At 53.4% G+C, this 71,664-nt stretch overlaps 4 protein-coding genes across 4 annotated transcripts; 3 read left to right on the forward strand and 1 right to left on the reverse strand.

Annotated features, from left to right (window-relative positions):
* Window positions 1–10,348: 10,348 nt before the first annotated feature.
* Window positions 10,349–10,651, reverse strand: IUM83_09468 (uncharacterized protein; the record flags this gene model as incomplete). The annotated part of the gene is made up of 2 exons (XM_067933909.1): window positions 10,349–10,554; window positions 10,624–10,651. 2 exons carry the CDS (start codon window positions 10,649–10,651, stop codon window positions 10,349–10,351), a joined length of 234 nt encoding a protein of 77 aa, XP_067796973.1.
* Window positions 10,652–12,396: 1,745 nt separating this feature from the next.
* On the forward strand, window positions 12,397–12,948 carry IUM83_09469 (putative secreted RxLR effector protein; the record flags this gene model as incomplete). The annotated part of the gene is made up of 1 exon (XM_067933910.1): window positions 12,397–12,948. The coding sequence occupies one exon, from the start codon at window positions 12,397–12,399 to the stop codon at window positions 12,946–12,948; it is 552 nt and encodes a 183-aa protein (XP_067796972.1).
* Window positions 12,949–20,338: 7,390 nt separating this feature from the next.
* On the forward strand, window positions 20,339–20,919 carry IUM83_09470 (Catalase/peroxidase HPI; the record flags this gene model as incomplete). The annotated part of the gene is made up of 2 exons (XM_067933911.1): window positions 20,339–20,737; window positions 20,803–20,919. The coding sequence occupies 2 exons, from the start codon at window positions 20,339–20,341 to the stop codon at window positions 20,917–20,919; spliced, it is 516 nt and encodes a 171-aa protein (XP_067797019.1).
* Window positions 20,920–23,622: 2,703 nt separating this feature from the next.
* On the forward strand, window positions 23,623–24,174 carry IUM83_09471 (putative secreted RxLR effector protein; the record flags this gene model as incomplete). The annotated part of the gene is made up of 1 exon (XM_067933912.1): window positions 23,623–24,174. One exon carries the CDS (start codon window positions 23,623–23,625, stop codon window positions 24,172–24,174), a length of 552 nt encoding a protein of 183 aa, XP_067796827.1.
* Between the last annotated feature and the right edge of the window lie 47,490 nt (window positions 24,175–71,664).

Consider the following 71,664-nt stretch of genomic DNA (forward strand, 5'->3'; position numbering starts at 1 on the left):
CGCTCTCCGTCGCCGTCCGCCGTTCACCTCTCCTCGCGATCTTCTGCCGTCGCTGTGCTTCAACCTGGACCTCCTTGCTGTGGATCGAGCCGGCTGGCTCGCTCCTGTCACCGTCCGCCGCCCCTGCCACTCATGTGGTCACCGTCCGTGCCGCCGCTCGCCATGTTACTCGATCGTCAAGTCGATCACCGCTGGTGTCGACTCAGACTGCTCACGTTGGCCGCCGTCACCTGAATGACGCGACTCCTGCCTACACGCCATCCCCGCCGACAAGATCGTCCGCGATCTCGCCTGCGTCGTCCAATGCTTCAAACGCTGCTTGTGATAACCGCCGCTCCGTAGGTCCGCCCGGTGCGCTGCCGAACTCGACTTCGTGCTCCACTTCATAACGACCCGCACGGTTTCGTGATCGCCGTCGTGCTCGCTCGACGATATGGCCTGCCGTCCGCACCAGGAGGAGGGCGGGCATTGGCTCTGGCTGCCTCGGCCTGCCCCGTCCTCGAAGCATCTCAGCCACGGCCCCAGTCGTGGCCGCCGCCGTCCCGCTTTCCGCTGGTGAATTACGAGTTTTGGGCGCTCGCCCGTGTCTTCCCTTGCTGCCGCTGGGGTCTTGCCTAACGTCGCTGACCCCCAGACCGCCACCACCGTCTCGAATCGCTCTCTCTCCAGCGTGGAGGGCGTCTGCACTGCAACGAACCCCACCACCACCGTCTGTACCCATTCCCTCGGCTGTTGCCGTCGCCGACTTGTCACGATGAGCCTGCCGCCGTGTCGCTCGAGCTTCCCGCTCAGCGTCTGCACCTCGACGTCGTTCTTTAGCTCGTTCTTGGTCGTCGCGCCTTGCATCTTCTACCGCCACCTTCCGCTTCCGCGGTCGTCCGCGTTGTGCCGTTTGAGGCCAAGTGCTTGCTGCCGCCGGTCCTGCGATAGTCTGCCCTGCTCCGGCTGCAGCTATTCCAGGCCGCTGACCAGTGGCTGTTCCATAGCCTACCGCTAACGGCCTCCGGTGCCCTGAACCATGGGCGTCTGCATTCCCGCCCGCAGTTTCACCTGCATGGCGCTCACCGGTTCCCAACGACGCTCGCCCTGATCCGCGCCCGCGATCTCCGTCTCCGCGCCGCTGCTCCTGGCCCCTGATGCCGCTTGTACCTGCGTCTGCCGGTGCCGGTGCTGCTGACTGCACCATCTCTGCCGTCTGATCCCTCCCTGTCAATACCGTGGTGCTGGGACCAACGCCCGCGTCCTCGTCCTCGTCCGCGAGCTCAGCGATGATCCGCTCCGCCACCGCTTCCCAGGAGTGGCTCGGGCAATGACTCGAGACCAATAAGCTGCTGTGCACCAGGAGGTTCTCGCCCGTGTCCACTCGCAGCACTTCCCAGTTGTCGTAGCCCGCGTCTTGTACCAACCTCGCCGGCCCGACCCATTGATGTGCGAGCTTGGTGACCCCTTTGCCACGCGGCGGTTTTAGGACCCAGGCCAAGTCGCCGACGCTGAATACTGTCGTTCGCCTCACCCGCCGATTGTAGTACTTCTCTCTGCGCTGCTGATCTCGCTCGAGCGCCGCGCGTGCTGCCGCCAACGCCCGCTCGATGTTGTCGACAACCTCCTTGTCGTAGTCTACAAAGGGCCCCATCTGTGTGACTTCGCTCGTCCTCAACAGCTCGTTCGGCGCCCGCAAGCGCCGCCCCATCATCAACTCGTTCGGACTGTAGCCCAACGCCGAGTGCTTCGCACCATTATACGCATACGCAGCGCATGGCAGCCACGTATCCCAGTCATCTTGCGCCTCTGATACGTAGATTGCGACCATGACCTTCCAGGTGCGGTGGAACCGCTCTACCAGGCCTAACAGACCAGGGCGGTAGGGGACCGGTGTCATCTGTTTGGCTTGCAGTGCGTCCACCAGCGCCTCCACCACCTTGCCATTGAGCTCCGGGGCCCCGTCCATCACGATCTCTCTCATCGGGCCGTGCAACAGCACCAACTTCTCCGCAATGAACTTCGCAATGTGTGGTGTGGAGTTGCCGCCACGACAGCGTATCGGGTAGCGTAGTCGACAGCCGCCACCACGTACCGATTTCCATTTTCCGTCACGGGCAAGGGGCCTGCCACGTCCAGTGCCCATCTGTCGCCGGGACTGCCAACACCTTGGCTCCTCAGAGGCGGGATCACCTCCTTGGTCTTGGCTTTCCTCGACCTGCAATCACGGCACAACTGCACCCACATGCGCACGTCCGTGCTCATGCCCGGCCGCCAGTAACCCACTGCCAGCCTCGCGTACGACTGCGGCGTACGGAGGTGGCACGCGTAGACAGAATCATGGCTCTCGCGCAACGCCTTCGCGCGCAACACCACGGGCAGTACTACTCGGTCGCCGCCGTCCTCCATCTGTATGCACACCAGCCCATGCACCACCGTGATCGCCCGGGCCCCATGTCTGCCCTTCTTCAATAACTTCTGCACGGTCTAGTCGCGCGACTGCTCCGCGCGGACCTCTGCGTTTGTCAGCTGCCCTTCACCTCCGGCCGCGGACTGCTCCTCGTCCGGCTCTTCTTCGTCTCCAACTGCCCTTCCTTCGCGACGAGCTACCACTGCATGCACCGGCCCCCTTGACAGCGCGTCTGCTACGACGTTGCTTGCGCCGGGCCTGTAGACTACTGCGAAGTCGTACTCCTGTAATTGTAGCGCCCATCTGTGCAACCTTCCCGTCAGTTCCTTCGATGTCATGAGCCACTTGAGGGCTGCATGATCCGTAAAAAGCTCGAACCTTCGCCCAAAAAGATAAGGACGAAACAACTTCACCGCCCAGATGACGGCTGCGCACTCCAAATCCGTGATGCTATACCTCAACACCACCTCGGAGTTGATCCTCGAGGCGTAGGCTACAGGCCGTTCGCCCTGCCCCTGATCCTGCGTGAGAGTCGCGCCCAGGCCGACCTTTGAAGCGTCCGTGACCAGTCGGAACGGCTTCGAGAAGTCGGGATAGGCCAGTAGCGGCCTCTCCGTCACCGCACTCTTCAAGTCCTCGAATGCTTCCTGCTGCGACTCTCCCCAGCTCCACTCGACACATTTCCTCACCAACCTTGTCATCGGTGCCGCTCTACTTGCAAACTCAGGCACGAAGCGCCTGTAATAGCCCGCCATGTGCACGAACCTCTTGACTTCGGTCGCGTCCTTAGGAGCGGGGATTTCTCTGACGCTCTCCACGAGGCCCCCCCCATTGGTCGCACGCCGTCCGCGTCGAGCTCGTGCCCGAGCTACTCTAGCCTCTCCGCCGCAAACGTGCACTTCCGCGCTTTCAATGACAGCCCCGCCTGGGCCAGCCGCTCCAGCACCGCCGCCAGTTATACTACATGCTTTGATACGCTGCCCTTGGTGAAGACGATGACGTCGTCGAGGTACACCAAGCAGCTCTGCCAGGTGAGGCCGCGCAATACCGCATCCATCATTCGCTGGAACGTCCCGGGTGCGTTCGCTAGCCCGAACGGCATCCGGACGAACCTGAACAACCCTTTCCTCGTGACGAAAGCCGTCTTGTCTCGATCCTTCCTCGCCATTGGCACCTGCCAGTACCCAGCGTGCAGGTCACGGCTAGTGAACCGCCTCGCGCCATGCAGGTTGTCGAGGGTGTCGTCTATCCTAGGGAGGGGGTAGACATCCCGCTTCGTAATTGCATGGAGTAGACGATAGCCAATGCAAAACCTCACCGAGCCGTCTTTCTTCTCGACCAACACCACGGGGAATCCCCACGCGCCACTCCCCTCTTCCATCACCCCGTCTTTCAGCATTGACTCCACTTCGCCGTCGATGACGCGTTGCTCTTCATGCGCGTGCCTTCGTGGGCACCTTGACCGGTGCCTCCGCCCCCGTGTGAATCTCATGTTCTACGCCCAATGTCGTCATGGGCGGGCAGCCTTCTCTCGGCTCCAACAGCATCGGGTAACGACGCAACAGCGTCAGCAGTAGTTGCTTGTCCTCTTCTGCCATGCCGCCGATAGCCAGATCCTGCTCGCTGCTGAAAGGCTCCTCGCTCCGACCCGGCTCGTTCAACCATCGCCGCACCGCACTCCTGGTGAGCATGCCGCTCACATCCAGCACTTCCATGTCCTCGGACGTCGGCGTCCACGTGCCGAGCGCCTCCCTCACCGGCAACTTGGTGGTGGACCCCACCAAACTCATCACCGGAACCGCGACCTTGCTGTCGTGTACCGCAGTCAGCGTGGGCGCCAGCATCAAATGGGGTTCGGCTCGCTGCGCGGGCATGGACAGACCCGCCGTGCCTTCCGGCGCCACCACCGCCAACTCCACCCTCCTGCACGTAGTCGTCGTTACCTTCGCGCCCTTCACCAACCGAACTCGTACCGTGTCCAGCAGCCCGTGCTTCTGGCAGCTGAACGGCACGATCTACTTATCGTCGCCGTCGTACCATTTCATCTCGCAAGACGTGAAGTCGATCTTCACGCCGTTGCGCAGCATCCAATCTTCACCGAGGAGGAACTCGTCGGCAGCTCCTTCCACCACCAACGCGTCGACCTCCATTTCCTGGCCGTACTGCGTCAGGAACTTGAACCTGGGCACGCCCAGCACGCGCGCTACCGCCCCCGTAAAGCCTTCAACGTAGTCAACTGGCGGAATCACTTGTTGCAACACGCCCTCCTCTTTCCACGCCTCACTGGCGACGCTATGCTGCGCACCCGTGTCGAGCTTGATACTCTTCCACCCCGTCCTGGTCTTCACTATCGCCGTTGGTAGGGCGTCCACCGCCGGGGCATGCACTGCCCGCAGTCGTCCGACGCTAACAGGGTAGTCGCCTCCGCTAATCTTCTTCATGCTCGGGCCTTGGTACACGCTGCCACTGCAGTATTCGTACCGCTTCTCGTGCCCTCGCCGGCCACGCCGCTTGGCCAGTATCTCCGTCGACTGTGGGGCCACAAATCCCACAGCTTCAGCTTCCTCACGCGTCAGGGCCCGCGCTGGTGTGTCCCTGTCGCGCCGCCACATCTCGTCGAACACGAAGTACGCCTCACTGGGGCACTCTCGAGCCGCTAGCCACGCGAGCAGCTCGCGCTTCGCCTTCGCCCGGGCCTTCGTCACCATCTTCTCATATCGTCGCCGCGTCCGGGAAGCGCGCAGGGCCGTGGTTGCCGCCTTCGCGCTCCCGTCGCCCTCGCCGTGTACCGCGGCCTCGCCAAGACCAGCTCTCAGCTGATGCTCCTTTCGCTGCAAAGCCTCGAGCGCACCGGTCATGTACGCCCTCCACTCCGCCGCTTGCCTGTACTGCTCCTCTCGCCTAGGGCATCGTTGCATCCGTCTGTGATCATCTCGGCCGTGTTCACGTTCCCCGTGTCCTCGCTCACCGCGTTCCCGTCCGAGGCTTCGGTCGGCGACCGTTTGCCATTCGCCGCTCCACTGCCACCAGCGCTGACGACCGCGTGTTCTCGATCGGCTCTTCGCTCACGCCGAGCCTTCGTCCGCAACACCCACTTCTGCCGTCGGCGCCGCTGCTGGTCAGCCTCGTGCGTCTGTACCGCCTCGTCTTGTAATGGGCTCGCCCTTCCCAGCAGCACGCGTCTCTTCTCGACGTCTTTCATCTGCATCTCCTTTTCCAGCGCCGCTTGGACCGTGCTCGGCGTTGCTCTGCTTCCTGCGACTCCGCTGTCACCTTGCGCGATTACCCACGCATCCCACTGCTTCGTCACCGCCGCTGTCACCTCCTTCTCGTGCGTCCCGCCGGTCACCCCGCCGTCGTACTGGTTGCTCTCGGCGTTTACCACCTTCGTCTCCGGCTGGTCATTCTCTTCTTCCGTTGCCAGCGTCTCCATCGTGGCGCCGCGGCACTCCGTCGCCTGTGCTGCGGGCCTGACCGGTTCGCCGGGTCAGTCGTCGCCATCCCCAGTCCGAGACCAACCCGCCGTCGCGTTGGTGGCTCGCAGCCGTGTAGTAGCTGCTGCGCCATCCCCAGACTGAAGACCCACCGCCGCTTCCGTTGTCACCTCGCGCACAGTTTCCGCCGCACCATCCCCACTCTCAAACGTCACTCTCCGCTGCTGGCCGCCGTACCGCTGCTCCGCCGGCCGTCGTTCTCCTTGCTTCGCCCGCACGGCCGCCGGTCTTCTTCGTCTTCCCGACCCCGGTTTAGCGAGGCGTAGGGTCGGGCCCCCTACGTTCGCTGCTCGTTTCCCTGGTCGTTACCTCGCGCCTGAGCAGATGCCGCTGCCGTCGGGGTGCCACTTGCCGCCAGGTCCGCCTTCAAGCCACAGTCCCGGGCAAAGTGTCCTGGCTTACCACAGTAGAAGCAGAAGGCGGTCCCTCTTGCCCCTCGCCGCCGTCTCTCGCTCAGGTACCTCTCGTGATTGCGCAGGCGGCCTTCGTGCGTAGCGAGCGCAGGGTTGTTGTAGCCGTCGCCCTGCCCCGCCGTGCCGCCGTACACGCCCTCGATCTTCAGCGTCTTGGTCGGACGCTTCCCATCGTGTTCTGTTGCTTTCTGCCGCTTGTACCGCCCACCAGTCTGATCCGGGCCGTTGCAGGGCGTTTGAAATCTCAAACTGCTAGACGTGGTCTGATTGGTGCCGGTGGGTACCAGTCGGAACCCTGGTGGGATCACCTTCCACCATTCGCCCGCACTGGCTTTCCCTCCGTCCACTGGTCTCCCTTCAGTATCGAACCGAGGCTGTTTCGGTGCCGTGCCCCACGCCGGGCCGTATCCGGACACCACATTCCCCAAGTTCCGTCGAGCCCGGACTGATCCTTGTCGAGCACCCTTGGTGTGGTCGCCGCCAAGGGGCTGCGCCCTGCCGTCGCCTCCCTCGCGTCCCACGCTGCGATGGCCGCCGCCAGCCCGACTCCATAACCTTCTCCATACTCGCCCACCTGCGGGGTCGCCACGTTCAAGGCTTCGTCGAGCGTCCGGGGCTGATGGCCGCGCACGTGCGTCGCCCCCGCCACGCTGCTCATGCCTTTGAGGAACGCGCTCACCTTCCAGTCGTCGCCGATCTCCCCTCGTTCCGCGATTTCGCGCAGGGACTGCGCGTAGTCCACCAAGCGCTCCCCGCTCATCTGTCGCCGCGCATTCAGCAGATCAACCACCTCCGGGCCGGACCGCTGCGTCATATACTTCGTCCTGAGCATCCCCGCCAAGGTGTTGATCGTCTCCTCCTCCGGGGGCACCGATTCCATGACCTTCGCGAACCAGCGCTTCGCCTCGCCGTCGAGGTTCAGAGCCGCCTCGTGGTACAGCTGCGCGTCGGTCCACTGCACGCCCATGGCTACCGTCTGCCGGGGCACCTCGGCCCTCACCGTCTTCAGCCACATTGTCACAGGCATGGTGTCGTCCAAGCCCTTGAACTTGGTCAGCTTCAGAGACTTCGGACGCTCGCGGACCACAATCTGCTGCGGCGCCACTCCTGCCGTGCCGCTCATCGCTGTCGCTTCCACCGCCCGTCGCGCAGGTGGTGCCCAACCAGATCCAGCTCCACCGTTGCCGTATGTCGTCCTAGTCGGCCCACCGGCCGCTTCGTCAGTCGCACCAGACGGCGCATCCCCACCGTCACCATCGCCGGCTTGATCGCCGCCCCGGTTACCAGACTCTCGTCTTCCGCCGTTGCCGCTTGACGAGCCGACGTCGCTAGGCCCCGCTCCGTCGTCGATCGTCACGCTCGTGCCGCTGGCAGCCACCATCGGCGTGTTGCCGGAGGCGCCGCGGATTTCCTCCGTCTCCAACGTCACGGTGCTGCCGTCGTCCGCGTTCACAGTGATCGTAGCCTGCTGCTTCGCCCGTTCCGACGAGCGTCGCACGGCGCGCTGGTCGCGCGCAACCACTCCCACGTTCGTAGTCATCTCTTCCGTTCTCTGCCGTTAACCTTAAATCATACAACACATTCACACTTAGCTACCCGTTTCCGTCCTCCTTACGTACTCCGGTTCGCCTGCGGGGTTACGCCTCTGACACCAAGCCCGCAACAACTAGTCCCCATAGTTGTGCCCGGAAGGCGCCTGTCCACCACCATGTAGCTTTCTCCAACCGCACTTCCGTTCCCATTGCACGTCCACCGTGCCCTTTTCGTTCTCCCAGCAGAGTTGACCGTCAACACCTAGGTCAGCGAGTAGGGACCGACTGCCAGCAAGCGCGAGCCGTAGTAGCCAACCAGACAGCTACTGGCCCATCGACCAGACGCCCTCGAGATAGGGACGGCAAGGAGGGAGCGTTTTCGGCACCTGGGCTCCGGTATCCACAGGCTGCCCCCAGCAGGTCCAGTCCGGATCTACAACATGCACATGGGAGGAAGAGGTCCGTCACCACGTGCCCTTGCGGCTCGCTCGGGGCTCTTCCCACTCGGTCAAGGTGCTCCTCATCTCCAAGCGTTCCTCGCCCCCCCGTGGTCTCTCCCCACGGTCCCGCCACCCTATTCGACTAACATACGCTCCTTGTGCGCTGCCCGCCACTATCGCCTACCTCACTGTTACTCCGTGCGCTAGCCGACCTTCCCTGCGGTCGCAGTACCAGACGCTGGAACCCGTGCTCTTGCGGCGCAACTCTGTATTAGCTGAGACTCGTTACAAGTCTGTAACCAAATCGCAACTGAGGGTCGAGCTGCAGCCGCAGCTCGGTGCCCCCACTTAAACACCCCGTCGACCTACCTACTCCTACGATCTGGACCTCTCCCCCCCCCCCCCTCCGGGTCTCATCCCCGCTCTCGTCGCTTGCTGGCCGCTCGCTGCGGTCGTCGATGTCGCCTCGCCTTCGTCGATACTCGCTCTCCGTCGCCGTCCGCCGTTCACCTCTCCTCGCGATCTTCTGCCGTCGCTGTGCTTCAACCTGGACCTCCTTGCTGTGGATCGAGCCGGCTGGCTCGCTCCTGTCACCGTCCGCCGCCCCTGCCACTCATGTGGTCACCGTCCGTGCCGCCGCTCGCCATGTTACTCGATCGTCAAGTCGATCACCGCTGGTGTCGACTCAGACTACTCACGTTGGCCGCCGTCACCCGAATGACGCGACTCCTGCCTACACATGCATACTATTTGATGCTTTTTCGTTTTACCTACGTAATGTTACAAACCCAAGATAGCATCACAATTGCATTCGACAAAAAAGGATGTCGACTTCCAGGTCAGTATTTTTCCACGACAAAAGATTGGCCTCCTATGTGATGCCGCCTGTGCATGGAAGTGATCGATTACCTGGGAGTGAAGGAGCTCGTGTATGAATTTATTAATGCTGGTTTGACGTCAATAATGCAGATCTGGGATTTTTACGCCAACCTACCTCCAAAGCTGCCATCAAGAAGAAATCTTTAGATAAGTACAAAATAGATCGGGTGCAAATGATCCACTGAATCGAAGAGGCTGTTTCTATGAGCAGGTCTCGGTGCGCAAGATAGAATACATGTTCAGCCACCTCGAATAGGACCCACGGCAGCCAAGAACCACCTTTTCCAAGAGCACATGGATCGACTGCAAGAGAATGAGGTTTAGATTTCGCTCCTCCTGAATCAGACAGCTGAAACCATTGAGTAGGGATGCTGCAGAACGCTTTCCAGCTTTTGAAATTTGCCAGCTAAATCTTTGCCTTGTCAACTAATGGTAACTAGAGTGCCAAACAAGCTGCAGCCAAAGCATTCTTTCTGTGAGGTACGATGATAGGGCGGGCCAGGCCATGGTGTGCGCTAGGTTATACGTCCCGGTTATTATTATTATTATAGTGATTTTGGCAGGGAGAGCATGAGCTGGCTTGAAAAGCAAGCAGCTTCACAGCTACCCAAAACAATACAAGTGTTCTACCGCGACGTACACCACTGAGTAACTCTGCTAATGCTCGAGGACGACATGTAGTAAATGTTATCCATGAGGGATTCATTAGTACGACATGAAACATGATACGTGACGGATTCATTTTTCATTCATTTTGCGCAGACAATTAACAGATAATAACTCAACCACCCAAGGGATGCATTGAAATGTGCGACAAGATAAAGATAAGAGTACATACATTGATCCTTAATCCTTTGTACAGTACTTGTCAAGCCACGGCTTGTCCCTGATGAACACGAATACGCGAAGATAACGTGTGGTTGGGAGCACACCCTCCACGTTGCATCACCATTTACCTTCCTCTCCGTCGTTCTTCCTCTGGTCGCTCTCATTGCCATCATGGTGGCCTGCCACTCGTGCATGCCGTCCGAGGTCTGTAGGTCGGGGACGTACGACGTGAGCAACACGTAGAAGCGCTTCTCCTAGCATCTCGAGCACGTCTCCCTGACAGGAGACCGTGCTTCTACACAGACGCTCCGCGGCCTCACAGACGTGAGGCGCCGTCGAAATCGGAGTCCAACTAATGAGACGTCGTGGCGGTTCAGTCACGCGCACCTCCCCTCCAGAATACGTCGGAGGAGGGGACCTTCTTCATCCGCCTTGTCGCCAAGTCAGACCGTGTCTTGGGGCAACTCTTAGAAGTCTTGAACTCCTCATCCTTAGAAGACTGGCCAGCACCCCGGGGACGTCTGCCGAAAGCGATCGCGTGTGGCCACGCGTTCACCAGGTGACGCCGCATATGCAGACCTAACCGAAATTGGACGTCAGCTCAAACCAATACCATCACTTCGTCATTGAAACTGGAGCGGTTCTTACCTGGTTCACGCGCAACAACAATTCCCATCCATGTCGCCGCAGCCCGAGAATGCAGCGCCGTTACCCATGCAGAGCAGCCCCATTTCCTGCGCTCACGTTTCCAGTGTGCTTGCTGGCTACCCTCCGTTTTAAAACTGTTCTTATCTCCCGCCTCGTATACAATACGATATATGTTGGCTGGATGCAAGACGCTAGCTAGTCAAACATCTGTGACTATAATAAAACAAGTGTTCCTAGTCTGAAGCAGCAACCACTCTCTTTAGTTTTACAGTACTTAAGTAAAAGTTTATTCACTTGCCTGTCCGACTGTTGGTGCAGAGCTACCCCGGCTTTCAGTGAAAGCCTTCCACATGTTCGCAGCGTCGTCAGCTTTCATTTTGAGTTTACAATTTTTACGTTTAGCCCCCTCCCCCCCCCACCCCCCACCCCCAAGACGGCAGCGGGTCTTATTGCGCATTCAGCACATATGATTACTAAAAAATCGTGTGCCGTACTCATACAACATAGTTAAGACGTGTCACTGTGTCACTGTGTCAGCTGAGACATTACTGAGGACAAGCAGCTCGGCGATGCTAAGTACGAATGTGGTCATCAACTGCGCTGCTAAGTACGAATACGTGCCGTCAAGTTGATGTTGACGGTCAGCTGCTGAGGACGAACTGCACAGCGATCCTTGAGATGTGAACGGAAAAACTTGCGCTTGCATACTGTTTGGGGGTACGCTACTGGTAGTGTATATCTTACGTCTAGAGATGTTTCTTGGAAATACCTTGTCTGAGTGGGTATCCACTCAGATGTCCCCAAAACCAAGGCCGACAATCGATGTCTGCAGTGATTTGCAGCGCTCGCGCAGACACGCCCCCGTCTGATCGGTGGGAGTTGATGCATTGAGTGAGCCTCACTGCAATTTTGGTCATCTTAGGGACATCTGAGCTCACGTTGGGGTACAGTACTAATATGGAGTATTATGTATTAGTACTTAGTAGCAGCCGGAATCGGAAAATAGCATCCACTATAATACTATAGTAGTAGCTGGACCAAAACAAATGTTTTTTGTGGCACACGGCTTTCGCAAAATACATCAGCTTTTGATGTGTCTTTTGGACATGTACGGTACATTGCGCCAGCTTATCGTGGTGCGTCATACTTAATATAGTATAATAGTACGTGCACGTAGTCTGACACAACCTTAGAGACTTGAACATGCAGTGAACCCAGGCTCGTACGTAGATTCAGTTTGGTACATCCCGCGGCGTATCCTTTGAATCGTTGGAGGATCCGTTGGAGTAAACACTAATATAGACATGGACATCACGTAGGCCCGAATGGATCTACTTCCGTGGAAGAAGTTTGCGTAGCGTATAGGCCATCGCGATGGCTTATACCTAATATTTATGTGTATATTACACAGGAATCCCCACCTATTAATAATTTGCTACTGTATTTCTTGATGTACCTTGCGCAGGAAGTGCAGTCCGTGCTCTGGATTTACACAGCCAATTCAACGTGTATTGACTTACTTTTGTAGCTGGGACAAGTGTCACATTGCGGGAAGGTCGCCAATGTCGATGCGCCGCATTCTTAGCTAAGTATATTTCAGTGCATCTTCGTCTATGTGCAACGCTGTATCTCTCGGGCAAACGGAGATGCCTGTATAACATACCATAGACACAGTAAATCAAAATATAGTACAGGTACAGTACAAACACCATTTGTGCAGCATGTTGTTCATTTCTAAATTTTCCGTCGAGCCACCAAGACCGACCCTCGACCATGCGCGCGTGCTACGTCCTACTCGCTGCTGCAACCGCGCTCCTTACGACCTCCGACGTTGTCTCGGCGATGTCAGTCTCCAAGGCGATGCCCCAAGGCTGGCTAAGTTCGACTGGCAACACTGCCCAGACGTCTGGCATTGCGAACAGGTTCTTGAGAATCCGCGAGAGCGAAGATGATGGGTACGACAACACCGAGAACGAAGAGAGAGGAATGCTGAATCTGGTGTATGAAGGGGGAGTCAACTTTTTCAAGAAGATGACGCAGTCCGCGCCCGCCTTGAACAAAGTTGATGACCAGGCTGCGGCTCTCGTTAAATTCGAGGATAAGTGGCTCGCCGGCCAGGTCGATAAATTCTCGGATAAATACCTGACGATGTTCAAGCAGATCCACGAATTGGGATACACGCCAAGACAAGTTTCACGAATGTCGGGCCTTGCGAAGAAGACGCTATCGATGAACAAGCATCAGCTGCTGCACGACGGGGACTACATGTTTTGGCTGTACTACTCACGGTGGTGGGCTGAAAATGTTGCCAAAAAGGCTGCGTAGGGTTACCACAGCTCTGACCCATTGGCCAATGACGTCGGTCCACAAACATGTATTCCTGGTTAAATTAACTTTGTTGGTGATGGTGCTGAGTACAGACATGCACATGCTCTCGTTACTACTTCATCGGTCAGAGTCCTTGCGAAGTATACCTAATGAACCAACAGTAAATGAAGTTGAGGTTAACCCGCAGTGGCCGCTCACTCAGTTCTTCTTAGACTAGCTCTAAAATGGCCAGCATATTATTATTCGTCACATCGTGAGTATCGTTCTAGTAGCCGAAGAGGACATATTATGACTTACTGTTGCCATGCGAGCTCACCACACGCCCGAATTGGGGGCTGCACTGCACTGCTACCACCAGTGCTGATGGTACCTTCATCATGGTTCAGTTCCAGATAGTGATTCCTCTCGATTGTATTAAAGTATGCAAAGGCTTACCTATCAAACATACTACCTATGACGCTTACTAGTTCTCTGGATTTTATCCAGAGTAGTTGGGGCGATACAAGTGCGTGTACTAGTCCCTATATAATCGCAGATCCCTGAATCACTTATAAGATGGCAAAACAATAATGTATCGGGACGAATCTGCTAGATTTTATACATGGGCGGACAGCATATTATCCCGTGCGTGTTGCTTGAGTCTTTACGGGCGACATTCGCGTGACAAGATAATCTGGATGTTACTTGTAGCGCATAACATCAGGAAAGGGGGGGGGGGGGGGGGGGGAATTGAGGGGTGCGAATGAGGCTTGGTAGTCGAGTGAGTAGTTGGAAGGAAATCCGAAAGTGAGCTCGATTTAGGTTAGTGTGTTTGCCAGCTAGCAGTCCCTACTGTATGCAATGTTCCCTAGTAGGTGAGGCTTGTAGATGTGGTCCAAACGATCTCGGCTGCGGTCCAAACGAAGTTGCCAGTCGTAAGACTGATCCGCCTAGTCACGGCTGCGGCTCAAAACGGTTGACTCAACACATGCAAATCATAAGCACCCAAATTGAAGTTGTCGTCCAATCACATTCCAGTATCAGAGATAGTCCAGCCAATCAGATTGCGAGATCTTCCCATCTTCAACCACAGACCCCGGTGGCACGTGCCAGCACGCGCAGGCCGTCTGCCTCGCGGTAGGGATCCAGTCGATCAGACAGCGAAGTGCAACCTCAACACCCCCACTCAATTCGATGTCTCGAGCTTGGGTCCAACGTTGCTACACATCATGAAGTAGCGGAGCGTCTTCGACGATAGACCCTTCGTCATGAAATCAGCGAGCTGGTTCTTGGTCTCCACATACTCCAGCGCGACTTCGTTGCTCACCACATTCTCGCGAATGAAGTGGTAGCGTATGTCGATGTGCTTCGTGCGAGCTTGGTATCCAACATTCTTCGCCAGTGCCATCGCGCCTTGGTTGTCTTCGTAGATCACCGTAGCCCCCACTTGTTCAGTGCCAATGCCCTTCAATAGACGGCGCATCCAGACGCATTCCTTCACACATTCGCTCAGTGCCATATACTCGGCCTCTGTAAAACTTAACGCGACAGTCTTCTGATACGTCGAACGCCACACCACAGGAGCACCGCACATCATTAACATCGTCCCGCTTACAGAACGACGATCGTCGCGGCTGCCGGTCCAGTCCGCATCCGAGTAGGCGACGAGCTCGGTTCCACACAACCCATCGTACGTGATGCCCACGTCCTTGGTCTTCAGTAGGTAGCGCACTACCTTGATTCCGGCGTCCCAGTGCTTCTGGCCAGGGTACTCCAGGAAACGACTCAACTTGGCAACCGCGACCGAAATGTCAGGTCGAGTTCCACATGCCAGGTACATCAGGCTGCCCACCAGCGATCGGTAGGGTTTCGACTTCATCTTGGTCTTCTCTTCTTCCGCCTGCGGTTCGTCGGCCTTGGTCAGGTGAACTCCAGATTCCATAGGCGATGTGCACGGCTTCGCGTTCTCTTGCCCAAACTTCTTGATGATCGACTCGGTGTACGCTAATTGAGAGATCCTCAGTGTCTTGTGATCCATGTTGTAGTCAATCTCAATTCCAAGAATGAAACGTGCGCGCCCGAGGTCCTTGATTCGAAACTTCTCCGCGATTCCAGCCTTCACCGATGTAATCACCGCCTTGTCCCGCGATGCGATCAGCATGTCATCCAGGTAGAGACACACAATGCAGTGCTCGTCTCCATCGCCTCTTGTGTACACACACGGGTCGGCGTCAGCAGGCTTGAATTCCATCACCTTGAGGTGCGCGTCGATCGTTTCGTTCCATACTCGTGACGCCTGTTTGAGTCCGTACAAACTTTGCAGCAACATACAAACGACGTCCTCTTCACCATCTTCTCCGGCAAGTGTCAAGAGATCTCGGAGTCCCTCTGGCAAGTCCATGTAGATCTCGTCTTCCAGCTTGCCGTACAGGAACGCGGTGTCGACGTCGCATTGCTCGATGTCGTATCCATCTGCGACGCACTTCGCCAGATTGGCGCAAATCGAGTTCAGATAAGCCACCGGGGCGTACGTCTCTTCATAGTCCACTCCGTGACGTTGCGAGTAACCCTTGGCTACGAGACGGGCCTTGTGACGAATGAGTTGTCCCTTCTCGTTGCGTTTCAATGCGAATACCCAACGACAGCCGATCGGTCGTTGGTGAGCTGGTCTCGGCACCAGCTTCCATGTCTTGTTTGCTACGAGCGACTTCAACTCGCTCTGCATAGCCCTCTTCCATTCCACTTGGTCCGCACTCGTCATAGCTTCTTCATATGACGTCGGGACCTCTTCCGTTGCAGCCATTGCTTGGCCACCTTCAATTGCATGTTGGTCCTCGTTAACCTGAACTCTGCCTTGAATCATCTTCTGGCGCTTCGTGCCAGTAGTCGAGGGCGCCACGACTTGCTTCTTGCGAGCGCCTGCCTCTTCAGGAGCCGTTGTCTCGTCAATGTGGCGAGCACGCGATCGGGTAATCATATGATGTGTCGATCCGTATGGCACGATCGCATCGTTTACGCCCATGTCACGTTGAAGTGGGATAACGTCCCCAACTTCAGAATCCATTGGTACGACTTGTTCTGACTTGTCCGGTTGATACCCACCATGGCTGGGCTGCTCCACCTTGACTTCATTGTCATCCAGCTCCATTTTCTCCACCATGTCATCCAGACTTGTTGTTTCCACGAACTTCACGGTGCGCACGATTTGCACCTTTCCCGTCGCCACGTTGAGAACTCGGTATCCCTTGACACCATCCTCGTAGCCCACGGAACGACACATGAAGACCTTGGCATCAACCTTGCGGCGCTTCTCGTCGGGAATGTGCGCGTAGCCAACTGAACCAAATATTTTCATGTTCTTGAGCTGCGGCTTGGTTCCATGCACAATTTCGTAGGGCGTCTTGACGTTCACCGAGTTGGGGAGCCGGTTGATGATCCACGCAGCCGTGTTTACGGCTTCGGTCCACCACTTTTTATCGATGGCTTCGTGGTAGAGCATACAACGCGCCATCTCCACCAAACTTCGGTTCATGCGCTCAGCCAGTCCATTCTGCTTAGGCGTGTATGGCACCGTCTTTTCATGCTTGATGCCACTGCGGTCGAGGTAGGCCTTGAACTGCTTGCCCGTGTACTCGCCACCATTGTCAGAACGTAGGCGCTTGATCGCCTTGCCTGTTGCGTTCTCCATTGCTGCCTTGAAGATCTTGAACTTCGACAGCACTTCCGATTTGGCCTTCATGAAGTAGATGGTCACGTGACGTGAGTAGTCATCAATGAAGGTTACCACATACATGCAGCCACCGGGTGTCTTGGTCTGCATCGGACCCATCACGTCCGTGTGCACCAGATCCAGTACGCCTGCACTCTTGACGAGCTTCTCCGGGTGTCGCGGATAGTCGTCCGCTCTCATCTTGCCCATGCAGCAGCCTGCGCAGACGGTACCACTTGTGACACCATCCGAAACGCAAGGCACTCCGACTGCCATGGTCAACAGCTGTTCGTAACGTTTGAACAGGATGTGGCCGAGACGGGCGTGCACAACGGCCCATGGCTCCTTACGAGATGCCGTCGCCGCACGACACACCTCGCCCCCCACTGTCTTCAACTTGTAGACGTTTCCAAAACGCTTGGCCTCCATGACGGTAGCATCGCCATAGCGAAAGACACACTTGTCCATGCTGAACTGCGCGACGACGTCCTTCTCGGCCAGCTTCGCAACTGAGATGAGGCTTCCATCAACTTCAGGGATGTATAGCACATCCGACAGCGTGACAGACGTTCCGTCCATCAGCTTCATTCCGACGGTGCCCTTTGCAACTGCGTCGATCTTCGTGCCATCCGCGATCGTGATGCGGACTGGCGTCTTGAGCTCCTTCATGGACACGAACTTGTCCCGGACGCTGGTCATGTGCGAGCTGGCACCGGAGTCCACGAGCCACTCCGACTTGTCCATCGCACCCGTTGCCGTAATCGCGAAATCGGACGCAGCTTGTGCGACTTGCCCACGTTCGTTGTCGACCTTCTTCTTGCGGCACTCGAATTCCTTGTGGCCAGTCTTCTTGCAGTAGAAGCACTTGCCGTTGAACCGATGCTTGAAATTCTCCTTCTTCTTCGTCGCAAACGCCTTCTCTTGAGCCGATGATGATTCATCCGAGGCTTCAACACCAGCGAGCGCTTGGATTGCGTACGAGAGTGTCATGTTCGGCGTGTTCTCGAGCACGGTACTGATTATCCGGTACTCATCGGTCAAACTGCCGAGCAGCAGGACGAGTTGGCGGGTCTCGTCGAGAGGCTCACCAATCGTCTCCATTTGGAGCACGATTTCCTTGAATCGGTCCACGTGCGTCATGAACCGCGTACCGGGCTCCATCTTGAAGGTATGCAGCTTCTTGGTGACGATGAGTCGGTTCTTGAGCGTGCTCCGGTTGAACTGCTCCTGGAGCATGGTCCATGCGTCCATCGCAGTCATCGCACCACGGATGTAGACTTGGAATGTGAGGCTGATGTCGCCAGCGATCACCCCAAGGGCTTTCAGATCGTCGGTCTTCCATGCATCCGTGGTGCGGTTGCTCACTGGGTCGAACTCTGCCTTGATGATGTGGGGCAGCGGTCCCTTGCGCGAGAGCTTCATCCGCATGTTGAACTCCCAGTGGAAGTAGTTATCTTCCACGAGCATGACGGTGTCCGCGTAGCTTGGGCTCATAACCAATTGAGGGTGTGCGAATGAGGCTTGGTAGTCGAGTGAGTAGTTGGAAGGAAATCCGAAAGTGAGCTCGATTTAGGTTAGCGTGTTTGCCAGCTAGCAGTCCCTACTGTATGCAATGTTCCCTAGTAGGTGAGGCTTGTAGATGTGGTCCAAACGATCTCGGCTGCGGTCCAAACGAAGTTGCCAGTCGTAAGACTGATCCGCCTAGTCACGGCTGCGGCTCAAAACGGTTGACTCAACACATGCAAATCATAAGCACCCAAATTGAAGTTGTCGTCCAATCACATTCCAGTATCAGAGATAGTCCAGCCAATCAGATTGCGAGATCTTCCCATCTTCAACCACAGACCCCGGTGGCACGTGCCAGCACGCGCAGGCCGTCTGCCTCGCGGTAGGGATCCAGTCGATCAGACAGCGAAGTGCAACCTCAACAGGGGGGAGATCCGCACGGCTAAATGTATTGTGGTTTGCAGATATTTTGTCGCTCGGATTTAGGGCTTAGATCGATCTCTGAGATAAAATAATTCGTAGACATAAACATGCGACATGGTAGTAAATCGACCTCCAGGTGTAGGTAAGTCGCACCACCTCTTCCTATTTAACATAACGGGCGCATCGTTGGTTCTCAGGACACCGAGGTAACGTCGCCGGTCACTGCTACTCCGATACCGCTCTGTTGGACGTGTTTAACGGCTCGTTAGCTTCGTTTGTGAGTGCACTAGCGGCTCCTGTATCGCTGGGCTTTCCGCTTCTCTGTCGCGCGAGCAGCTCCCCGCCATGTAAGACCACATGTTGATACTACGCTACCATTTTACTTTAGGAAAAGCGTTTTGTATGAACTGCTGTAGCTCCTCTAAATAAAATGTAGGGTGGGCTTTCACGTACTTTCGAACACGGGTTACCACGTCATTCGGCCAACGCGACGAGCGATTAGTTCGACCTCCTTCATCAACCACACCATCGGTCAAAAACAACTTGTACCAACGTTGCAGTGTTCGCACGTTAGGCTCAAATATATCACTAACATACTGCATATATATTCAATACACATGCATAAGAAAAATGGCTCGCCAACGGTAGTCGAGAGAGTACATGCTCCACTTGTCCAAGGTGAAGGTTTTCGGAAACTGCGGTGCTTCGACAGATCAGCAGCGCGATCTGCCGACCGCTCGTCAAGTGTCCAGATGTAAGTGTCCAATTGCATATTTTATATATATAAAGTGCGGCATTATCATCCGTACACAGACATCGCGATTTAAATTAAATCGGCCCGAATTTCGGTTTTGGATCGGCAATTCGACCACAGATAGCGTAAATCGAGATCGATATCGAGGCTGGCGATTATAACTTGGAGGATTTAATGGCCATCTGTTTTATATCGAGCGCCAGATATTATAACTCGGGCAAAACACTAGCTGAAAACGACAAACGCATTGCAAAGCATAATAATACATGCAAAACAAACGTACTACAAAAGATCAATGTCATTCTCGGTTGGTACAATCCTTCGACTCCATACTCCATACTCCCTCCCTAACCGAGGCTGCGTTGTTCGATCATATTATGATCTCCCGGAATATTGCGATGTCGTGCAGTTTAGCGACATCGACTTGGCGCTGATGCAGCTGGTCTATCTTCCCCACTTTAAACTCCTGCGGATAACGTACACAGTGGCCGCTAACCACCCACCTTCCTTCTGCAGCTGTGGTGGAGCTAGCCACGTACAACGAGACGCTGTCCGTGGTCCCAAACTTGGGGGGAGGGAGGGAGGCAGAGAGAGGGGGGGGGGTAAGTGTCTCCGCCACGCGTGGTCTCATTCCCTCTCGTGGTAGATTTCTTGCTGCCCCCCCCCCCCACACACACACACAGACCACCACCACCACCACGACGTTTGTGTTGCGTCTGTAATACTGGGTGGTATTGAGTTATTGAGTTTCGTGTATTACGGTAGCTATCTGACACCAACAAATTCGAGAGAACTCTGGATTGTCACTCAGAATAACAGTGGTTGTATCGAAAAGTCGCCAGGGGTAAAACGAATTCGTGTGCGCACAAACGCACAAGAAACGCAAAAGTTTTCACACAAAAATGAAGTCAGACGCCAACGAATTCAAGAGAATCATGCTTTTTTGCCAAGTCCCAGTAACGCCAGAATTGCGTGGCTATTAGCACCCATCTCAGGACCCAGCTATCCAGGTTCTCTTGCCAGGTCCCAACAACGCCACCTCGCTTCTCACCTGGCCTGTGAACGCCGGTGTGGACAAGATCATCTCCGCGCTGGAGCCCGTGCAGACGTCGTACCCGACGCTGTCGACGGCGGACCGGATCGAGCTGGCGGGCCACGTGGCCCTTGACGACGCCAGCAACGTGACCATCGACTTCGTGGGCGTAACCAACGGGAACGGCACGGAGATCCTGGCCCCGCGCGAGTACTACAACTCGACACTGATCTCCGTGCTCGACAACATCAAGATTCTGGGTATGTCTCCGTACGAGGCGGTGACTCTGGCTGGCCGTTCGCGCAACGTGGCGCAGCAGAAGGCGCCGGGCTATAGCGGCTCGTACAGCAGCGACTCGCTCACGCTGTCGAACGAATTTCAGGTGCTCCTGAACGAGACATGGACCGAGGTACCCGTCGGAGAAGGAGTACAAGACGGGAGAGCAAGGACGTGTACATGATGGACACGGATCTGGCACTGCTGGCGGCGCCTGAGCTGAAGGAGGCGGTGCAGCTGATCACTTCGGAGGAGGGCGTCTTCAAGCACGTATTCTCTTCGGCGTGAGCCAAGGTCATGACAGCCGACCACTTCAACGCGAGCAGCCACTAAGTAGGGCGGCGGCGCGTATAAGGTATCCTAGTCGATAAATACAGTGGACCCTGCACTCCCCAGTAAAAGTGCGGCAGCATAATTAAAGCTAAGTTTCTATGATCGACTGGTTGCTTGCCTTTCTTTCATTCACCAGCGTGATGGCACTCTTCTCACTCGTAGAGGTTCTGTTCATAGTGGTCTGACATAGGCGCCGTGGCCCAGCGCAATGTGGACCTTATTTACTCTCTTTGGCGCTTGCTGAGCAAGGTAGGCGGCTCTTTTGGGGTCAGCGGTGATGTTCGCGCGACAACCAACAACTTCGGGATCGCCCATTCACGCCAACTCAAGAGGCACTGGCAGAAACAGAGAGGCTGTGTAGCTTAGAAGCAGAACTTACTTCATGATAAAATTCAGAGCTTCTCCGTGCTTTAGCATGGCTTAGTTTAGCATGCGTACTTTTCATAATGTACATATCGACAGTTTGGGGCAAGAGCCTCCGCTCGATGGAGATGCCGACGCTTTAAGGATCCAAGCACAACTTCTTTATCTTCTCCTACACAAGTCTTTCTCCTCCTCCTTCGCTCTCCCTAGTAGAATCTTAACTGCTGTTAAGACGGCAGCGGGTCTCGAGAATTTATGCAGCATACCGCATAAGTATCCTAGTCAGGATGGAGTGACTCCCTCCCGGGGAGCGGCGCGGTGGCGTCGTTCTCGGGGGCGCTAATGCGGAAGACGCGGAGCCCCCTGCTCAACAGCGAACAAGAATGCAGAGGCCACTGGTCTCCGGCTGAGAACCTGGTAGGGCACAGCTCGGCTGCGGACGCGGACGAACCAAGACCGCTCAGTGCTCAGCTGTTCACTTCCAGCGGTCTGATGACTACGGCATCGCGCATGGAGATGCTTTGACGGCGAGGCGCGAGCATGTCTGACGGGGGGGACGACGTGGAAGACTTTTCGCCCAGGGAAGGAGATCAAGGGGACCGGCATAGGCGCAGCAGCATATATAACCACAGATTACCGGCGTACTGGCTGGAGTTGCGGTGGATCCGGGCCACGGCAGCTGCTCGGAGAAGGGGGTAGTGGGGCAAGCCAAGATCTACTAACCAGCGGGGGGACCGAAGCAAAAGACGTGCCGCCACCAAGGCCGAAATGTCGTCCATGCAGGGGGAGGCATTCATTTCGTACGGATGCGAAAGCCTGTTGTAGCTCAAATAGTGGCCCGCCCACTACTGGGGTGGAGACGGTCCCTATTTAGTGTAGACACACAGATAACCGAGTGAAAACGATGGTGTTGTGTTTTGATTACTGTACTATGTAAAGTGTGAACGTGTGCCGTAACCATAAGACATAAACATATTATCATGTAAGCTGATTACTGTATTATGTAACGTGTTAACGTGTGCCGTACCCTTATGAAATTAACGTGTAATCATGTCAGCTGGTGAGACATAAGTGGGACGAGCAGCTCGGCGATGCTAAGTACGAATGTGGACCATAATCTGCGCTGCTAAGTACGAATACGTGCCGTCAAGTTGATGTTGACGGTCAGCTGCTGAGGACGAACTGCACAGCGATCCTTGAGATGTGAACGGAAAAACTTGCGCTTGCATACTGTTTGGGGGTACGCTACTGGTAGTGTATATCTTACGTCTAGAGGTGTTTCTTGGAAATACCTTGTCTGAGTGGGTATCCACTCAGATGTCCCCAAAACCAAGGCCGACAATCGATGTCTGCAGTGATTTGCAGCGCTCGCGCAGACACGCCCCCGTCTGATCGGTGGGAGTTGATGCATTGAGTGAGCCTCACTGCAATTTTGGTCATCTTAGGGACATCTGAGCTCACGTTGGGGTACAGTACTAATATGGAGTATTATGTATTAGTACTTAGTAGCAGCCGGAATCGGAAAATAGCATCCACTATAATACTATAGTAGTAGCTGGACCAAAACAAATGTTTTTGTGGCACACGGCTTTCGCAAAATACATCAGCTTTTGATGTGTCTTTTGGACATGTACGGTACATTGCGCCAGCTTATCGTGGTGCGTCATACTTAATATAGTATAATAGTACGTGCACGTAGTCTGACACAACCTTAGAGACTTGAACATGCAGTGAACCCAGGCTCGTACGTAGATTCAGTTTGGTACATCCCGCGGCGTATCCTTTGAATCGTTGGAGGATCCGTTGGAGTAAACACTAATATAGACATGGACATCACGTAGGCCCGAATGGATCTACTTCCGTGGAAGAAGTTTGCGTAGCGTATAGGCCATCGCGATGGCTTATACCTAATATTTATGTGTATATTACACAGGAATCCCCACCTATTAATAATTTGCTACTGTATTTCTTGATGTACCTTGCGCAGGAAGTGCAGTCCGTGCTCTGGATTTACACAGCCAATTCAACGTGTATTGACTTACTTTTGTAGCTGGGACAAGTGTCACATTGCGGGAAGGTCGCCAATGTCGATGCGCCGCATTCTTAGCTAAGTATATTTCAGTGCATCTTCGTCTATGTGCAACGCTGTATCTCTCGGGCAAACGGAGATGCCTGTATAACATACCATAGACACAGTAAATCAAAATATAGTACAGGTACAGTACAAACACCATTTGTGCAGCATGTTGTTCATTTCTAAATTTTCCGTCGAGCCACCAAGACCGACCCTCGACCATGCGCGCGTGCTACGTCCTACTCGCTGCTGCAACCGCGCTCCTTACGACCTCCGACGTTGTCTCGGCGATGTCAGTCTCCAAGGCGATGCCCCAAGGCTGGCTAAGTTCGACTGGCAACACTGCCCAGACGTCTGGCATTGCGAACAGGTTCTTGAGAATCCGCGAGAGCGAAGATGATGGGTACGACAACACCGAGAACGAAGAGAGAGGAATGCTGAATCTGGTGTATGAAGGGGGAGTCAACTTTTTCAAGAAGATGACGCAGTCCGCGCCCGCCTTGAACAAAGTTGATGACCAGGCTGCGGCTCTCGTTAAATTCGAGGATAAGTGGCTCGCCGGCCAGGTCGATAAATTCTCGGATAAATACCTGACGATGTTCAAGCAGATCCACGAATTGGGATACACGCCAAGACAAGTTTCACGAATGTCGGGCCTTGCGAAGAAGACGCTATCGATGAACAAGCATCAGCTGCTGCACGACGGGGACTACATGTTTTGGCTGTACTACTCACGGTGGTGGGCTGAAAATGTTGCCAAAAAGGCTGCGTAGGGTTACCACAGCTCTGACCCATTGGCCAATGACGTCGGTCCACAAACATGTATTCCTGGTTAAATTAACTTTGTTGGTGATGGTGCTGATCATTTGAATCTCCTGTGCTATTACTACGTAGTAGTTGTACTACTTAAGGCAAGGCGATTTTTCGCCAGTGACTGTAGTTCAGACGTTCGTTCGTGAGTGTAAATCTGTAGTAGAGGCAATAGAGGTCTTTAGAAGAACTGCTACAGTTTACTTGGTGGTTTTCAACACATGTAGGTTGCGCATCTATTTTAAATGAACTGAAAATAACCCTTTCGTGAACAAAGGGTGCATTTTGCTCCCTTTGGTGACTGTGTCAAAGCTGCGAGAAAATTGGCCGGCACTTTGCCCCCTTGACAGAAGTTGAACCAAGGTCTCACCCACATTTATAACTGCCAATCAGAACTGGTATCCGTGCCCCAACCCTTCGATATATTACGAAATGTGGCAACACAACTGCAAAATATGCACTTAGGTGCGAAATTTATCGAGATTACGTCAGCAAAACTCGATTTTTTAGAGACCACATGTACGTGGCACCTGTGTTCCCTTGTAACCACCCCCGATGTATCACCTATACCCGCTAATTATCCATCAATTTCTATAGTGAAACCGATATATTTGGCAGGATTTGCATGCGAGTCATGGAAACGTCGTTCACTTTCCAAGACGACCAAGAGATCGTCCAGCTTGCTCGTGCCTACATCGATGAAGGGTAAAAAATCTCGTGGGCCTCTATCGCCCACCGCATGAGACACACCGGTCACCCCGCAGCCGCCCTTCAGTCTCGCCTTCGAGTCCTGATGCGAACATGGGGCAACAACATCTCACGCTTTCTCCAAGCTTCTTTGCTCAAGTTCAAAGACCACGCGGCCGACCTCCAGCCGTAACATGACAACTAAGAGCGCATGCTGCACAACACTCTCACGCCACGTTCTCTCAACGGGTTCCAGGGTCTACACTACAATCCAATAGTACCCCAGGCCCTCGAATTGAACAGGCTGATGCTGCGAACACAGACGACTGCTGCCACCGTAGCGTCTACGGAGTCTACATTATCTGCTGCTGCCGCCACTGCTGTAGTGTCAACTGCATCTACCATATTTTGAAACGATTACCACTGCCGTAGTGTCCACGGATCGACACTATCTGTTGATGCGACTGCCGCCATAATGCGTACTGAATCTACAATATCTACCGAAAATCTCGTACTGTTCATGCATCTCCATGCTGTCATCAATGCGAATGCCTTCACCTTCATCAACAGCGCAAACTCGCCCCCATCGTAGACCTTACCCTCCATCGGCCTCGTTTCCGTTTGCTTGAATCCGAGACTCCGTCTTGATGCCCTACGTCTCCGCTTCTTACGGCTGTCGGCATGCTGCCTCGATCATGCCCCGCTGGGGTCTCATCTCGATCGCTGGACTGTGGTGCGCGGCGCAAAGTAACCCTAGCTGCTTGGTTTCTTCTGTCGCTGAATATTGGATTGTGAGGAATACGGCCAAGTGGGTGGAAGCCATTGTATTCGTCAATTTGACACCAAGTCAACAATTTCTATACTAAACTCAAATTAAATACGCATGTCTAGTTCAATAACGAAACCACGTGAAATGCTTATGCCAATTTCAATAATGGTTGAAAGGATTCGCGCTATGGTCGCTAAAACGCCACCATAGCGTTGGCGAGCGCTTGAGGACAATGCTCGAACCAGTAGCTACGCAAAGCCTCTTAGTCCGCAGTTAGCACCTGTTCCCTCATTTGTGGTATCCCCCAAGGCTTAGCGGACAGCGGTGACGCCTTCCATAGGGACTCAAGATGAATTGCCGGCACTGACGAAATCGCGCCATTTTCTACTATAATTCCACTAGATAATGGCGTGAAATCGTCAGCACCCGTGCCCGGACAGCGTCGATGGGCACCCGCGCTAGTGTTTGAAGTTGGTGGCAAGTGGGACTCGTAGTTTACGCGATATCTTTCGAGGGTCGGGAGGTATTACGCGATCAAATCATCGTGACTTCAGCCAATCACTGTGGTTCGCTTTTAATTATGATCGAGTGCTTGCCATTATTAGCCACTGAAAATATTTTAGATTTTAATTCGAGAGAGTACCGTGGTTTATGAAGGGGGCCATTTTGCCCCCCCTTGATGGGGAAGTATGCTAGATTTGTATATCATAGAGACTCAGTCAATAAGTTCTGTTCACGAAAGGGATAATATATCACCAGTTGGCTGCCTTTAACCTAGCTCACTTAAAAAGTTGCACAGTGAGAGAATATGGGTGCTTTTCGCATCAACGAGACCTACGATAATGTGCAGTTGTCGCCACGAAACCTTTCCGTACGAAGTACGGTACCATGGGACGTGCATAGGAGCAAGCTGCATCAAGTGTGTAACGCGGTTACATGGAATAACGACCCTGGCACTATTCACTTATCTGACACATTTGTAGGACAATAATACTCCGATGAAGGAAAGGAATTTTATTGGTCAAAATTAACCTAAACATTGCCGTTTGTGCTCTGGAGTTGATGTTGGAGAAGTCCGAACTTGCTGTTGCCGCGCCTCCCTCACAAACCGAAGGATAGTAGTGACTGACAACTCTGCTACGCGTCTTTTTCTCTTCGAAGGTGTCAGTTGCAGATAGTACACTCCTACACGAAAACTTTCTGCTGCTCAGACATACTCGATTGAATAGCCAATCCAGCCGACACGGCCGCTGTTTGGATGTGCCGAATCATGACAGTCCAATCAGAGAAAGTTTGTGCAGTGCTTTTTGCTAGGTAGATCATGTGCTCGAATAGGTTTAAACGGAGGATAGTCTTTGTGGAATCGCTGAACCACCACAGTTTCCATGCTCCAAATGGACCAGTTTTAGGAAACTCAAAAGACTGCGGAAGTAGATGACTTTTCCCGTCATAGTAGTGTACTGCTCTGCGGTTGTTTGTATCCCCATCACTGGAGGCTGCTCGCGCTGGAGGATGCGCCATCCCTGCGCGTACAAGTAGTTTATCAATTGTCGATTCGAGATGCTCCTTGGTAATATTTCCCGCTGCAACTCAATCGTTTCGTCACATAATTGCTTCGACCTTTGCATGCGTCCGCACAGACGCACTTTGACGACATATTCGTCCACAGTGGTGCCTAGGCAGGTCAAACGGTCATGGAGGTGCTATGAGGGCAAACAAGCTGCACGCCAACATCGACAAGTGCGTGTTGCAGCTGAGGAGATGAAGGTCATTGGGTGCTTCGTCAGCAGTGCTGGGGTCCCTTCGGACCCGGAGAAGGTGAAAGCTATTGCGGCTTGGCGCCACCCCGGTCCCAGAAAGACCCACGCAAGTGGTTGGTCCTCGCCAGCTACTTGCACAAGTACAGTGCTGGTTATACTGGTCTGGCACGGCCACTGTGGGATCTGCTGTTGAAGGATGCCGACTGGCGTTGGGATCGTCGCCACTAGGATGCATTTGAAGACATCAAAGAAAGCTTACACCGTCGTCTGTGATGCATTAGACTTCGCAATTGGGTGAGCGCTCCTACAGGCCGACGACAAGACCATATCGTTCCAGTCAAGGCAGGTTAGAGCTGCCGAATGGAACTACCCCGTTCACAACAAGGAGCTACTCGCAATGAAGCACACCCTTGTCAAGTTTCGGGTGCGACTCCTGGACTCAACGCCCTTTGTTATCTATACAGACCACGCGTCCTTGCGGACAGACGTCAACACGCCGCACCTAACCCAGCCAGTGGCGCGCTGGCTGTCCTTCTTCGCGGAATACAACTTCCGCGTCGAGTACACGCCGGCCAAGCTGAATGTGCATGCCGTCGCGCCGACTCGACTACGAGCCCGCTCATATTAGTCGGGTCACGATGGATCTTTACAATGGCATCCGGTTGGCGTATCGTGACGACGCCAACCTGGGGCCTCTTGCTCGGTTCTTAGCCGCTGGCCGGGACGCCAAGGTCGAGTGGCTCACGCCTCGCCAACGTGCACGGCTTCACCGCTATCAGTGGGCCGATGGTCTGATCCACTATAGGGTGGAGCCCGAGGATCCTTCCCGTATTGTCGTGTCGACCGACGAGGACCTCAAGTGCGACATCTTGATGGAAGCGCACGACGCACCGTCCAGTGGTTCACATCGGCCTTGAGAATACGTATTCGTCTGTCTCTCAGACGTTCTGGTGGGCCACATGTACACGTGTGTCGCCACCTACGTCCGCACGTGTGAGACGTACCAGAGGGTGAAGCCTGATGGTCACTCCTTGGCTCCATTACAGAGCCTGCCGGTCCCAGCAGACTGCTGGAACTCGATGAGTCTCGACTTTGTCTTCGGTCTTCCGGCCAATGACCGTGGCAACACCGGTGTTGTAGCCGTTGTGTGCCGTCTGAGCAAGATGGTCCACTATGCACCAGTCCGTGACACCGTCACTGGCGACGAGGTGGCTCACCTGTTCGTGGATTGCGTCTTTCGACACCACGGCCTTCCCGAGACCATCGTCTGTGATCGATACCCGCGGTTCACCGATGCATTTCGGCAAACGCTCTTTCGTCTTCCAGGCACTCGGCTGTTGATGTCTACGGCGGATCACCCGCAGACGGTCGGCAGACAGAGCGCGTCGATAGCGTGATCGAGGACATCCTCCGCAGTATCTGCGCGGAGAATCCCAGCTTTTGGGCTGATCGATTGTCCATGGTTGAGTTTGCCGTGACGAGGCTCGCTCAGATCTTTCCGGCGAACCCGTCAATAGCCTGCCGCCAACGCACTCTATGTCCCACGCACGACCCTTAGTGGATGGGAGAGGGCAGCTGGCTTCAAGGAACCGCCGCTTCAACAAGAACTGGCTCGGAGACCATGGACACACTCTCGGCCGAAATCCCAGGTCTCACCTGGGTGTCTCAGCTATTTCGCTGAGACTATTGCGACTCTGAAGCCACGATGACTGAAGTTGACTATGGATTGGCTTGACTCCTGTGAAGTTTGGATTGCGGTCACCCCGCTGAGCTACGCTAAGCTCAGACGTCCCGGATATACACCTGTTGATGGCTGGATGCGTGGCAAACTGAGCCGACCTGGTCTCAGCTGAACTCGCTGCGGCTTGACTGAGAGTTGGTCAGTTGTGGTGATGGAGGCTCTGAAGTCTCCAAATCTCAGTTGGAAGAACTGAAGACCCCAGGTGAGCTCAGCTTTGGATCACTGAGACTAGCTGGTCTCAGCTGAAGCCAGTTGGTTTCAGATCTCACAACTCTGAGCTTGGGTGGTCTCAGCCGGAACAGCTAGAATCTGTATGTCTCGGTTTAGATGTTTCAGCGGGATGTGCTTGGGCTCAGCGGACGCTCCGGGTCTCAGTTTGGCGACCCAGGTCTCAGATGATGCGGACACTGGTGGGCACTTATGCCGGGGGTCTCAGTTGGAATCTCGCCTGAGACTATGGGGTCTCAGAGTGGCCGATAGGTACACGGTGAATGCGCGCTGCTGGAGGGTCGCGTTATCAATGATGACGGACTTATATATTAGCCGAGATGGGACCAGCTGTACCCAGATTACGACACACTTTCGGCCAATGAGTCACCTGGGACCAGATACTCATCACAAAAGCTTCGTTGAAGATCTGCTGAACCCATGCCTGATCACGCTGGATATTGCTGAGCTCGGCCCATTATTGGCTAAAACTCAGGTTGAAGCGCTGAATGCCTTAGCCACAATGGCAGCTCTCAGGATGATCTTAGCACCCTTTGTGGGTGCTCTCCGAACAGCGCTGTGAGACCCTACTTGATAAGTCCTTGTTTGCATGTGTAATAATTGAATCAGAATCGAATTTGCCCCGAAGGCCGCAAGTGGGAGTGTGTCCTTGTGTAAAAGGGTGCCGAGGACCGGTTCCATCAAAACTCAACCCCATATAGTCTTTTTGGGTGTGCCACGGTGTGAGGATGAGCTTAATTAGCTATTTTATGCTATTACGTGATCTGGACGACATTACCGACAAGTATTTCCTATTTTCGGGGAGTAAGTGACTCTCCTGAGGTTTCGGCGGAGCGACTACGAGGGGGCTGAGATAGGCTCAAGTCTTCAGTGCGGTTGCTGGGTTTCGCTCATTTTGGAGCGTGGTGCGCGGGCGTCCCTGGGTGCAGAGCGAGAACCCAGACTACGGACAGGCTCAAACCGGGCCAATTTTCTCGGGGCCACCCTAGGTCTGAGGGGTGAGTGAAGACCTGTGGAAGCGGCTCTCAGCTGGAGCCACCGGAGGAAGTGAAGAAGCTACGGACACCAGGTCCAAGGTCTCGGGAAGAGGTGGACAAGTTACGTGTGGAGTGTCGTATTTTGTATTGGAGAAAACCCGGGGCAGATTGGGTTGGACACGTGTGAGCTGAGACCTGTTGAGTGGGGAGCAGGTTTCGTTTGGAGAGCGCTGGAGACATATGAAGTGCGAACAAGGTTGCTGTGGCTGGCTAACGTCTGGGCCCAAACCGTAGCCCTAGGAAGAACCGTCAAGGGGATCGCAAGGGAGGTGCACACGCCGCGCCTGACCAGGTCCCGGAGCTGGGAAGTTTCATCCGAGCCGTTGTTGGACTCAGCTGAAGTATTTCAGCTTAGACCCCAAGGCTCTGGGCCTTCTGAGCTCAAGTCTGACGTTCGGCGGTCTACGTTATTCAAAGTTCGATCTGGAAAGTCGGGAATTGGCCCGCACCTCGCCACATTGCCCTCAACAACGCGGTGCACGCGTCGACGGGGTTCACCCCTTTCACCTCAATGGGTTACGACACCCTCAGGTGCCGCTCACCTTTCGAGGCGATACCGGGGCTTTGGTCGTAAGTGGGGAGAGGCTTGGAAAAACCTTTCCTCCCCGGTCTCGGACGTACGTCCATCTTCACTGCGGAAACAATTGACCTATTTTGTCGAAGTCAGGCTGATTATCATCAGCAGGGCTAGAGATGCAATAGCACAAGCCCAAGATAAACAAAAGGAGTACTCAGACCAAAAGGGACGAGGAAACCTGAACGTGTTCAAAGGTGGGGGACTTAGTTCTCCTAGATACTAGAAAAATACCGCTAAACACAGTTAGCTCGCAACAAACTAAAGCACCGCTTCATTGGACCTTTCACGGTCTTCAGCCGACTCGGTGCTGCGTACGCCATAGACTTGCCTAAGTCGATGGCGATTCATCCTACGTTTTACGTGGGTAGTCTGAAGCGGTACTAAGACACTCAGGCCTCGGCTGCTGCGCATAAAGCGGTGGGCGGCCATGTGGAGGAGGGCGTAGCTCCTCGAAGCGGGGCGTCGGCTTACGCTAAGGCGGCTGATACGCTCGCTGGTCGTAGGACGACGAGGCGTACATCGGGGTGCCGTAAGCAGGGCCCTCGTAAGAGCTGTGGCCGTACGGAGCCGGGTATGGGAAAGGCTGCGGGTCCTGATAGGGCACGCGCCCACGAATTTCGGTCCGAAGACCTGCAAGACCGTCATGCAGGGACCCGTAGTCCGCGTGTAATCCCGACGCTCAACTCGAGCATGGAGGCAGCGAACCACCCGGAACGGTGAGCCAACGTTCTCACGAAGCCGATTCACGGTGCCTGGCTTACCATCCCGAGAGGCAGCCTCGCCACCAAGGCCAATCCGCAACGCGATCTCGCGCGAGTACAGACGCTCTCGAGAAGGGGAATCCCCTCTTGCTGAAGGGCCACTACCTGGCTCGGGGATTCAGAGCGCGGCGGCAACGCCTCCGGCTCGTAACCATGGTCGTGCGAGGCCACCGTCTGCCCTCCTTGACTGGAATGGGGAAATCCACTTCCAACGTGGAGCGGGTACGCGTTTCAACGACAAACACCAACTTCTCGTGAAGTGGAGGGGTTACCCGGAGTCAGTAAACTCTTGGGAGCCTTTTGAACAGCTCCAGGTTGACTGCGCGAAGGTTGTTGGGATCTAGGACGAGAAGCAGCGGGCGCTTCGTAAGTAATCCTTGACTTCTTGGCCGACGTACGGGGCACGGTAGTACACGCAGTCGCACCGCGCCCATGCTCTTCACGAGCTTTGACTTTTGCCTGTTGTTTGAGCTCCTCCATCATTGGGTAGAGCTTGCGCTTGCTCACGTGGTGAGCGAACTCGACGCGGAGGTCGCGTTTGTCCAGTATAGCGGACAGCAAGTGGTCCTCACAGAACTCTTTATACTCTTGGTCGGAATACCCATTGCAAGATACGTATCTCCAGAAGAGGTCTTCCACCTCAATCCAGGTCATAGCCTCGGAAGGTTTGACCCAGGGATAACCTCAATCTGGATGGAGTCCACATTTGTCCTCCGCCTTCTTACGAAGGTTGGTGAACTCCTTCAACGGGATCTTTAGTGATGCTAAGCGCACACACCGAGCGGCTTCAATGTCGCCGACAAAGAGCGTGAGCGATGCGAGTGGACGCCTTTATCGTCCAGGTGCACAGTGCATGGACCACAGAAGCGGAAAACGGTTTGACCTTTCGGAGAGCCCTGTGGGTCAGTCTCCAAAGCAACACTAGGTTTTCCAAGCGGAGAAGCCGTCTGACGTTGTGTAATCCCTCTAGGTGTCGTTTACCTTCTGTAAGACAGGGATTTCACCGGGTGAGTTGTCTACACATAATCAATCAAAAATACAAGTGCGTTCACCCATGTTACTTCAAACGCAGTCAATCCGGCTAGGGTGGGGGTGGGGTCAGACTATGAGTAAAGTCGCCTCACAAATGACCAATAATACAAACAAACAGATAGTCTTGTCATCACTTGCGCTCGAACTTGGAACCACGTCCGAACTTCCAGGTGCCGGAACTGAAGCGTATCTCGCGGCGATACTTCAGATCCGGGGACTTGACTCTGCGACGAAGACGGAGGTGGAGTAGTCGAACTCTGCGGCGGGCGTGGAGGTGCATCCGCCCCTCCACTCGATGAACGCACTTCAGCATCCGAGGATTCAACCTCGATGACTTTGATCTTGATCGGCGTGCCTTCAGCCGTCTCCGCTTGTTGTTCCGGTCGCGGAGAGTTCGAAACTCAATCCACAGCCGGTGGCTCGCCCACATCGGCACCTCCCTCAAACGCCTGCGCAGACTCAGTCGCCTGAGCCTGCTCCGGGACGCGTTCAGCCTTGGACTCCGAACGCAAGTTTTCTTCCCAGTCATCTCCGTCGACGTTTGGCCGTCTTGAGCAGCAGGTTCAGTCGGCTTGGCCTTGGCTTCGGCCGCCTTCGCATCCCGCTCTGCCTTCCATCACGCAAGCGCTTCTCGGTTGATAACATCCAGGTCCTTGTGCTCCGCGGCCGGCAGTCCTTGCGCACGGCTCAACTGACACGTCGCCTCACCACGACCTCCGTCACCGCGCTCTCCTTCCTTCTTGCTTCGTCCTCCGGCCATAGAAACTGGTAAGTAGTTAACAAAGCTCAACTAATCAAATCCTACAAATATTGAACAACTCGGTGAAACCCGAGGACCCCAAATCCGAGCACGTGCACGAGCTGTGGCGAGGCCGGTGAAATTTGAATCGTCCAGGTGTATGGTGGCAGCGTGGAGAAGTGGTTATATGCACTTCTCGGTAAGGTAAACCCTTGAACGCAGCCCCTTAAGCCTTAAACACAGGTTATGGAGGACTGCGGGCGAGGGTGGCGTGCCACCTTGTGAGTCCCCGTCGGTGTCATTTATTTATAGACTGTGCTGCGGTGTTCTTGCCCAGAACAGTTATAGGCCTCCTTCGACAAGCTACAGATCTGGGGTCAGGCGTCGGGCGGCACAGGGTGTGTATTGTCGTCCAGTACACGGTGTCGGTTAGGCGCAGTATGCGTATCCCTTGGGTAGCGGTTCTTTTCGCCAGGAGTTAGCATCGACCCGTGGATTTAGACACCTACGTCGGGCTGTCGCTAAGACAATCCAATTCAAATAGAGCTATACACGTTATACAGTCACACAAAAACTTCCTGCCGTCTCTTCTTTCTCAAGGCCCAGGGCTAATGCCAAATACAAGTCAACTGGTCAAAATCCAAGACACTTGATCCATCTTGGGGATGCGCACCACCTCTCAGAGAGAGGAAAACGATTTACCCTGTCACCATCTTCTTCAGCTCGACGCAGGCCCAATAAGCCGCAAATATGCAACCAAAGATGATATGCAATCCGCCAATATACAGATATGGAATAGATAAGATCACTTCCAGGCCGAAGCAATGGAACGCTTACCTAATATACTTTGTGTTTTATCGTGGAGAACGTCTTGCCAGACTGTGAAAAGAAGCACTTGCGCCCTTGAAAGTAAAATGAGCTCTGTTTGTACATGCAAACTAGATCCTCCCTAAGCGACTCTTCGGTAACTGCGATATTTCGGCGGAATGCTGGTCTGGGTTCGAAGCGGTCGCCAGACTGGGTACATCGCTGGACTTGTGGGGTGCAACTTGAATCTTGGTGGGTACCATAGTGAGATAAGTTTTTTCTTCTGATTTTGGAGCCCCAAGCAACCTCGAGGCGAGGTTGTTCATGGTATGGCTGGCGGCAAATCTTGGGACGCGAACTTTAGCATTCAGTCTTCCAGGAGAACAACGGGGAATACGAGAAGTGTAGTGGGTCTAACTTGACTCACTACTTTAGTTTGCACGTCGCGCTACGTGTATGAGGAACCGTAGGTACTGAGTAATTACTTAGGTTAATTAAATTTGAATACACAAATATAAGTTAAATAAGATAGGATCCCAAGTGACTTAGATTAGGTAAATTGATCTTCCTCTGAAATCTGCTAAAATTGTTTATCATCTATGAAAGGGGTTGGCAGCGGCTGGCTGTCAGAGCCCCGCTAATATGCATGTCTCTGATTGGTAGAGAGCTGCTTTCTACCAATAGGATCTTTGGGTAGGTGTGGATCACACATTGTGGTGGCTCACTTCAATATATCCATTGGTGTGGCACACACCAAGGTGAGGAAGTATCTAATGGAGGGCGAGGAGGACTCGCCCTCAAAGCGGAAAGACTCAGTGTCGAGCGAATCGCTCGACCCTCATGCCAAGAACATTCGCCCGCGTGAAGGGGACGAATCGGACGCTTCGAGCTCGAAGCGTTCGCGAACTGAGAGCGATACCCCACTCGCTTCCGCTGGGGCTCTCAGTACTCCGCGCGCTGCGCCTGCGCGCGATCCGCGGATGCCGTCCGCGTCTGAGATCGCGGACCGGTATGGGAACTCGGTACCTCCGAATGAGGTGCCGCTGTATGTATGCAGCGACATCAAAGATGACGCTGTGGCTGCCGAGCTGCACTTTGATGCGGAAACGCATCAAAGGCGCGATTACTACATCGGACTCTTTCATGAGCTCCGATGGTTTCAAAGCAAGAAGACATCTTCTCGCAGCAAAGTGCCCGAGTGGCAGGCACTTTGTCAAAGTTGGAACGCCTTTGTTGAGAACTTCAACAAGAGGCCGAGTGCTTACCGTGATCGGATTAAGCAAGCGCGTGATCGCTTCGAGACGTACTCGAGGCGTGGAAAGTTGGAGCAACTCCACGTTGCTGCGGAGGAGGCAAATGTGCCGTGCGCTATGCCCGAGGGCTTTCAGTGCACGAAGTGCTTCCCAGGCGCGGTCCGCTTGAGCGACCGCGACCTGAACGGGTACACATCGTTCCGTGTGCCCGAAAGTCTCAAAGAGCTCCGTGCTAAGTTCTTAGCACGTGAGGGTTCGGGCGCTAGCGATGATCGCAGCGCTCGTACTACTTCCGGTGCGCCAGCGCGTACTGCTCCTCGTATGCCCTCACCATTTCCGGAACGTCCTCCAGTAAGACGTTCCGCGGCTCCCATGAATCTTGATGGGGAGGAAATCCTCTCCAACGAATACGAAAACGAACCCCTTGAGGGTTTGTTTTCGGGATACTATGGTCAACAATCCGCTCAACAATCCAGCGGGTTGAGCCGCGGACGTCACGGATCGGCGGTGGCGGGGGTGCGAATACGCCCCGGGTATGATCAGCCCCGGGCTGATCAGTATGCCCCTCTCCACGACCGGGTGACCGCCGTGAAGCGTCTGCAGGGCGCTGAGTTTGCCGCCCTGAAGCAGGAGATGGCGAACCAGAAGGCCCAAGTCGCGGCGGTCTCGCAGACCGCCTCGAATATCCAGGTCGAGTTGGGGACCCGGGTGAAGGAGTTGCTCCAGCGCGTCCGAGAGCTGGAGGAGAGGCTGCTCGTCGCCGAGGCCAAGGCTTCCGCTTCTGCCTCGGCTCCTGCCGAGGCTTCGGGTCAGCCGAGCTAGATGACTCGTGCTGCAGGTATGGCTTCAGCCGTCCGACGTAAAAGGTCGGATGGAGGCGCATGCTAGACGGTATGTCTAGCGTGTAAGCGTTGCCGTGCCGTGCCAACACAGTTAACGGCCCGATGAAGCGCGGAGCAAGCTTGCTTGCTCCGAAATCCGAAACTGCATGTCTAGGCAGGTTTTGTGTAGCTAACAAAACCAAGGAACTAACCTTGAATTCATTTGTGTTGCATTTGCCCACATTGCCTGCGTTCAGCTTCTGTTGATCAACAGAAGCTGCTATTGCGTCTTGGACAAACCGAATTACGGCTTGCCTTTTGGTGATGAAGCTGATTGCATCCGAGTTGAAGTCATTCAGCTCGCTCTCCGCTAGAGGCCCCCTCTGCGTGGTTCTTCGCGGTGTCTGCGCCCTGCGCAGACCCGTGGTCGTTGTCCTTGTTGGTGGAGGAGTCTGCGCAGGGCGCAGACTCATGTGGTTTGTCCATTGTTGCAGCTGACACTGTGCAAGTGTCAGCGGTTTTCTGCGGCTGCTGTATTGCAGTCGTAGATCCTCCCCCACTTAAAGTGGGAGCCATCACTCCGAGTAAACTCGGTAGACGTGGATGCCGCATGGCATTCACGTAGAACGGTGTATGCCCGGTCGAGGCATGCACTGAGTTATTGATGGCAAACTCTGCCATCGATAAGCACTCGCTCCAGTATTGGAACGAGTGAGCGTAGCTCTTCAACATATCGACGAGCACGCGATTCACGCGCTCGGTTTGGCAGTCCGTCTGCGGATGATCCGCAGTCGACATGGAAAGCTGGCTCCCAAGAAGTGTAAACACTTCTTGCCACAGGTGCGCTGTGAAGCGCGGGTCTCTGTCCGACACGATGTCGGTCGGCATGCCATGGTGTTTGAACACCCTGTCGACGAACAGACGGGCCGTCTGCTTGGCGGTCACCTCTGCCTGCACTGCAGCAAGATGTACCATCTTGCTGAAGCGGTCGACGAAGACCACAACACCGGTGTTCCCTCCGCTGTCCGGGGGAAGACCAAAGATGAAGTCCAAAGACATGGACTTCCAACACTCCGACGGAGTCGGTAGTGATTGTAACGGAGCCTGCGCGATTGGCGCAGGCTTTACGCGTTGGCATACCTCGCAAGCACGGATGTACTTGCGCACCCACTTATACTGGTGGTGCCAGTAGAAGTCGCGCGTGAGAAGGACGTATGTCTTCTCACGTCCGAGATGTCCCGCAGTCGGGGCATCATGATATTCGTACATGATCCTGAGTCGCAGGTCATGGTCATTCGGCACGACAACGCGATCCGCGTTGTCGTCGACTGCATTGTAAAGCAGTAGTCCGTCGTGCACACGAAAGCGGTGTGCACGCGCTCGAAGGTGCTTGGGCAGCTTCTGACGGGACTTGTCAGAAGGCGCTGTGCCATAGGCCAGCAAGAGCTTCGCGTCCGCGTCGTGCGCGTCCGCGGCCTTCACATCATCCAACAGAGACGATGTGGGTTTGCTCGATCGAATGACGTCAATGGCATTGACGTTAGCAGCTTCTGCATAGTCCGGCCGACGTGATAACGCGTCGGCCACTACATTCAATCTTCCGGGTTTGTATTCGACCCGGAAGTTATACTCCGCAAAGAAGGAGAGCCATCTCGCCATTCTTTGTGATATGTGTGGCGACTTCACTGCGCACCGCAGTGAAGCATGGTCGGTGTAGACCACAAATGGTCTACTCCCAAGCAAATACACTCGGAACTTTGCGAGTGCGTACTTCATGGCAAGGAGTTCCTTGTCATGCACCGGATAGTTGCGCTCAGCTGGCTTCAGCTGACGCGATTGGTAGTAGACGACACGATCACGGCCCTCGTGATCGTGCTGCATCAACGCGCATCCGATCGCGAAATCGGATGCGTCACACACTACGTGAAATGGGCGATCTTGGTCAGCCACTGCCAAGATCGGCGCCTCAGTCAAGCCCCGCTTGACTGCATCGAATGTCTCTTGGCAATCGGGTGTCCAATTCCACACAGCTTCTTTCTTAAGAAGCTGTGACAGCGGGCGGATCTTGCCCGCATAATCCTCCACGTACTTGCACAAGGACGTGGCCAAGCCAAGGAACTGCCTCAGTTCCTTGACACTTGAAGGCGTTGGCCATTCATTGATCACTCTGACCTTTTCCGGGTCAGGGCGAACGCCATTCTTTCCGACGAGACACCCGAGGACGGGTATCTCGCTCGCCCCGAAGATACACTTCTTCAGGTTCGGGTAGAGCTTATGCTTTCGCATAAACTCAAGTAGCTTCCGGAGTGCACCCTGTGCGTCTCTACGTCGGTCTACCCGTCCACAGCCCGGCTGTGGATGAACACATCATCGAAGTAGCTCGGTGCGAAGTCGCGCACCGAGCGCAACAAGTGCGTCACGCACCTGTTGAAGGTCGCAGGGGCGTTCTTAAGCCCCTGTGGCATTACCAGCCATTCCCAGAGCATGCCGCTTGGCGTGCTCACTGCCGTGAGAGGGATATCGCTCTCACGCATTAGGATTTGATAGAATCCATCTCGCAAGTCGAGAGCACTGTAAACGGTGCTCCCGGCCATCGAATCGATGATAACATCTTTTCGCGGTATCGGCGACTGCGCCGGTACCGTCGCATCGTTCAGCTTGTTGTAGGCATGAACGATGCGCCATCCGCCCTGTGGCTTTTTGACACAGAACGTCGGAGCACTGTGCGGGGACTTTGATTCCCGCACTTGTCCTGCTTCGTGACGACTTTCAAAGAAGTCGTCGATTGCTTTTACTTGCTCTCGCGGCAGTGGCCACTGCCGCGTGACACAGGACTTCGTGCCCGGCACGAGATCAATCTCGTGCTGAAAGCCTTTATCCTGCGGAAGCTCCGCAGGAATCTCTTCCGGGAGTACGTCTTTGTACTCCCTCAACAATTCGTAATAGGGACTCGACTTCAGCGAGTCCCAACCTTGTTTCTCGAAGCGCTCTCGCTTCGTCTTCGCACTGAGAGTGTCTTCACTCTCAGTGGTAGCTCCCATGAAGAGCTGCCTCAGCTCTTCGCTCTCGCTCTCCGTTCTTTCGCTGTCCGAAAGAACGCATACCTGGTCGATGCGTCCATCGTACAAGTCGCGCGTGAAGCGCTTCCAGCTCATGGCTGGAAGCGAAGTCAACTCCAACGCCGTCGTCGGAGGACTAGCGAGTTCCATCTCACGATACTGGACTCCAGTATCGGTGCGCGTCAAGACGCTTAGCGTCTCGACATCCGGCGTCACCGCCTCAGTCTGCCAAGCAGACTGCTCTTGATGCGTCTCGGTCCCGGACCAAGACTTGCGCATCGTTCTCGCTTGCGCCGTCTTCTTGTTGTGCGGAGCCCGGCTCCGCACAGTTGTTCTTCTGGTCCAGGCCCGGCCGTGGATAGTTGTTCGCCGGCGGACCCTGTCCGCGGGCGCGCGGTATCAAGCCCGGCTTGATCGCATGGCGCTTCGTCGTGCAGCCCGGCTGCACGACAGCATGCAAATTGCGTCAGTGCGGTACGTTTGCAACCGTCCGCACTGTTTGCAGCGTCAACTCCCGGAGTTGACACGCCTTCGTCACCTCGACGCCATTCATTGGCGGAGCCCCTCATGACCAAGGGTGCGTCTGCTCCCGGAGCCGACGCGTCGTCGTCGCCCTGACCTCTTCGGGTCAGGGACTTTCTCCTGCGTACTTGAATGTGGGTACTGGTTCCGGGAACCAGTACATCTTTTCTTCTGACGTCGGCAGCCTTGCCGACGTTGGTCTCACTTGTGCGCGCCCTCGCGCACTTCCTGGGCACTCCGACAGCAGCATTAAGTGCTGTCTCGACTGGTGAGCCGCGCGCACCTGCTGGTGCGTGCGCTGCGGTAGCAGGGCTATCGCTCTCTGTTCCGCTGTCGCGTCCGAAGCGCACGAGCGTGCGCTTCTTCCAGTCTATCACCGGATCATGCCGTGCAAGCCACGGCATGCCCATTACCATGTCGAACTTATCGTCCAGGTCCAGGACGATAACGTGTTCGACAAACACATGTTGTTTGTACGAGAAGCGCACGTTCACGACGTGCTTGTCGGTCTTCACGATGGCACCTGTTGCCAGTCGTACCTCCAGAAGACTTCGAGGTGTATCTACCTCCTCGAAGTCAAGTCTCGGCAGGCTCCGTAGTCGAACAAATTGGTTCGACGCGCCTGAATCTACCAAGGCTCGAAGATAGTCACTCGCTCTCTTCGAGTAAACCTTCGAGATGACTAGGTTCGGCCTGTCATCTTGTTTCTTGCAGCGAGAGCTGGTCTCACTGGGGGCTGCAGTCCTCAGTGTCGCGTGCCCGATGTCGGCACGCGCGACTGCATTACCAGTAGGGCGCCCCACGCCTACTGGATGTTCGCGTTTTTTGCTGGTCCGCGGCGATGCCTAGCATCGCCACGACGGCCACCTCCAGGGGGCATGGAAGCTGTGCACTCCCGTGCAAAGTGACCGATCCTTCCGCAACGGAAGCATCGCACGTTACCTCCCTGCTGCTGGTAACCAGCAGTTGTTGCGTTCGAGAGGTCCATTGGTTCTGGACCTCCCGTCCTCGCTACCGGGCGCGGTTGCGGCCTCGGTACATTTACATGGAGTTTAGCCTGCCGCAGGCTAAACTCTTCTTGCATGGCAAGGGTGATTGCCGCTTCGAGAGTACTCGGGTACTCTCGGAAGAGATAGGTCTTCACAGGCCCATCTCTAAGTCCCTTCATGAACGTGACGACCTTAGTCGCCTCGTCAATTGGATTGGTCACGATATTTGAGACCAAGTATCGTGCGCGGTGCGCGTAAGCATGGACGTCATGCTTACCCTGCTGAAGGTCGAGGAACTCCGCCCTCGACCGGAACTCGTTTTGCGGGGGCTCAAACGCTTGTTTGAGCTCCTCTTTGAACACTTCGTACGTGCTGAAGCACGTAGGATCGGAGAGTCGGCGCCCATACGCCCAACTCCTTGCGCGTCCGCCAAGGCAGGACATGGCGAACGCGACCTTCGACAGCGGGTCGACGATGCGTCGAGCCGCTATGGCTGTGTCGAGCTCGACAAGCCATCGGAGGAGAGGCTCGCCCTCTCTTCCCACGTAATTGCTTACGCTCAATTCCAATGATTGAGCACGCGGTGTCGTCCGTGCCGATACCGTCACTGAAGAAGCAGCATCACGCTGTTCTTTCATGATGAACCCCAGAGCACTCCATGTTGCTCCGTCGGCGATAGCGTACGCAGCATCGTAGCTATCGCCGCTTCTCCAATGACTGTTGACAGTCGTTGGAGGGCCTCCCACTCTGGGTCAGACAGGTGGGGGCAGTCAGCGCGTGCAACATGCGTTGCACGCGTGTTGGAGCTCTCCATGGGCACCTCCGTGCTCATGTGGTTCTCGGCTCCGCGTTCGTACACCTCGCACGAACGTCAAGCAGTCGGTCGTTGGACGGACTACAAAGTGCTACCAAGTGTAGTGGGTCTAACTTGACTCACTACTTTTGCTTAAACGTCGCGCTACGTGTATGAGGAAACGTAAGTACTTATTAATAACTTGAGTTAATTATACTTGAATACACAAGTATAATATAAATCAAATAAAGCCTCCAAGAGACTTAGATTAGGTAAAATGAGAACTGTATTGATTGTAAATTGATCTTCCTCCTAAATCTGCTAAAATTGTTTATCATCTATGAAAGGGGTTGACAGCGGCTGGCTGTCAGAGCCCCGCTAATATGCACGTCTCTGATTGGTAGAAAGATGCTGCTTTCTACCAATAGGATCTTTTGGTGTGTGTGGACCACTCATTGTGGTGGCCCACTTCAATGTATCCATTGGTGTGACTTACACCATGGTGAGGAGTATCTAAAACTTTAACAGATATCCTATCTGTTAAATTCACAAGTGGCTTGTAGCCACTTGTACGTGTAACCCCGTTACAAGAAGGGCCTCTGTTCCCAAGGAGTCGATTTCCGCCTTACTAAGATATTATGGGAAGGATCGCTCACGTTCCAATGCACGTCTTGGAACGGGATCAACTTAGCCCACATTGATCTATTGTCAGGGGTTCAGCATTCAACCACAGATCATGCCCTTGTAATTTGTAGGGGTCCATAACCATGAAAATCGTTTTAGAATTCTGGACACACAAGTCACAGAATCTAGAGAGGTACCATAATTCTGGAACAGCCTTGTCCACACTCAGAAATAGGTATTCCACAATTCATCAGGTCCCACATTATGGGTGCTTCCCGTATCTGGACTTCACAGTCCCAAATCTTGGGATGGACATAGTGTCCCAGCTGCCTCACTGGTCAATTTAACCCGGACAGGCAACTGCAAGGCCGAAATGGGTCCAATAGCCCAACTTCAGACACAAGTCTGAGCGACGAGCCACTTGTCGCCATAGGTATCACACAAGATTCCAGATAGTCACCATTCGAGACCATTCTTCGGAAAGCAGACTGGGGCAAGCAGCACAGGCGACACGCAAGCCATGGCATCGATGCCCGCTGCCGCCGGGCAGTTCAAAACCGCGCCATCATCTCCTACAATCACGGAGCAAGCAGCTGTAGATTGCAGCAGCATGGGAAATCGAGACAAAGGAGCTCCACCAGCTGCGGCGCGTGCGTCCAAGGCGTCCGGCGTTGGTCAACTCCCCATAACCGTGGGGCCACGATCGAGGGCGTAGCGGCGCAGACGCAGACGGTGCCTCGCGATAGCCAACTCCCCGCAGGTGCGGGGGTCTCGCATGTCGGCCTGGTGTTGAGCGCCGACCTCGCCAAGTCGTCGCCGGTCACGAATACTCCAGCTGACAAGCAGCGACCGCAACAACAAGCGGCCACAACGCACACAGCCACGGTGCAGACAGCCACGACGCAACCAGTCGCGACACGGACGGCGGCAACGAGTTCCAGAGGCGGTCATTGTGTGAGCGGTGGCCGCCGTGTCTCGCGGTTGACAGCATCTTCGGGTCTAAGATCCCTGGCGGCGGCAATATCATTATCAGAATCATTGTCATTTCCTCGGCGGGTGCGTCTCGTCGCGCATTGCAACGATAACAGCGCGTGCTGAGTCAAGTGGGGAGAGCGCACGCAACGCTGAGGCAGCCTGCGGTCTACTCGAGGATCGGCTTCGCGATTCACGGCTTCCAGACCCGTGGTCCTTGATGGACTTCGTGCGTGAGCACGGGCGGTTGCGCGGCAATTGGCCACGCTCGCTAGCCTTGCTCGAGCATTACCAGGATGTCACTACTCCTCCACAAGACTGGGTGACGCGTGTGGACGTCAAAGACTGGAAGGCGCTCGACTTCAACGCACCCCCGTATCCGTCCACGAGGGGCTGGGCTGCGCAGACCAAGAGCACACCGGCCAAGAACACAGCTTAAAATGAGGATGACCAAGACATCGAATTCATGGAAGATGACGAGGAGGAGACCAAGGAGCCAGCTCCAGGGTCGGTTTGTTCAAAGCCACTCCGGCGGGACTTCAACGTGTCTCCTCCCTTCATGGTGAAATCACGAGCCAACTCGACTTGTCCCGGGGCGTCCACAGCGCGGTTGCTACCCGCCAGTCGCCCAAGGCCAAAGTGAAGTCCCACAAACTCAAGGCCGATCCCAGCCAGGGCGGCGGACTTTCCAATAAATCCAAGGTACCAACCAATCCGAAGTCTCATTCAGCTCCGGCACACAACAGCGTGATTGTCATGGTCCCAGCGTCCAAGTACCGGCTGTTCAAGAAGCCGCTCAGGAACGTGACACCGGAGGAGAAAGATACCATCGAGATCCCTGTTGCTACTGACAAAAGCTGGTGTCACTTGGGAACTGGTCCAATGCCAGCCACTGGCGAATCAAAATCCGCAGAACCTCGGCTTCCCTAGCTACGTGCCGATCAAGATGAACATGGACGAGATCAAGACGCGCTGGGACAGAGGCAGGTACGAGTGCTGCTCCAAGAGAAGCCTTAGGTCTCCATGTACGAGAATCGCGTGAAGGTCTTCTACTTCCACTTCTGCAGCAAGCTCTCGCCAGATTTGACTCGCGCGATCGCCCGTTTCATAGGTTGGATGCGCGGGCGTCACGGTTTTACTGGGATAGAAACTATTGGGTAACTATTGACAAATCAGAACCCCAGTCCCGTGGTCTTCACACAGACCGCAAAGTGCGCCGTTCGATAATCCGGCAGGAACTCGACCAGCGAATAGCAGCCTCGAAGGCCACCAATGGATTCGTCCCTAGTCCTCGGTGGGAGCCAGGCATCTGAGTGACGCCGATGTACGGCAGTCCCTGGATCTGGCGCGATTTAGATCACGAACCAGACATGCCCGAGCAACTTGCAGGTTTGGATAAGGGCGAGTCTATCCGAACTCAGTGGGCTACGCGCCAGGATGACGATGCCTTTTCTGCAATCCATTGTTGAAATGGATCATCATAACATCAGACTTAAATACAACTTAAACACATCGAACTCCAGACACCCAAAATCATTGCGGGTCCTCGACAGTGTCAGACTCATCACCTGCTTGCTCGAATTGAGCTCGCGCCTTCGCGCCCTTATTGAACTCTTAAAGCAGGTTACCACAGCTTAACTGCGTCACCCGAATCCACTCCAATTCTGAGTACCCCATCAATTTGACGAGATATTCTCGGACTCTCCAAACCCTCCTAATCCTCTTCGTCCAGCGTACGTCTTTGATAGCTTCAACTTCGTAAACTCCAGATTGCTCTTCCGGATCCGTGACATCATCCGGTAATAATACAGCGTCGAAATCGTCTTCCTCTCATACTTCAATCTCCACCGTCGGACGATACAGAAATTGAACTCTAGGCTTCAATCTGCAAATGTGTACCCAGCGACCAATTCGATAGCCTGTACGCTCGATCTTCAGTTGAACCCGGAAACCATCCCGGACGTCTTCAATTCTAAAGGGGCCATACCATATACGTGCGAACTTCTTAGTCAACCCGGGTTGTACGCGTGCAAGATATAGTCATACATAGTCTCCAACCCGGAGGCGAGTCTCTCCGAGCGTTCCAGACATCGCTGAGTCTGGGCCTCAGAGCGGAGTCGCTTAGCTTGCTTCTGCAAGTCTCGAACCCATGTATGGGTGAAACTGTAATCGGTTGTAGCGTGCGTCTCCACTCATAAGCCGCGTTCTGCTCTAGCCCAGTAGGAGGCGGTCGTAGCATCACAGATGCAGTGCTCTTCGCGTCCCAGCCATGAACCAAATAAAACGGAGTCTGGTTCCCGAGAACATGTCTTGGAATAGCAACAGAAAAGGGTTTCGTTGCTCTGACTTCGGGAGGTGCGTAACAAAGTCCATTGACAAAACTTCGAAGGGGCGTTCGGCTCAATATTCCCATTATTCGGCGATTGTCTTTTCCAGAAGCGTAATCCACACACTCTTTGACAAAACGCTCGACATCAGCATAGGGTCCGGGCGAGAAGAATTCTCGACGCAAGCGTTCGTGCTTCCTCGTAATCTGCTGATTGCCAGTTGAACGCCTTCATGGCAGTGGTGCAGTAAGTCTTGACGCAAGTACTGGGGAACGACCAGTCGTGGTTCATCTCGTGCGTCTCTCGGACGTGCAGCAGTCGAACGGCTCAGATAATAAAGCACGTCTCGGGAATCTAAAACGTAATTCTCCGAGGTCTTTGCCATCTTCTGCGTTTCTACCTCAGAGAGCTCGTAGCGAACACCTCGTAAGAACACCTTTAGCTGTCGCATCCAGGGGTCACCATCTTGGTGCTCCTTAACGCGACACCAGCGCTCAGCCTGGTATTTCAAAGGCGTCATGCCTGGGGTCTCTGTACCGGGAGTTTCAGTGGCCTAAGGTTGAGGAAGAGCGTGACTCCGAGTCAACGCTGCTAACACTCGCGCTCCAAGAAGAAGTCGTGCGTTACCACAATTTGGGAAATCATTCACAATCGCTTTCAACATACATGGTACACTGTCTCCATCGACTCGCGAGTCTTCGGTCCCAGACCGGTGCTGCTTCACCAGCTTTTCGGGAATCCGATACACCAACGGTAGATTCGAAAGCTCAATGGGGTCCTCGATCATTTGTGATTCGCCAGCAGATAGAGTCCGACTCGAGAGGTAATCCGCAGCTGGGTTGAATTCTCGCTTTACGTGAATTAAATCACTTACTGGAACTTCTGACGAATTGCGTCGAACTCACTTAGCAGGCGCTGCGAATTCTGCTGATGACCATTAATTAACCGTTGGGCTTGCTGAGTGGCGATGCGGGAATCACCCACGACAACTAAGTCGTAAACACCATGTTCCATAGCCAACGTAACTCCTTTAATCAAGCCATGATATTCTGGATCGTCGACAGTGACATCTTCCAGGAAGTACCCTCTCGCACTAACCACGTTCCACTCGGGCAGTTGCGATGGGATACAACCGCAGATTCCCTGTCTGGTAGAGGTCTTCGCCGCGCCATCAAAGCTGATAAGGTAACCAGAGTAATCGATCTCTAAAATCAGCAGGCTTATCGGTGGGGCAGGCGTCATTTGTCCCTTTCTCGGAATTAGAGACTCCGCAACCTTGTCGAGATGTTCGCGGGGTGTAATCCCCGCGCCCATGATAGCTACAAGGTCATCTTCATCTTTCTCAACTCGGCGAATCTCGAGATCACAAGGCGACAACAAAGTAGCCCACCTCTGGCAATATCCCTCCAAAGACGACGAGGTGAAAATCCACCGCAAGACAGAGTGAACCTTGATGTGGCATCTTGCCAGCATAGAGTGAAACACTCTCCGGGCACGCAAAAGCGCTACCACCTCTTTCTCAGCGGGATGATATCGAACCTCAGAATCATTGAGGGTTTTACCAGTGTACCGAACAGGGAGAATTACTCCATCGCATTCTTGACCCACGACAGCACAGGCTGCCCATGGATTCGCACGTAAGATCACAACGAAGTCCTTCTACCAGTCTGGATGTCGTAACAACGGCGTGAAGACGATCTTTCTCTTTAGAATTTCAAAAACTTCTTTGGCACGCCCCAAGTCCCGGCCTTCTCGGACCTGCTCCTCCGTCAGCTCATAGAGTACCGATGCAATCACAAGAATGTCTTCAATAAACTTGTTGCAATAGTTGATGCTTCCCAGAAATGACTAGACTCCTTTTAGCTTGGACGGGAACGACAGGATAGCTACGCCTTTCGCGACCTTGGGCGTCGCCCCCAAACCTTCTGTGCAAATTTCGTGCGATAGGTATGCGATGCTCAACTTCCCGAACTCGCTCTTAGGCAAGCTCACCGAAATTCCTCAGTACCGAAGTCGAAAAAGCAGCGCATTGAGGTCCGCGCACAGTTGGTTCCACGAGGACGCCCCATGGCCCATGTCATCAATGTTGGAACTTCTTCCCAGGATGGGGCACGTCGAGACGGGAGCTGGAATGTTCCGGTGAAAGACAGTCATCGTGTCGTTGAGAGGCGAAGTTTCCACTCCAGACCCAACGGCTGGCTTCTCATCTACCTCAATATCTCGGAACTCGAGCACGTCAGGGTCTACCTTGGTCCCTCCCTCAGGTGGCAGCCTCACAAAACTAGTTGTTCAACATCTACTGGCATATCAAAGGAGCGTGTTTAAGTCCAAACGGCATGCACATCCATTGGTAGTGTCCGAGTGGGCAGACGATAGCAGAAATAAACTTTGCTCTCTGGATCATGGACACTGCCTATAAACCGCTCGCCATGTCTCATGAACAACATCGCAGCTTCAAACCGGAGCAGCAAGTCATCAATCAATGGTGACGGAAAGCAGGAAACTTTACTCGCTGATTTACCACCCGATAGTCGAAACAAAGTCTGATATCATTAGCATTCTTCTTCAAAACAATTACGATAGGCGCGGCCCATTCAGAGCTCAATTAACCCGGTCTCCAAGAGCTTCTTGATCAGGTCGTATACTTGTTATAGGAACCGTGAAGTGATGGGCCGAGCGCGTTGCGTAATGGGCTTCGCATCTCCAACTTCCAAGTCACACACAACATACCGAGCGGGGGCAGGTACAGCGTTACCATCTCAAAGGAAAATTGAGTGGTGGTACTCCAAGATATCGCGCATCTGCTGGTTCACCTCAGGAGTCGTCTTCTCTTCGACACCCACATCGACTTCAGCCATATTCAGGCTCAGGTCCTTCGATTCTGGGAGTACGGCGAATCGGTTTCGCAATCGAGTCAACCGTTGGGTTCCCTCATGGAAAAAGACCACTTCGTCCTGATCTGGGCGGCGACCACATTCAAGCAGACGGCATACGCCGCGTCGAGCTGTTCCAACGCATCATCGAAACCTTCAACAGGTGCAGCGGAAAATACTTCACCAACTACCCGGGCTTCAGCCTCGCTGGTACCTCCAACTGTCACTCCGCAGACAATATCATCACAGTCATCACGTGAATTCAGATACATTCCAGAGTCGACAACAAAGCTTCGCTGTTTCTCAACACCATCAGTGGAGGTCCCTTCTTCAGACATGTCACTAACCGTGGGAATCTCTGATTCGGCTCCACCAATCAAGTGACAAATACAATCCTCCACCGTATCACTCCAGAAACTCGCGGCGTTGTTATCCACACTTCGAGGGTTTCTGGATCTAGCGGACCTTCCGAACTTCTTCAGGCGGGCGTGGCCAAATTTTGGTCGGCCACACGCACCGGGGTCGCACCACAGCCTGCGGAGCATTCCGTTCAGCTTCGAGGGCTTCCAACGCTTAATGTCGCCGATATTCTCGGGAGGGCATGCGTTGAAAATCTCTTGTTGCCACTCCCGATATTTTCGCGATCGTGGCTGGACGAAGCGGTCACCGCGAGGCAGGTTTCCAGGCTCCACAAGATCTACTACTACGGTGTGCTGCACGATTCGCACCGTCTCATCTGAAATATTGACAACTCGGACCCCGGCGGACCACCGCCGAGAACTGGATGTTACTTGCGTGACTCACTGATTCCCTCGGCCTGCACCAATTTCTGCGATATCGGCATCGGCTTGGCCATATCGCACAGGTACCATGCTAGAGTCTTCAGGTTCCAATCGAACTGTCTGCTGCACAGTCACCGGGACATCAAGGAAGTAGCGTTGAGGCGCTTGTTCACCTGCCAAATGGATAGTTTCTTCGTTTGGAAGCCTCGCCAGTTATTCACTCGCACACAGACGTACTCCGGCTGCCTTCATGAAATCCATTCCCAATAAACAATCAACTCCTTCTCCAACATTTCCAACCCACATGTCCATCACGTGCACTATGCGCATTCCCAGAGTCAGATTCACTCGGGCTCGCGCGCCGATGAAGGTAATCACTCCTCCCATGCATTTTACCTTGAGTCGGGGGTCCGACTGCAATTTGATCCCTAGCCTGCGTTCAAGGTATGGCTCAATATAGCAGCAGTCTCACCGGAATCCAGGGTAATATGGGTCCAATAGTTGTTGATCGACCCATGCACTAAAGCCACTGCATCTTGACTCGCCAAGTTGTGGTCCGCCCACCATCCGTAGCGTTCTCCTGTGATCATATTGAATTCAACCCGGAGTCTCATCTTCGAACGCAGCACCACAGAAAACGAATTCTCGGGAAACAGGACGGGAGGCCAACAGCGAGTCGTCACACGCAATAGCATTCATACCTTTCGGGTTACCGAACTGATGTCTGAGTTCCGGCCCGACAAATGCATGAGCGCAATACGCTTGGGACTTAGGCTCGGCACGCACTGGGTCCCCCCCAGCGAGCCTAGTCGTTTAACGACGTCCCATACTTAGCAGGCCGTTCATTCAGCAAGTACTTCAGAACTTCACTCGGCAAGTCTTGTAGTGCTCCCTGTCGTGCCAGTTCCCAGGCTGCCTTCAAAGCGGTTCAGTCAGCACCGAGGCCTTCACGGTGAAAGTCTCCCCGCAATTGGACCATGAGCGACGCGCCCATTTGTATGGCGGATGCCCGGCTTCATGTCATCGGTCACAGATCAGATCCCGCCAGCTGTTCTGAACATCGTGCCCAAAACCACGGTAATGCTCACAGAAGGTAGTTCGTCGGGGGATTTCTCGATGCGGAGATGGAGGGGGTGCTTGAGAAATTGGAGGGCGCTAGCCCATCTGTTCAGCAGCGGGGAATACGTCATCAGTCGTTGGAGGTCTGGGTACTTGGACCATGGTCTCTGAAGCTTGAACCACATTCGCTCTTTCCTCAGAACTCGCACTGCGCCCCATTGCTGGAGATGGGGTTCCGGGGAGGTAACCAGGTTCTGGTTTCCCTTCAGAGTCTGTAGGTGGTGAAGCCTTGTCTTCAATCTCGGAGTCCATACCATCAGCCAGGTGTGCTCTCTCGCCTTGACTTCGATGGAGACGCTGAAAACGACTGAAGCGGACGCCACTAGCATTTGCATCTCGAGTTTTCGGAGGAGGAGTCTCGAATCCATCATCACGTTGCACATCTTCACTGCGCTTGAGAGTCTTCTCGAGTTCCTTCATCGACTTGAACGTTTGCCCTTGAAGCATGATCTTCAGGCGCCGGTCCGCCAGCGCCTTAATGAAGCCCCTATGTGAACTTCCCGGTCGCTTGGGTCGATTTCATACTCTACGTCAGCCTTCTTAGCTGCAGCGTTGAGTCGGTACATGAATGAGCGAGCCGATTCACCATTGGCAGGACTAAGCTCATCATAGCGGTCATGCGGAGACACCTCAGTGCAGCAGTACTCCCTGCGGGAGATCTTTGACAGACGTGACCGATCCTACCGGTTTTTCTCCGACAACTGACGAAACCATGTACGTAACGGAGCGGGCAGTGGGCCCATGAGCTGACGAAGTTTCATCTTTCCAGGCCAGACACCCAGCGCAGCAGCACACACGAAGCGCTCTCACCAGTTCACCAGATCGGCCAGTTTGGCATGCGGGTCAAACATCTCCACGGCCCCATACAGAATGTACGGGCGAAGTGTAAACGCTTGACCGTTCCCAGCCGGGACGGCCGCAGGCGCAAGCGCTTTGGCAAGTCCACGCCCCAATGAGAATCAGAATCCGAGCTGGAGTCGCTTCTGGAAGAACTGTCGCTGGAATCCGGATCCGACGAAAAGGGATCCCCACCAGATTTCTTCTTGTGGTGTGACTTCTTGTCACGCTTGGGTTTCCACGAAGACTTCTTATTGACCGACTTCCTTGAATATCCCGAGCGTTGGCCGTTCCCACTTGCAGAGTCCCGGGTGATACGTTTCGCGGAGGAATTTGTCGTTTCCACACTCTCCTGCTTGATAACAGCATCCTTCGACCGTGTGGGTGAGGTAGCGTTCGAAGGCTTTCCACGTTTTGTCTCGCTGGCCTCGTCCCCAATGTTATACCGACCTTCGTCTCATCTCACGTGTCTCCGTCGCCTTCGTCCCACTTACTCCATTCTCGCGTTTGAGAGTTTGACTTGGCGTTTGTATGGTCGCTTGAAGGTGAGCTGCCAGCAGTGAATCAGCAGCCATCTGTTGCTGACCGATATAAGTGGGTGACAGTCCCGCATCCATGCTACTTGAAGTGCAACTTGTCACAACGGCTCTTTCACCTGATTAGGGTACACCAGTCGGTTGATGACGGTGGCGAGCATCATTCTCCCGCTTGACATTCTGCGACAGGGTCTGCAGGTACGCGGACGTGAGGTTGCGCAACTGGTTCTCTCCCGCGGCCAAGTGGGCATTCGTGGTCTGCGCCGCGCCCTCTCGTTTCACTCTCGCTTCGTCGGAGGCTCTGCTTGGGCCAACCACACTCGGCCCGGAATCCACACTTGCCATCAAATCTTAACCGAGACCCTCGGCACCAGGGTCTTAGGAACCGGAACTGGGCTGTGGAGTTCCGAGGGGCAAGCTGAGGCGCCAACGGTTGGGACGATAGAGCAGGAGACACAGGGGAGGGGGGGGGGTTGGAAGTGGTCGCTCAGCTTCCTAGGCAGGGCGCTTGGGTTTCGGCTGTCCTGACGCGCTTGATGCTGGGCTTCTTCGTCTCGTCCGCGTGATTCTCAGGCGACGCACCAGTTCTTGACCAAGTAGTTCCATCGCATCGTCCGTCATCACGATATCACCGTCCGTGTCAGTCGGGGAATTTGTACTTTGGTATTCAAGGCGCATTGCCGGGAGCGGGTCCAATGATTGTCGGATGTGAAAACCAGCGCCTTCCATGAGCTTGTTCTACTCAAGACTCTCTGCAGCGAGTCTAAGTTGAACTTCTTCAACATCTCGGCGGATGTGGTTTTAGGAAACTCCAGACAATTCACGAGCTTCATCCCAGATGAGGATCACGTTGCAAAATTCAAAGCCGGACTCCATCAGCATGGTATGAAGCATGGCAACGCACGCGGGAGCTGGGGCACCTTCGGCGAAATGCTGACAGCCTTCAATTTTGAGACCAGCGGCTGCCGTCTGCGTTTGGCGGACAGCACCTTGATCCAGGCCTCAGATGTCCGGTCAGCGTTCACAAGATCCGAGTACTTCCCATTCTCGAATGCGGCGAAGGCCCAAGACTCCATGTCCAACCCTTTCTCTCTCTCGTCGTAGCCGATGTCGACAGGGTAGATGACTTCTCCAGGAATAGCACTTCAGCGACTCAGTTGCTCAGCCCCGTACGCTCGAGCTTCGTCATCAGCAAAAGGATTCACGTCGGATCCTGTTTGTCCAGTCGCGCCTCGTGGAATGAGCGGCTGCGGACCCTGGAACGACGCATGTGACACACTCGGCAACTCGGGTCCGAAGACTCGAACGCCGGGAGCGGGCCCAAAGCGGAGCGGTGCACCGGTGTCCGGGACGCTCACCTCGTGCCACGCTCGCAGCGCCGTTTTTCAAGGGCGCTCACAGCCCGAGGGCCGAGCGCCAACTCCGATGGACGTGCAGCTTGAGCGTCGAATCCACGGTCGAAGATGCGGCCAAGAGTGGACTGCACCGAACGGGGGGGCTGTTGCTTGAGGAGCCGTCTTGGCTTCGAATGTGTCAATGTCGGTCGCGCTGGCTCGACCAACGCCTGTTATTCCTCGATCTCCGTCGACATCGCAGGATCTTGCTCGGATTCCGGTAGCTGGACAGGGAGTTGCACCGGTCTTGGCACTTCTTGGTCACCTCGCCCGCGTCCACGACCTCGTCCGCGTCCATCAGGACCCGAATATCGTTAGCGTTAATAGGTGTAACTCTCGCAATGCACGTCCAACCTCCAACCCCCTATCGGGCACGCGCACCACGTGTAACGAAGCGCTGCGGTGTTCCTGCCCAGACCAGTTACATGCCTCCTTCGCTGAGCGGCACAGGGTGTGTATTGTTGTCCAGCACACGGTGTCGGCCAGGCGCACGATGCGTATCCCTTGGGTAGCGGTATTTTTTTCACCAGGAGTTAGTGTCGACCCCGTGGATTTAGACACCTACGTCGGGCTGTCGCTAAGACAATCCAATTCAAATAGAGCTATACACGTTATACAGTCACACAAAAACTTCCTGCCGTCTCTTCTTTCTCAAGGCCCAGGGCTAATGCCAAATACAAGTCAACTGGTCAAAATCCAAGACACTTGATCCATCTTGGGGATGCGCACCACCTCTCAGAGAGAGGAAAACGATTTACCCTGTCACCATCTTCTTCAGCTCGACGTAGGCCCAATAAGCCGCAAATATGCAACCAAAGATGATATGCAATCCGCCAATATACAGATATGGAATAGATAAGATTACTTCCAGGCCGAAGCAATGGAACGCTTACCTAATATACTTTGTGTTTTATCGTGGAGAACGTCTTGCCAGACTGTGAAAAGAAGCACTTGCGCCCTTGAAAGTAAAATGAGCTCTGTTTGTACATGCAAACTAGATCCTCCCTAAGCGGCTCTTCGGTAACTGCGATATTTCGGCGGAATGCTGGTCTGGGTTCGAAGCGGTCGCCAGATTGGGTACATCGCTGGACTTGTGGGGTGCAACTTGAATCTTGGTGGGTACCATAGTGAGATAAGTTTTTTCTTCTGATTTTGGAGCCCCAAGCAACCTCGAGGCGAGGTTGTTCATGGCATGGCTGGCGGCAAGTCTTGGGACGCGAACTTTAGCATTCAGTCTTCCAGGAGAACAACGGGGAATACGAGAAGGGTCTCTGTTCCCAAGGAGTCGATTTCCGCCTTACTAAGATATTATGGGAAGGATCGCTCACGTTCCAATGCACGTCTTGGAACGGGATCAACTTAGCCCACATTGGTCTATTGTCAGGGGTTCAGCATTCAACCACAGATCATGCCCTTGTAATTTGTAGGGGTCCATAACCATGAAAATCGTTTTAGAATTCTGGACACACCAGTCACAGAATCGAGGGAGCTGCCATAATTCTGGAACAGCCTTGTCCACACTCAGAAATAGGTATTCCACAATTCATCAGTCCCCACATTATGGGTGCTTCCCGTATTTGGGCCTCACCGCCCAAATCTTGGGATGGACATCGCGTCACAAATATACGATCAAAGACGAAATCCATGTCCCACCTATGGATAGGAGACGTACGGGATCATGATCACGACTGTCTAGGCCTCGCTACTGGCACCATTTCGGCAGTCTGGCGGCTCTGGGAAAAGAACCACGACCCAAAGTTAGATCGGTAGGTGGTTACAGTGATTATAGCAATGATAACTGTTATTTGTCACTAAGCGTAAAATGATGGATTCCATATGACAGGTCAAAACCCACCTGGTCGACCGAGAAAACATGGAGAAAGCTTGCATCCCATAATGCGTGAATTAGTTTTGGAGATGGATAAAGTGGAAACCGTGTTGCGGCACCTACGTTGACAAAGCGATTGAAAGACGAACACGACATTGTTGTCTCGGTGCGTTCACGGAGGTGTGTGTTACGCCGGATGGGTATGCGATCGTCAGAGGGAAGTCGCGGAACATTTTAGCTGAGTCAACAGTCAATGTTGCCTTCCAAAATCAGTATTTAAAAAAAATAGTTGGCAAACCTAAACCGGAGGGATTTCCGGTGCGTCCTGAAGCGCTTCTGGATGAAACATTTTGCAATTTGCAGCATGTTGCTAAGTTGCCCTGGGTTAACACCGACAATATAAGATATTCAAAACGCGGTCGTGGTCTCAGGTACCGTTAACCACGGGTTCACCGCAACAGTTGTTAAAAACCCTTGTATATATATATAGACTTTTTACGAATAAAACGTCAGCTCACTCCCAGAACCAACAGGTGAATACTTGTGTTCGCAAATGACCTCCGTCATTTACTTTTCGCGCGCAACATGCCGAGGAGCCCGGAGAACGCGAACAAGAAAAACTACGGGGAAATATATATTTTCATGTGCACCATCTACCTCAATCTCATCATTTTCTGCATCCGTAGGCACTCAAGATGCTCGAGTCGACCAATTGGACTACGGTGACGGTCGCAAATGCTGTGGGAGTCGATCGATAGACCCTTCACCAGTGAAAAAGGGACGCCAGTCGCCGTGTTGCTTCGCCCCCCCCCCCCTCCCAACCCGTTCTTCGCCGGATTTACAACACGCGGCCACGTATACGTGAAACAGCCTGAGCGCTCAAAGTTCGCACCTGCCCTCGTTGCTGTGAGGTCGCGGGCGGCAAGTTTGGTGTTTATACACCGCTTCCTCTAGCGCAGTCGACTGATGGTGCGATGTGTCACTCACAAAGGCCGTAAGAGGCGGTCTGATATAGAGGTAAGCTACGGGTTTAGCCTATTGTGGCGAAATGGGATGTTTTAACCTTTTAATTTATACTTATAGGAAGTTGTGAAAGTATTTTCTCACTCAATCCTACGTACTGTGGAGGAAGACGGGATTCTATCCTACTTGAGTGGACTTGAAAAGTAATCCTCTGTCTATAACATGGACCAAACTGCCGTCTATGTGGACAGGAATGGGCGGACTATGGTTGATTTTGTGGGGTCTTCGAGGGTCGACGTCGTGCAAGGTATTATTGACAATTAAGATCTTTATTTTTTTTTACAATTAGCATATAACTGCAGGCAGCGCGGTCAACGGCTTTCGAGTGTCCGTGTTTCTTGCTGCGTAGGCCACGGGTGAGCAAGTTCCCCCATGTGTCGTTTTCTCAAGTGTGCCCGGCGGTCCTGGCTCCCAAGAAGTGTTTAGCCCTGCATTTGGTGCGACAACCGTCGAGCACACCGAGCAGAAGAACGCATACTGTGGTGCTACAGTCATGCTTGACTGGATTGAAAAAGTACGTGTTATGATTTACCCCGTTGATTGGCAAGTATTAAGTTTGCCTTTGTTTCGCTAAAGGTGTGAAAGCCGTCAGTTGACGGGTGTAGACTCCTACTCCTTGACAGTCTGAAGACCCACAAGATGGCGTCGGTTCGGTACTCGTTGCAGCAGGAATATTGCATGCAGATCGAGTTTATGCCCCCTGGGTAACACGGATATGCCAGCCAATGGACGTCTCTGTGATGAAGGCTTTCAAGAACCATGTCATGTACGTATTTTTTATAATACTAATATTGCCATTCTTCAAACGGTTTTGCTCTATTTTGAAGGGATGCTACCATATTGAGCATCCGTTTACTGCTCACCAGCGAGAGAAGCGGCTCTGCTGTTGCAGATTGTGGCTGAGACCTGGACAGCGGTTCTGATCAAACCATTGTCAACGGCTTCATAAAGGCGGGGTTGATCCCAACCGGTCCTCGTGACAGTAGTGTACGCTTTGGGGTTCCTGATGTTTCGGCTAGCGATGCAGTGCTTGTATGCGATGGATAACATTTACGTTGATCTTTTTGTCAATTGTATACTGGGTACAGAGTAGTGGTGTCACCCCTACGAAAAGATATGATGCAGCCCTTTTTACGTTTTGTTTGGGATGTTGCGGTGAATCCGTGCGTTGCAGTGAACCCGTGGTTTACGGTAAATATTTTTTAAGTTTGTGTTATTATTTCCTTGTCCGCGTTAGTATAATGATATTTTTTGTAAAAGGTCTTGCATTGTTGCTACGGGTATAATCTACCGTGAAAAAAATGTCATTGTTGGGTCGTTAATTGAAGAATCACGTGAAGTTTGGTAATCTAATCTAAAACGCAAGCACGACGACGATTATCACGGAAATTTCAACATGGAACAATTTGGAAGGTGGTTTGTGAATCTAAGTGCTGTTTTATCTGCAAAATGCGGGCCTTGCAACATTTATATTGATGGCGCAAGCTATTACAACAACCAAAATAATCCTGCACCTAATTCCAGGACACTAGAAATCGACATTCAGAAGTGGTTGGAAGATAACGGTAAGGTATAACGCCTAAAGGACATTGTATTTAATTCTTGTATTTAATAATAAAGTGTTGTGCCGCCCAGAAATTTGGTACGATTCGAGTTACACGAAAACCGAATTGCTAATACTGGTTCGTACCAACAAACCGAAAGCAATCTACAGAGCGACTGAAATTGCCACGGTTATTTGCTGTATTATACACTACCATATCACCCTGAGCTGCAGCCCATAGAGCTGATATGGGCAAACATTAAGGGGCAAATTGCGGACGACCATGCTAGGGATATAGCAGTGCTGCGCCGCAAAATCGACGCAAGCTTCGACCCACTTACCTCAGATACATGGACACAAGCGTACGTTCACACACAAAACCCGGAAAAGATATACATGGAAATAGCGGACGAATGTGAGCTGCAGTTGGAAGACGACGAAAGCAAAGGTGACAACGAGGACGATGGCAGTCACAACGACTGAATGTCGGGTTCTCCACCAATACTTCTTCCATATTTATTTTAACACGCTCTGCATCTTTCGTCAATCGCGATATGTGACAGACACACGGTAATTATCGGTAATTTATACATTCAGGTCGTTCATCTTCAGCTGTTGTCTTTCCACAACCAATCAATTGCACGAGTATGAGCACGTGGTCTGCTTACAATTGCAAACCATAAGAAGATAAGAAGCGTTGTCCAGCAGCCGATATGAATGGGATGGAGTACGCAAAAAAACCCCTCAAAATCGGAATCTACGCCCGATTCGACCCCTTATATTTAACTATCGTTATCGACTCTCCGTGTGTAAGAACCCCTAATTATTACTCAAAGTCCGTCCAAGGATTAGTGACCGGGATAATAAGGATGGATATCATGTTTGCCCCGTTGCAGGTCGCAGAATTCCGCCCTGGACCGGAATTCATTTTGTGGGTGCTCAAACGCTTGTCTGAGCTCCTGCTTGAACTCATGTGTGTGCTGAAGCACGATGGGTCAGAGAGTCGGCTTTCGTACATCTAACTCCTTGCTCGTCCACGAAGCATTATGGCGAACGCAACATTCGACGACGGGTCGACATTACGTCTAGTCGCTATGACTGTATCGAGTGACAAGTCATCGGAGGACAGCCTCGGCTTCTCTTCCCACGTAGTTGCTTACACTAAGTTTCAACGCCTGAACGCGCGGTGTCATCCCTGACGACGCCGTCGCTGAGGAAGCATCACCACGCTGCTCCCTTCATGATGAACCCCAGAGCAACACCATATTGGTCTGCGTACGCAGCATCGTAGCTATCGCAACCGGCCCAATGACTGTTGACTTACTAAAACGAGCAACATGTCCATAACGAATTCCTGTCACGTTAATCCGGACTTCTGATTGACCAAAACAACCGTTGGCTTCCGAGCGCCGCGAAGGCGGCTTTGATTGGCTGAAAAAAGCGGTTCTGATTGGACAATATGTGGTTGGCTAATATTATTTTTTTATTGGTCAGTTCGTTTGATGGACCCGTTCGACTGCAAGACATGCAGTGTCCGAGTGGTGCCGCCTCCCATTACGGTGAATTGGAGTAGTTATTACTAATGATGTTCGCTTATTAGCTTATATCCATGAAAATGCGAGACGCAAAGTGATAGGTATGGAGGACAAACCTACTCCGTATCAGATGTGGCAACGTATCGAATCGAAGAGGAAAAGGGATAATCCATCAGAAGGTGATGATTCTGAGAAAATTAAACAAAGGATCGATGATAGTTTTGCTTGTGATAAATCGACCTCTTCCATTGTCGACCAGACTGATAGCAAAACCAAAATGTTCTCGACCATTGTTTGAAATAAGGAGTTGCTCGAAGCAAATAGACTTAACAAGGAAATTGTTCCAATTCACTTTGGATCCAATAAAACACTACTGAAAGAGGAAAATGGATATGTATGGGTCAAAGGCATTTTAATTGGCAGAGCGATCGACTCATATCTGCTTCGACTGGGAACGTTAATTGGGTGACCACATTCAAACGATTCGTTAATTCCATTAAGGACATGAGACTACCCCTGACTTTAGTAGATAAAATTGATAAAGAGATCGAGTCTAAGGATGACTTCACATCTGGCAATGGCGAAGCCCGGCATGGTGTAATGAGTGGCATCGATGAAGACATGAATCCTAACCTATTGAGTGTTGGTAATGACGCTAAATATTTCTAATTGATCAGTATACTCAGTAGGCTGAAAAGAGAGAGAGAATGAAGCTGAGGAGGTGGTAGCATCTAATAAGCCCATATCAATTCCATTTCACCTCGTTCCATTTGTTAGTAGAAATGACGCAGTGATACGTCATGTAGAGTATTACTTTGACGTACCGACGTCTATAAGAAATTCGATAAGTATCATGAATGCTCACGACAAGTACAAATTGGTATCTGGTGTAGCGAGAAAGGGTGTAATTAAAAACATAATATGGATGGATACATTTACTGGTCTTCTACAAGGATTTGAAGAATTGGATCGGTATTTTAATGAAAACGAGTATACGATCCCGTCCAACGATGAGGAAGCAGCTAAATTGGTTAAAGAACAGCAGCTTGACAAGCGAAAACGCAAAAATTATGCTAACCTTAAGATAATAAACGATGCGATTCTAAAGTGTGCCCATAATAGTAGAACACAAAGCATTGGAGAATATGATCACGATGATCACGATGATACATTACAGATACTTCACGATGATTTTGGGGATGGTTTTCATCATATGGTGAGGCGCAGAAGCGATGCGAAGAAGCTAAAGAAGCTGTAAAAGGAAATAGCTCAAAATCTGCGAGGTCGCCGTTGAAGACAGCTACGTCTGCTTTGAAAGCCACGCGGTCCGTGTAATAGGCCCCAGTTTCATAAGAAGGTAGGTTGAATTTACATAAGTAGGTGAATTAGCACACGCTAGCGTGGGCTGATACGGCATCGCCTGATTGGTTCAAGTAGGGGAGCCAGACTCCATTTCACCCAATGAGGTGCTGACCTTTATTTGAGTGGTTCACAAGAGATCTGGGACAGTCGCCCTGGCTCTAAAATTAAACAGAGTTGATTTTCATCAAGACTGACGACTTGGTCATCTTAATTCCGAGTCTGAACCCAAGCTTCCTCACGCTACGTGTAAGTTAGTGACAGGCACACACCTGGCCCGTTACAGTCCGTTTATCATGCTAAGGTTAAAAAATACGCCGATGCATCAACAGCAACTGGCGGTGGTATCAAAGGAAAGCTAAAGGGTCGTGGGCTGAAGGGGGCTGGAGTAGCGCCATTGAAAGGCGTTGTACGCCACGGGCGTACCTACAATCTCAATGAAATTCAAGGATTGGGTATGCCATCGGCATGCACCTACAAGCAGCTCAGTAGCCAGTATACTAGTATCTTTGATCTTGATGCTAAAACGCTCGTGATTATGCAGCCCAACAGACGTAAATGGGGCCCTAATTGTAAAATCAGTGATAGCCTCCAATCCGTGATCGAGACGCTTGAATATAAGCAACACATCGATCAAGCAGCATATCATAAGCTCCGCGTTGATGATAAGAAGCTTTTCAAGGAAATTCTGGCAATAACCCATCTCCAGTACAGCTTCCACGTCAAGATCTGCTGAAGACACTTAGAGCTGAGTACGACACGACCAAAGACGAGCTTGAGCTGGTAAATGACAATCCAAGTATCGTTAAGCAGCTCAAGTCTCTTACGGTGGATATGTACCGTAATTGCCAGATAGATGATAAGGAGTTCAAGGAAATTATAACTCGTCTATTATAATTATGTTCGTTTTCAACCCCCCCCCCATCATCTCAATTTCTGGCGGTAGCTATGGCGACAACAACGATCTCAACGTCGCTGAGCTAAACGTTATCACGAAGGACCTCATCATCCTAGATCGACCTCAGCGAACCAAAGCCGCTGTGTGGGCTAGTAACCTCGACAAACCAACCAAGAAAGTGGGTGCATCTACCCAAATGGAAGGTGGTCGAGGCTGGGCTTACCAGACTCGACAAAAAAGAAAACTGTCAAGACATTCGCTATTTAGTGTGATGGTACAATCCCGTTTCTAACAAGCTTGTTTCGATATCCTCGATAAACGATGTTTTGTGTCGCTGAACTAACATCGAGGATGGCAGACTCACTATCAGGGCGCTTGGTTGGGAGGAACACACTATCACCAAGAACAACGATTTTGTCAGCTTGTAGAAGGGTAGAACCAACAATTTGACTCGGTTCATCATTCGTGAAATTTGTTCGTAAATCCTTACTTCGTCCGCAGCCCATTATTATAGTAGTTCAGAGATCTTTTGTTTGAGTTCGTCGATTTGCTTTTGTTGCACTAGTATCAGCTTGTGGAGCAAGCAACTCATTTTTCCATAATCGACCGTCATCTGAAGACCTTCCAGATCAACTGTTTCGTCCTCGATGTGTAAATCCGGTTTCGATACGTGTTAATAGTGTGATATATACCCGCTTTAAGTGAATCCTGAGCACAGTATCCGAGGTGCATTGGAGGCTTCTGGATCATTTTAATACCTGAACATTATTGGTTCGCTTTTCAGTAGACCATTGCACACAGAGTCCTCCACCGGTTGAAAGTAATGCTTTAGACGCCGATCTGAGTATGTGTAATATGCAGAACTACTAAGCATCGAACCAGCACAAGCGATAGCTATTGGAACAGAGCTTATAGGTCCTGTAGTACTCAATAAGCCTCCGGATAGTTTGAAATACGCTACGCCAGTCGCCCCGGCGTCGAGAGTATTTGAAACGGTCGTGGCTACATACAAACCATAGTAGGGTTACTAGTACCTATGCCGACACGACCTGCATTGGTTCCTCCCAGAATGTCCATTCGAGTGCTATCAGCGGTTCCAAATCGTAAATCACAGTTGCTCATGGTTCCGATGATCATCGCATTAGTCGATGTTGAATTGGCACCATTCGACATCTGAATATAGCCTCTTACTGGCGTCGCATTCGAGCCATAAAAGCCGGGGCAGATCGTATATGTTCCATCAAGCCAATTGACACCGACTCCGCTAATTGTTTGCCTAGCAGTTTGAGAAGCAGCCGAGGTATTTACCAGAACTCCTGAAACATCTTGAAATAGGTTGCCCCAGCAATCTCTTCCTAGTCTGACTCCGCCCCCTACGGTAAGGGTTCCATGGCTTGTGAAGTAGCGGAGATAGCTCCGCTCACATAAGTACTCCCGGAACCAATCCAGAGCGCGTGAGTATTGGTCAGACTGATGTTGCTCCCTGCACTGGGGGCTGCACTTCTATACACCGTCGCTGCTCGTGTACAAACGATACTTGTATTGATAGATTACATCGTTAAAGCTGCAAACCTATTCATTACAGCTGATGCAGCTGCTCTAGAAGCAGCTGTGTTATTAACAGTGTATACTGATGAGGATACAACCATTTGAGGTCCTGTCGTTAGCCATGACTTCAGAGATAGTCCCGATGATGCAATCACTAAGTTGCAGTTAATTAAAATTCCTCAGGACAAGATTGGAGCTGCGGTAGATTGTGCAGCGAATGTTGAATCTCCTATCAAGCATCTCCCGCTTGATATCATCAGCGAATAAGGATTTGTTATCGAAACATTAACTCCGGCAGTCGGAGGCCACCCTATGTATAGAGTGCTCCCAAAATTATGTGATATTACTATTCGCTGCCTGGACGGTACATGCGGAGTGGCTATTGATAACCATGTTAGAAATAATCGAATTGATCGAAGCGCTTGAATCCGTGTATGTCGTAGGCAATCCACTGTATTGAATGCCTGCGGAAAGCCAACTGGGACTCGAAAAGGAAGTACCACCCATCACGAGATTTTTTAGAAATACCAACTCCTCCAGAACGATTAGAGCGCCCGGAGTAGCTGGTAATGAGAAAATTGTATTAGTCAATGAAACTATTCCCGATGCCGTTAGGCTGGTGCACCCGGAAATGCCTCCTGAAAGCGATAGAGATGCCTGAGTGCCTGCAGAAGAAATATTTGGTTGTGCTGCTGTACTCAAAGTCCCTGAAATCGTTCCAGAGCAACTCAAGCATGTTAGAGTGCCAAGCGATGTGATATTAAGCTGAAAAGCCGTTTGAAGCGTTGCCGTCAATGGAGCAGACACTGTAAGACTAATGACAGTGCCCACCGTTGTAATACTAGGCTGAGAAGCCGTTTGAAGTTTTGACGTCAATGGACCAGACGCTGTTAGGTATGTTAGAGTACCTATGGAAGTGAGACTAGCCGATCGCCGCCTCTTCGCGGCGGTGTGTGTGGTTAGTCGCAGCAGGTTACGCTCGCTGTGCCAGCTCGCTCCACTACTACGAGATCGCATTCGGTGCTTGAAGGTCCACCGTGCTCGAAGGTCCTGAGGGCTTGAAGGTCCGGCGTGCTTAAAGGCTCAGCGTGCTTGAAGGTCCGACACGTCGCGCTTGAAGGTCGAATGGCCTTGACGGTCGAGGGGAGGTGCTTGAAGGTCCTGTCTGACGTGCTTGGAGGTGTAGTATGAAGAGATGTTTGAAGGTCCTGTCTGACGTGCTTGGAGGTGTAGTATGAAGAGATGTTTGAAGGTCCTGGAGGGAGTGCTTGAAGGTCCAGGTTTACCCCTGTCCAGCGCACGTCTTGGATTTCGCGCGCTGTGTCGTGAAATGTGTGTGGCACCCCGAATAGCAATATATTCTAACAGAGAGAATTTCGGCCAATCACTTAGCAGTAATAATATATTATGTAATTATCCAGTCCACGCTAGGCCCAGAAATTCGTCTATTAACTTTAGGGTGTATGTATACGTTGCTGTGTCGCACACACAGCGCACCGTCGTCGCTGTGCGGCGCTCGCGTCCTGTGGGGCTCGCAGCGGCGCCCGACGTCCGAGCCCTTCCTCGTTCCGCGGCGCACGAAATTCAAAAAAAGGAAATATTAGCGCAGAGGCAAAATCGGTCAATGACAGGACGACTGAACATTACGCATGGCTATGCGTTGTAATATTGGGCAAAGATAACCCAGTCGAGATGATGGTGAGATGCCATAGGGCAGGTTACTAATGCGCTAATGCAGGGCCGTATGGGCGATGCGCTATGGCACGCTGATGCCGCAACGGCGGGATACGACGAACAGGAGACAGACATACCGAAGCCTCTGTTAGTTGTTTAGGACTAGCCGAGCGCCGCCGCTTCGCGGCGGTGGGTGTGGGTTTGGTCACAGTAGTGTGGACCGCCCGCCTCCGCTTCGCTCCGGCGGGCTGGTTGGTTCGCTTAAGCACGGCTTTGTCTTTGGGGGATGGATATGCCCGCCTCCGCTTCGCTCCGGCAGGCGATGGTTTCGTCAAAGGAATACATTACTAAACTGAATCGGACTTCCAATACAGACATGAAATTATGTACTGCTGATCGCCTACTCCGCCTAAGCATCTTCGAATATCTGCCTGTACACAATGTTGTCAGTGTATGCACCGTCGTCTTCCTCCAGCTCCGGATACTCGATCAAAGCCTTGAACTTGGGAGAAGCAGGGTGTCGCCAGATACAAACCTAGGTTCTGGACGGTTTGGCCTTGGGCTTTGTTGATGGTCATGGCGAACGCTGGTACAACTGGAAACTGCTTGCGTCGCAAGCGGAAGGGGAACTCGCGCGCGTCCCCATCGCTGACGAAGACGATCCTTGGAATTAGAACGTTTTGGCCTAGGCGCTCGCCAGTCATGATGGTAGCATGAATAACGTGAGGCTTGAGCTGGACAACTCGTAGTCGTGTTCCGTTGCAGAGGCCCAAGTCGGGGTTCAGGTTTCTCATCATCATAATTGGGGCGCCTTCCTTCAATGTAAGCTTGTGTGGAGGAATACCGTTGATAGTCACCGAATGCAACACCTCCGGCTCGAAGAAGTTTCCTTCGTTGTCATCATCCACTGAATCCACCGATAGATACTCGCGGGCCTCCCCGGAGAGTCGTTCAGAGACGGCTTGGTTGATGCGGTGCACCACGGCGTTGGTAGTCGTCAAGATGGTCCTGTTGGCGAAGTACTCGTCCGTAGCAACCTCGGGATCGTTGATGTCGGCGTACATCTTATCAATAATGTTCTTCAAACCCCGTGGAACAGCTCCAGGTGCGATTTCTTCGTCTTCCATGTCGTCTCCTTCTTCGTAGATGTTGTCGATCAGCATATTGCGCGGAATCTTCACAAAGTCCCTGCCCAGTGACCTGTTGACATCGTGCCTACCCTCTCCGACTTGTAGGAGAAACTCCGAGAAAGCCGCGAGCTCTGCGGCGGTGCTGTCGTTACTTGCCGATTGTACACGCATGTTTTCCGTGAGATGCAGCTGCCTGAAGTGTCGCCATAGCGTAGATGACTTCAGACACGCGTCGATGGTCTCTGCAGGTGTGCCGCGCACTACCACCGGCAAAATCTGGCGGAAGTCACCCGAAAGGACAAATACTTTTCCTCCAAAAGGCTCCTGGTCGTTACCCATGATGTCATGCAAAGACCTGTCGACCGCTTCGAAGGCGTGCCTGTGAGTCATCGGAGCTTCGTCCCAGATAACCAAACTGGCCCGCTCGATCAACATCTTGAGGCGCGATTGTTTATAAATCGCACACGTCGACTTGTCGTTCAGCTTGAGAGGTATCTTGAACGTTGAATGCGCTGTGCGCCCACCCATGAGCAACAGCGAAGCAATTCCACTCGAAGCCACAGCAATCGCGATCTTCCCGGACAGTCGCACCTTCGCCAGGATATGCCGCAGCAGAGTTGACTTTCCTGTACCTCCCGGGCCGTCAATAAAGAACCGCTTGTTGCCTTGAACTGGTACTTCGGCCGCCTGGATGATTTCGTCGTAAATAGCTCGTTGGCCGTCGTTCAGCTGGCTTTCTTGGTCCACAATGGCTTGAAGGGTAGAGTGCTGGTACCCCTCCAGTTCGCGTCGAATGAGGTTGTTCCGCAGCAGCGAATCCAGCACCAGCCGCGGGTATTCATCCTGCAGAGGGAGGTCAAAGTCCGCCACTACGTAGCCACTGATCTGGAGCAGATCGTTAAGGTCCTTGAGTGTGTGGAACCTGATCATGTCTTCCTTCTCCTTTCCTTCCAAGCCCCGGTATGTGTACGCGAAGTCTTCAGAAAGAACCTCGTAGAATCGATTCCACAGAACACGAACCTCCGAAACTTGAGAATAAACGATGATCGTCGCGAAGAGCTGGCGGAGTTGGTACGGCATCTTGAAGGCAGCGGCTTCTTCCATACAGGCAATCCATTCTGCGTCGTCTTCAAGGTAGCCCAGTTTGAGTGCGGCCTGGCGGTACGACGCATACGTAACACCATCCACTGTCCGAAGCTTGGCAAAGGACTGAGGTCCCTTGCGGTGACACAGCAGTACACGCATGTAGAACCGCTCCATGTCCCGAGGGGTAACATGAACCATCCGCCCAAGCGCCGCTTGGTATTGTTTACGACGAACCCATCTCTTTGCCTTGTCATCCCATCGGAATAGCTTCGGAATGTCTTGGTACACCATGGTCTTTGCAACTTGGTTCTCCGGGGCCTCACTCGCGCACAGTTCGAAGAAGCGGGTCAACATCGTGTGGCGACCGCGAGTGAGAACTCGATCCGGGTTGTCGCTCGAACGGAAGGTCACAAATTGCTCGTTCTCCAGGTGGATAGTCAGCTGTACAATGGAGTGCGTCTTGCCTTGAACGGAGAAGTCGAGAAGCCGCATACATGCCTCTATCGGAGATATATACCTTGCGTTCAGGTACCGAAGAATCTCGTTAGGATCCACCCTTGCACCGTTCGACTCCCCGCCCACCGTTTCCACAGTGATTACAGCCTTGTCGGACCCCTTGTAGACGTACTTGTACAGATATTTGACCGCCGTGAGGGCCGTACAAACCTCCACGTTGATATGGCAGTTGTACTTCTGTGATAGGTAGGGGTTGTATGGAACCACCCACTGGTTAATGGTGGCGTTGTCGTACTCCCTTCCCTTGAACTTGAGTACTCCTGGAGGCCGGCGGCGACGTCTGCAGACAGGAAACCCGTTCACGTTACCTTGGGTAACCTCTACCAACGGCTTCGGGTATCCCTTCGTACACTTTCCGTCTTTCATGCAGGGGCTGGAGGGGTTCGCCGCGCCACATGGACCATGCATCATGCATGTGAGGATGGTCTCGTACAGCTGGGGATTGATCTCGGCGTCCGGTAGCTCCGAAGAGCACAACTTGTCGATGATTTGTCTTGTACGCGGCTTGTCTTCGTCTGCGAGAATGATAAGAATGTGTGCGTGTGGGAGGCCCCGCTTCTGGAACTCCACCACGTAGATCCTCGCCAGAACACGTCCTAGTACGCCTTCATCCAAGTCTTTCAGCATCGCCGCGAGTTTCTGCTGCCAAACGCGGGCTACGATGTCCGGGCGGTCTTGTGCGCTTTGGTTTGCCTCCGGTATCTTCTCCTGGATCTCGTCCCACGTAGAGTTGCACGTCATAGTAACGAAGACGTCCGGTTTCCCGTACTCGCGCACGATAGCCATGGAATCTTGGTAAGACTTGTACATGGCCCGCGGACTCCCCGAATGCGTAGCTGGTAAAACGATGCGCTTGCCGATTTGGTCCAGGAAGTGTCCCGACCGACGTTGCGGTTCGTCTGGGTGTTGTAGCGCCCCCGTTTCGCGGTTGTATTCCGTCAGTAGAGCTTCTCCCTCGCGCAGAACCGCCGTGTTTTCACTTAGAAGCGCGTCTTGAACCCCGCTGTACTGATCGGCCCGTAGTTCAGCTTGATGGGATGCCACCCAACGCAGTTGCTCTTGCTCGCACTTGGCTCGTTGATCTACGCAGTACTGCTGGAATAATCGCCCACCTTGGTGCAGTACCGACTCGTCACCGACTTTCTGGAATAACCGGTAGGCTACGTGCTCGCGGAGGGACATTTCACGCTTCTTTCTGCGCACCACGTTGTTTGCATACACGTCTGTGTAGGTCCAACCCAGTTCTCCATGCGGAAGAAGTAGTGGGTACTGCAACGGGTCATACACGGAGTGTGTCTCGAAAAGGCGCAACAGAGAGTGATCTTTTGCACACAGAAGGATGTCGCGCGGGCTGTCCAAGTTGCCATCCTCGATAAGAGTCGCCCCAACTTCCGAGACCGTTGGTAGGTTGTGGGTTCGCGGGTTCGACCTCTTTTCATGTAGCCGGAACACCATATCAACCACCTCCTTTCCCGCAGTCTGGTCGGCGCGCAGCTTCTCCGCGAAGTTGAGATATTGTTGCGCGAACGGGTTGCACTCCTCCATCATCTGCTCGATCTCCAGCAGCGTTCCAGAATCGAGGTCAGCGAAGATACCTCGGCGTCGCTCCGCTCGCTGTTGCATGTCTGGATCGACGATGTAGATCTGGGCAAACTTGGGAGGCATGGGCTCGTTTGTGAACGTATCGATACGCGGAAGTAGAGAGCCCAGATAGTGCCCCATGGCTCCTTGAATGCGATACGTGTATACGCCTCGTTGTCCCGCAACGCTCTCGTCTTGGTTCACGTCCCTGAAGTTGTACCGGTTGCTACAGGAAGCCCCAATCGACGTGAAGGCAAACACTTGGTTGTAGGCACGAATGCGGCGCCGAAACTCGGCGTCTGTGTACAACTGGTGCAATCGCGGTGGCGCAGCAGGTAGTGGGGGTAGTTGCACCGCTCCCTCTAAACAGCAGCCTTTCTTGGACTCCGCAGGCCATTTCCACGCGTTGCAATGAGGGCAGACCGTAGTCGGAGGTAGTCTGTGGCGCCCATCGACGATATTGTCGCCGCTAAGCATAGAGACTCTGAAATCCTCTTGGTTTGCGAGTGCATGACCTCTGCGAAGAGTGCTGCGGCGGATACGCTCTTGTTGCCGCTGCTCCTCTCTCTGCTCTTCCTCTAGAGCGTCACGAACCTCAGCATGATACTCTCGAGTGGCTGCTCGCTCCGCTTCAGTTTCTTCTTGGGTCATATTACCCCGACGTTCTTGTTGGCGAACTCGCTCCCGCTCGAGACGCACCTCTCGTTCTTCTGGGGCTTCCTGAAGTCGATGCTGTTCATGGCGAAGTCGATCAATCTCCAGCTCAGTCCGCCGTTCATTCTCCGGATAGTCGGCCCGTCTAGCTGACACTGCAGCTTGCGAGCGCTGTCGTTCGGGCTCTGTTCGTAAAGCCCTTCGTGCCCGTTGGCGCTCTGCATCTCTACGTCTTTGACGCTCGCGCTGGGATCCCGTCATGTTCGCCCTTCTGGCCCGGGCCCTCTCTCTGTCTCGCGCGCGGCGTCGCTCTGTTTGAGACGCCGTCATTGCTGCGCGCCTCCTACGCGCTGCCTCCGCCGGGGTCGGGCCGGGAACTTGCTCCGCTGTGCTGACATCGGCCGCTACAACTGTAGAAGCAACAGGCGCCGCTGCCTGGACCGGAGGTTCTTCTCTGTGGATTGGTGGAGGCTCAATAGACGTGTTCCCGGCCGCAACATGACTCTCGACAGCCGTGACATTAGCGGCTCCCTCGGTCACCGTAAGCGCTTGAAATTCCTTGTTTAAGTTGTATCGTTTAGCCCTCCGACGCGCTTGGCGGCGCTTTTTAGCGGCAGGCTCCTCTGGGGCAGACGGAGTTGCGTTGATACGCTCGTTGTCCCGCATGGCCTGTTCGATCTCCTCGCGTGTTCGCTTCTTTTTGGCTCGACCCATTTTGGCCTACGCACACGCAACAGAGTCACATGACGCGTTAGACATAAAGTCTAAGAACACCGTCGCCATTTCCTGGGTCCTATACACGCGCCCCGCCGCGGACACAGAAGCGCAAATAGGTGCGTCCACCTAAAGCGCCGTTCCCATACACGACCACTGGCCCGGAGACGAGGCAGGTCACCCGGCGTCGCCGAGATCTGCCCCATTTACCCCGGATTGGTATGACATTTCCCACGCCGCTGGCGGGTGGACGTGGGCACCTCAGGGTCGCGGCTCCCAAGAGCGGTCGCTGCGGCAAGGGCACGCGCAATCCTACGTCGGCGGCGGGTGCCAGCTGCAGTCTTTCTTATCATCTTAAAATGGGTATTGCTACCCACTTTAGAGAAAGTAACGGTCAGTATAGTGGAGAGCTGCAGTACCCAAATGCCATTCTCCAAGGTAATTAAACCCGGGATGCAAGCAAGAGAGCAATGTTGCAGATTCGGGACGGCCTGCCTGGCATCTGTGCACCAGCGGGGGAGTCTCGACTACATGGCCGTGTCGTGGAACCCACTGCAACTCCCCCGTGGCCCCACCGGAGTAGGCACCAGGCCGCCCTTAATCCCACACTATAATACCTCGACTGCCCTGAAGGTACCAGTTATCCCAACAGGCGGAACTCCCGAAACCGACACTTCTATTACAGTTAGGAAACTATGTAGCTAAGCGTACCTCAGTCCCTGTGCGGCGCTCGGGTCCTGTGGGGCTTGCTGTAGCGCCCGACGTCCGAGCGCTTACTCGCTCCGCGGCCCGCGAAATTCAAAAAAGGAAATGTGAGCGCTGAGGCAAAATCGGCCAATCACAGCGCGTTATAATTATCACGCATGGCTATGTTGTAATATCGGGCAAACATAAGCCAGTCCGGAAGATGGTGAGATGCCATAGGGCAGGTTACTAATGCGCTAATGCAGGGCGGTAGGACGATGCTCTACGGTAGGCTAAGGCCCGAAGACAGAGAACGGACGGACTGACGGACAGACTGACAGGATACTCTGTTAGTTGTAGGGGACTAGCCGAGCGCCGCCGCTTCGCGGCGGTGGGTGTGGGTTTGGCCACAGTAGTGTGGACCGCCCGCCTCCGCTTCGCTCCGGCGGGCTGGTTGGTTGGCTTATACAACGCTTGACGTTGGGGTATGGGTATGCCCGCCTCCGCTTCGCTCCGGCGGGCGATGGTTTCGTCAAAGGAATGCATTGCTAAAGTGAAACGCACTTCCAAAAAAGACATGTATTTATGTAATTATGAAGTGTGTACTGCTGAATGCCTACTCCGCCTAAGCATCTTCGAAT

The sequence above is a fragment of the Phytophthora cinnamomi genome, assembly GCF_018691715.1.
Source record: "Phytophthora cinnamomi strain GKB4 chromosome Unknown Contig15, whole genome shotgun sequence".
Lineage (NCBI taxonomy): Eukaryota > Oomycota > Peronosporomycetes > Peronosporales > Peronosporaceae > Phytophthora > Phytophthora cinnamomi.